The sequence below is a fragment of the Amblyomma americanum genome, chromosome 10 (assembly GCF_052857255.1).
Source record: "Amblyomma americanum isolate KBUSLIRL-KWMA chromosome 10, ASM5285725v1, whole genome shotgun sequence".
Lineage (NCBI taxonomy): Eukaryota > Metazoa > Arthropoda > Arachnida > Ixodida > Ixodidae > Amblyomma > Amblyomma americanum.
The window spans coordinates 69,885,036-69,957,124 of NC_135506.1; the positions used below are offsets into that span (position 1 = coordinate 69,885,036).

General features: G+C 43.5%; 2 protein-coding genes across 2 annotated transcripts in view; one reads left to right on the forward strand and one right to left on the reverse strand.

Moving 5' to 3' along the window:
• The first annotated feature begins 5,656 nt into the window (after positions 1–5,656).
• On the forward strand, positions 5,657–49,133 carry LOC144106874 (calcium/calmodulin-dependent protein kinase type 1-like). Its single transcript, XM_077639818.1, is given in 11 exon segments — positions 5,657–5,855; positions 15,573–15,707; positions 19,938–20,012; positions 21,064–21,202; positions 24,142–24,265; positions 29,343–29,418; positions 30,225–30,237; positions 30,239–30,338; positions 34,223–34,301; positions 36,794–36,881; positions 47,112–49,133. Coding segments are annotated over 11 exon segments (1,092 nt in total). The 5' UTR covers positions 5,657–5,754; the 3' UTR covers positions 47,274–49,133.
• A 19,412-nt stretch (positions 49,134–68,545) lies between these two features.
• LOC144108384 (uncharacterized) overlaps positions 68,546–72,089 on the reverse strand; it is a 10,005-nt gene continuing 6,461 nt past the window's right edge. The window contains exons 4-6 of the mRNA XM_077641631.1: positions 70,607–70,838; positions 70,343–70,464; positions 68,546–69,190 (exon numbers count right to left, since the gene is read on the reverse strand). Of these exons, the coding sequence (XP_077497757.1) occupies positions 68,635–69,190; positions 70,343–70,464; positions 70,607–70,838 (910 nt within the window). The 3' untranslated portion in view covers positions 68,546–68,634. The remainder of the gene's footprint in view (positions 69,191–70,342; positions 70,465–70,606; positions 70,839–72,089) is intronic.

Genomic DNA, 72,089 nt, shown 5'->3' on the forward strand with positions numbered 1-72,089 from the left:
ACACCTTAGCGTGTGCTGTGCGATGTCAGTGTACGTTAAACATCCCCAGGTGGTCGAAATTATTCCGGAGCCCTCTACGGCCCCTCTTTCTTCTTTCACTCCCTCCTTTATCCCTTCCCTTACGGCGCGGTTCAGGTGTACAACGATATATGAGACAGATACTGCGCCATTTCCTTTCCCCGAAAAAACCAATTATTATTATTCCGGAGCCCTCCACTACGGCCCCTCTTCCTACTACTTATTTCACTCCCTCCTTTATCCCTTCCCTTACTGCGCGGTTAAGGTGCCCGCCGATATATGAGACAGATACTGCGCCATTTGCCTTCCCCCAAAACCAATTATTATTATTATTATTATTATTATTATTATTATTATTATTATTATTATTAAAGAAGAAGAAGAATGTTTTGCAGGAGAAGAAATGCACATTCGCTAACACGTTTTCAGACACTGGTATCAAGGAACTCCAGAAAGGTTGCCGATACAACGGTTCAGGAAACAAATGCTCTGTAAGTGTCTGAGTCATCTGCCTTCTGGAGAGTCTATACAGGTAGTCTAAAGAAAACCGCACAGTGAGGAAATTGAAGGTGTCAGCAACTTCTTTAAGGAATCCCCATAAAGGCCTCTCACGAGTGTGTGCAGTCGGTGCGAACAGGAAAGGCAAATGAGCACTAACGCGCCTAATAAGCACAACTACTAAAAAAGGGTGATTTACTTATTTGAAGAAGAAAAAAACGCCATTGAGGCACGTTTGTTCGACTAGGTTAAAGGGAGAACTCGTGTGGCGGTCACATATAGATCAGGTTTCCGCGAAAGGGATTCGGGCGGTAGGCCTTCCGCGAAGGATGAGTAGCCCTTGCTGCGGTATGCGCAGACATGCTCTTCTGTTGATTTACAAAATGTATATCCGGCCAATCATGGAATTCGGTTGCGTTTTGTTTTCTATAGCAGCTGCATACAAACTGCGCCCACTTCTGCTCTTTGAGCGAGAAGCTCTGCGCCTGTGTTTGGGTCTCCCTAAATACGTGGCAAACAATGTTTTGTATCTGGAAGCGCGGGTGCCGTCTCTTACTGCAAGGTTTCGCCTTTTGACAGTACAGACGTTTTTTAAAGTTTTGCGACTCGGAGCAGCATGCATCCGAGTTGATCTTCCTAGGGCAGCGAGCGGAGTTCTTGGGTGTCGGATGGTCTCGGCTTCAAAGTCCCCAAATCTGTTTCGTTGAATCTTTGCTGGGTCCACTCAACGTGCGAATACCTGAAATTGTTCCGGTGCGGTCCATTCCTGGAAATGTGTCTATCATCTACGATGACATTTATCCATGTAATGCAAAATTACTGCCTTTCTCATGGTTAAATGGTATGTTGCAGGATTATTTGTCGACCTTCAGCTCACATGTTGCAATTGCGACCGATGGCTCGGTGTGTGCAGAAAAGGCAGGTGTAGGTATTTACTCCCAGTCCCTTGACTGGTCTTTTTCTCTCCGTCTCCAAGATTTCACTCCTATCTATCTGGCTGAGTTTCTAGCAGTGGTTCTCGCTCTGCGCAAGGTACCAATTTCTTTATCAGCAGTAATAATAATTACGGACTCGTTATCTTTATGCACTTCCCTCTCGGCGTCCACTGAATCGCAGCTCTTTCGGATACTAAAATTCCTGATCCCTCCACACATCACATATATTCGATTTCTTTGGGTTCCTGGGCACAGGGGTCTTCTATTAAATGAATCAGCTGATGCTTTAGCGAAGGCAGCCCTGAGTGGACCGATTGTTGACCCGCTTCCAACAACTGCTTACATCACGGCGGCACGCTTTCGACGGTACACTGTAATGAACGAATTGGGCGCATCAGCGCTTACTTCCTTGGACGACTTCCAGCACCTACTGTTCCCTTGAAGAAGCTCAGTCTGGCGATCGCGCAGTCTTGAAGTTTCCTTCACGAGGCTTCGTTGCCGGGTGCCGCAACTAAATTTTTACCTATACAGGCCTGGTGTGGCGATCTCCCCATTGTGTCCGTATTGTGCGGAGCCGGAAACAATAGAGCACTTTCTTCTTTTTTGCCGTCGCTACTCATCGATTAGGAGGCGACTATTAGAAGTTCCAATACAGAATCTCAGTTTGCGCCTGTCTTCTGCGGTTGTTCTGTCTCTTGGCGCTTCTATGCTTGGCCATACCGATGGGAATGTTTGCTCTGCCGTTCAAAATTATCTCCTAGAATCAAAACGTCTACCATTATGAACTTTCGTCCTGCCCATCCCATTATCAGCTTCTGTATTTCGGTTTTTACAACCACTTATAGTAATCCCTACCCCTTCTTTGCCTAAATTTTAGTTTGTATGACCCCCCTAACCTCCTGCAACCACCTCGGCTACGGAAACTGTGCGATCCAAATTTTGGTAGGTCATCCCATGCTTGCCACATGCAACTGGTCATTTAAATAGTCACCGCCTGGTTATGGCCAACCCCCTTGTGGGTATGTGCCATTGTGTGAGGTCAACAACAACAACAACAACTCGTGTGTCTTGTGGTGCATCACGCGGTATAGTATGCCTATTTATGTATGTTAATGAGTGCATGTAACTAAATGAAGTACTAATTAATAAAGAAAGTAGCAAATAACCGTGCCCCCTAAATATTAAAGAACCCCAGTTGCTTTAACCTCAACCACTCAAGAAGAACTCAATGTGACAAGAATTTCAGTCAACATCGATTTTTCACTTTTGGTCATTCTTCCTTCTGTTACCTTGATTATTAGAAGAGCTCATCGCTTATACACCTAACGAAGGCCAAGGAAATTTTGTGTGTCGTCAGTACCCGGATATACCCAATGACATATCCGTGTATTGATTTGGCGCACTAAATAGTTTTAATTATGCAAATTAAAGGCGTCGGGGCAGAATATATGTAGCAAAGAAATGCTAGGAGCCAACCCATGCGCATTAATGCAAAGGCCACGCTAACACATTGGTGCGAATTAGGAGTGACATTTTATTCCGCGCACAGGACCCAAGTTCCTGTCCGAAACGTATAGGTGATAATAATAATAATAATTGGTTTTGGGGGAGAGGAAATGGCGCAGTATCTGTCTCATATATCGTTGGACACCTGAACCGCGCCGTAAGGGAAGGGATAAAGGAGGGAGTGAAAGGAGAAAGGAAGAGAGAGGTGCCGTAGTGGAGGGCTCCGGAATAATTTCGACCACCAGGGGATCGTTAACGTGCACTGACATCGCACAGCACATGGGCGCCTTAGCGTTTTTCCTCCATAAAAACGCAGCCGCCGCGGTCGGGTTCGAACCCGGGAACTCCGGATCAGTAGTCGAGCGCCCTAACCACTGAGCCACCGCGGCGGGGCAAAACCACACAAGGTTCTCGCTGCATCATGAACGTGGAGGGGCGCGTATGCTCGTGCCGCATTTAATTTGTGCCTCTTATTAAGGTTTATTACGACAACCGCCACCCTCTCGTTAATGCTGTAGAATTCCTCTGTTTCCAGCTATATCCTCTTTGGTCAAGAATCCCGCACATAATTCTCCTTCGTCCGCTAAACCAGAGAGAGCTAGAGAGTTAATTTCCTCGCGATATAAAAAAACGAAGAAAGAAAAAACGAAAAAAAGGATAAGGAAAGGAAAGAAATGGCTTCTCAGTACAGGTCGCAATGCAGAGACCAGTACTTAAAAGTCTGCCTCCATTGAAAGGGAGCCTCTCACAAGTGTGTGCAGTCGGTGCGAATAGGAAAGGCAAATGAGCACTAAGACGCCTAATAAGCACAGCTACTAAAAAAGGGTGATTTGCTTATTTGAAGAAGAAAAACGCCATTGAGGCACGTTTGTTCGACTAGGTTAAAGGGAGAGAAGGAAAGCGGCTGGTGGCCTGTTTTGAACATCGTTTTATACGAAAGTGAGAAGTCAATTTTAAAGGTCATTGTTTGCTAATTTACGTCACAGGCCTGAAACAAACGATCCCCACGCTCTGCCAGTGTGCTCGTTGTTGTTGTGCAACCTTGGAACTGAGCGGCCAGCTTTGGAATGACTCGTAGTGGGATGGCACGGGTTTCCCTTTTCCTTCCACCCTTTGTGTAGTGCTGCCAACTTTGTATTTTTTGCCGTCTCTGGTTTTAGAAACATGCTAATGGATGGATGAAAACTTTATTGAGCGAGCGAATATATATTAGAATTTTTGTCATAATCGATAACAAAATGGATTTACAGCTACGGGATCCCGTGATCACTTTCTGACCAATCAGAATGGTAAGCCGTTGAGTTACGTGAATAGCTGACCAATGATATCTACGGGCAGTGACGTCATGCAGTACCCTGCGAGCCCAGCCGTTGGCGGTTGTGGATTCCAGCGTCGCAGGTTAACGATGAGCATCATGATGATGACGTGGTGGCATAACCCTTTGTATCAGGCGGTCACAACACTTGTGCACTAACGGAGCTGTGCATGCAGACACCCCATATCGGCGGCTGCATGAACCATTCAATAGAATATTGTTGATATTCAACCATCGGCAAGGAAATTCACTTTTATTAGTTAAGCTGATTTCCGTTAAGTCAGCAAGTTTTCTGTTCTGGCTTGCACGCAGAATTTAGTCATGCTCTGCATGCGCATCATAGGCGCTATATACTGAGCGCCGTATTTACGTCACTAACGCTTTTAATCTTGTGGATTCTGCTATTTAGCAGTCCGCATACTAAAGTCAGGATTCTAGAACATTTTGCGTGGCCCACTGGTTTTTACCTCTATAGGTGCAACTATGAACTCCGAAGTTTGCTGGAAATACGACAACATGCACTGTAATTTGGAATAAAAGACTTTCCGTCATATCATGGAATAAACACGTTACTCAAGAGTTAATGGAGCGCCATGTAAATTCTGGCTGCATATGCAAACATCTGACAAGCAAACGGGATTTTGCCCTGCACGATTGCTGCATTTTGTCAGTGAATCCTTAAACGAGCTTCGAGTACATCGCACTGAGTATATGTATACATCGCCTGCCGATCGAGTGCATTTGCATACAGACTTAGTTCAGCCGTGTCTGCCTACTATTGCATTCTATAGCTGGTGCGTGCGTGGTGCTTTCTAGCTAGTCCGCTGGATAAAAAAAAAACATACTTTTACACTCCGCAAGAAAAAAAAAAACACGCAAATGGCACGCGCCACAAAAACCGCGTCCGTTCAGCCGGAAATGCACACCACGCCCCTACCACACGACGAAACGCTTTGCTTTGGCGCGCCTTTCCTCCCGATAAGTCCTCCTTTTTGAATGCGCGTCGGCAAGAAATCCGTCAACTCGCGCGCGCTGCCCGCGCCACTTCATTTTCTTGTTTTATTTCTGTCTGTTAAAGTTTTCATGCGCCAAAAAATGTTCCCCTGTTTTCTTCCTGCGCCCACTGAGCAACACGAGGAAGCCGGCGAAGGCTCTAAGCGGCGATGCAGCGCGCGCGGGAACCAAAGCCTGCTGCTCGCATGCAGCAAGCAGCCCGCGGCGTGAGACGAAGGAAGAGGGGAAAAGAGCGAAAAACAAGAACAAAACAAAAACTATCGAGCCGGCGCTGCGCCTGGCAACGTCACCGACGCTTTACCGTGACGTCGCCGGGGGCGCTCCGGGCGACGTCACGGCTAATGGCGCTCGCTCTTTTAGGAAAGTGTACTCATGGCGTCCGGTGTAGCGTGTTTAGCGGCGGCTTTTATTTAGGTGGTACGGATTCATTTTTCGGTGTAATTCGACGCGGCGCCCCGTGCTTTCGACATGCCGCTGTTCGGCAAAAAGGATTCTCAACGAAGAAGGGAAGAAGAGAAAAATAGTGGCAATGTCGAGGCAAAATATGAGTTTAAGGATCTGCTTGGAACGTGAGTGGCTCGCCTTTTTCTCGATTTCTCTCCGTCGTCGCCTCGGTCGGTGGCGGTTTCTCCTCTGTGCTTTTCCGTCTTAGTATCTGCTCTATCCTCGTCCACACTGCTCGCTATGCATGTGTTTGCGTGGCTGGCGCATTCGCCGGAAGAGCGGAGACGAAGTATATTGCGGACCTAACTTTCGCTTTCGCCGCAAGAGCGACGTTTTCCCTGATGCGGTCTCCTCTGGGGCTGCCCGTGCGGCGCGCTCCGATGTGAAAACCCGTTCTATTGCACCGCAGACCAAAATGTGTAACCTTGCGATGCCAAATTATGGGTCATCGTCTCTTAAATCGCATTCACGGCCTTTGCCACCGCAGATTGGATCCTGACTGCTTTGCGCCGAAGTCGAGTTGGCCGTATGGATCCCCCCTTCTCCACTTGATCCTCCGAGCGCGCACGGGTGCCTTAATTCGCGCATCGCCTATGCGGGAACGGCTTACCGAGATGCCGTCGTATTCGCCGCACTCGTTATCCGCGACTTGCTTCCAAACCCCGGTTTGGCCTGCGTGTTCATTTATTGTTGCGCAGTGCCTTTTAAAACGGCGGAAAAATAACAAGGCGTGTCGATCGGGCTAGGTTTATTCGCATATCGACGTTGCATCGCGAGTGGAACAGCATTTAATGGGGGCTATATGCCGAGTTCAAAAGCCGGCCCGGGGACGATATGTTGCTAGTCTGAGAAGAAAACAAGCGGTTGCGACTGTGCTAATCGGGTTTGCCTTGTGAGAGAGAGGGGGAGGGGAGATAATTAAGAGTTAATAAAGGGTAAAGATTAAAAAAAGGCGCGTCTAATGTTTTAATACACCAATGGGAAAACGGGTAGTACGTATTATATAACACGCGCCGCTATGTAGCTGCGTGAACCGTTATCATCAAACGTCACTCGCATCCGCCAGCGGTGGGGCATATCCGACCCGTTCCTAAGAGCGCCAGCTACGTGAACTGCGCGCGAGTGGGTATGAGAGAACAGGAAGAAATATGAAAGAATAAATCTTCGTTCAGCATGTCGACTAATAGCGTAATGTGTGATTAGCGCCCGTCAGTTATAGCGCACATACGGAGATGTGACATTATCCTTGCGGCAAGTGTTGATCCGGAACTGTGGGTGGTTTTCCCGGTGTCGGAGCGGGATTTTCACAGAGCGAGTTGCGCCTCCTTTCCCAGAAGAAAATCTGTGCGACTCTACGGAATTTCCTTTCGACGTGTGCTCGACAGAAGGAGCTCTCACAGCGCTACATAGCTCGCGCCTTGATCTTATCTTGCCTTGTGGCTTTTGACATTAGCGCGGCGTTTGACTCGGCGGCGGCGCAACCTGTTTTGTTGCCTTTGGCAGGCGACGCACGCGACACACACACTGCGCCGACTGCCTCTGTGTCGAATATAGTCGTTGTGTGTTATCCTTCGCGGCGCCGCTTTTATTTGTAGATGTGTCGCGTTTCGTGTGTTGCCACCGCGACGCAATCAGAGCGTGGTTGCAGAAAATAGCGTGGCGAGAACACGGGGTCTTGACACCTACCAGCGAGGCGAAGAATCTTGGCAGCGTGTGCGTGTTGTGGTGCCGAGCGCCGACCCAAAACAACCCAGCTAGAGCTCGCATACCTAGCTTTGTGTGTCATGTGGCGTCGGCCGGCCTTGGACTGGAAAGGTGGCAGAAACGTCGCTCAAAAAACGCCGCGAGGTGTTAGGGTGCACCCTAGCCCTGTGTGTGTGAGCTGACAAAATTTTAACCTGCCAGTAGCAGATAGCTTGCTGCAGGGTTCAGCTCGTACGCTGTCGGCCATGTCAGCCAGTCCTGGAATGCACAGGCAGATGTGCGGACTCCATTTATGTATGGTGCACAGTGGTGGCTGTTGCTTGTGAACATCCCTTTTATAAACTGTGCATGGATGATGTCTTCGCTTAATTCAGAGCACTTTGTTTTTGAGTTGTGTTGCTTTCAATGTAGTTGAATGCTGCAGTGGTATTGCCTGCAGTGTGCATGTTGATAGCATAGTACTGACTGTTGCACCTACTAAACGCGCACTATGCGAAAGCTGCTTGTTATGGCCCAGCAATGCTGCAGACGATTATAACTAATTCTGATCAGATCAGGAAAGTACTTCATCCAAACTTGGTATTGAAAAAACAAGACGGTCGTATGCCAGCGCGAATAAGTAAGCGATTTAACATAGAGAAGCATCTTACGGTGCGCATTTAGCATTGTAACCGTGATATACCTGAGTAAATATGATGTCTCAGATTGCGATGCTAATTTCTTGCAGTTTGCAAGTCTTTTCGCTCATGCGGCTCTGTACAAATAAGAGTACATGTTATTTCTGATTAGTAAAGAACTGTTTGCACTGGGTGACATAGGTATGGACTGCTTTGAAGAAAAAATAAAGCTTTGCCTGCTAGCTAAGGCAAAGAATGTGAGCTGAGTCAGTAATGGCTTTTGATGGCTGTAGCAGAGGTGACATGTGTGAATTGTAATCAGCAGCCTTGCTCTTTGATAACTTCTGTTTATATGCTTGTCGCAGTTTAGTAGTTTGACTATTTACTTGCATAATGGCAACTTTTTTTTCCGCAAAAAAATTTATGGAAAATTTGAAGGATATGCATTCATATGCAGTGTAACATAGTAGCAAAAGCGTGTCTTCTGACAAACTACTCATTGCATTCATTATAGATGTGCATCCATTGCGCATATACACTTTGCAAAACACTTAAAAAGCTTCCAGCATTACTTTTGCTCAGTATAAAGCATTCTGATGTATTAGCAACTTCATTCAAGAAAATTTCATGTGTTAGCAACATCAGTTGCAGTTGTTTGTGTTGTTTGTTTCGGAAAACTTCTTATATTGTTGGGGTATGATGAGTGGCAACAAATAGGTATGCAGGAACAGGTGCTGCTGTCTTAGCTGGAAAAAAAGGCCACAAGTAGGCACCGATAGCAGCCTGTACCATGCATCAGATTGTTTTTGAAATACACATGTTATAAATGCAGCCTCATTTGACACAAAGCCGGCAGCATTTGAAACCACTGGCTATTTCTCATATGCTAGCTGCTTTCAACACGTGAGCAGCATTTGCTGTTTTTTGCCAGGCTTTTCCTCAGGCCTTGATTTTGGTTTTTCTTAAAACTGTGGGAATGCAAAATGAACAGAGAGAAGTGCTTATAAGATGGACACCTTTGCGTTTTAGGTAATTGCTGGTGTAGCTCTGGAGAGCATGTGTTTTCGTTTCTTTAAAAGGCCTAAAATTAGCCAAATGTTTCGCATGATGACTTGTGACAGAATAGAGTTAGAAGAAGTATGATTGAGACCCTAAAAACTGTCACTTAACGACGTGTTCATGTGCGTTGTTAACGGTCAGGAGGGGCAGAATTATCTTCATTGCAATCTGCACATGTCTCTCGTAAAATTCAGAGAAAATTTTCCTCTCATTGGATAATAATTCTTGAATGAAGGAGTTAATGTGATGCTGTTGACTTGACAAGGCTAAACAAAGTTATACCCCTTTTTTTTCACTGAATCGCGGCAGTGTTTACCATGTGCTTGCATATATCAGGTAATGTGTTGTATTGGGCAAGATGCTGTGCCTTCATAGTCAGTTACATTCTCAGCTGGTGATGCTTGTGAATGAAAGTTAAAGCAGTGTTTACTAAAATAATATTTGACTGCTCTGCTGTCTGTGGCAGAAAGAAAAGAGCACGTTTTCATGCTTCTGGGAGCACTTGTGCATTAACATGCAGCCCATAATTGCAGCGCGAGAACTGTGACGAGCGAGCGTTGAAGCCACACAAATTATGTTCAGTTTTCTTTTCAACTTCGTTTACTTTAGTTGTGCACAGTGTACAATGTCTATGCAATGTTTAAAGCATAACAAAAAAGCAAACATGAATAAATGAGATAAATAGCTTAAGGAACTGTTAACATATTTCTGTCAATGGGGCTTCATTTTAGAAGACTGACATTGAAAGCTGTGGTGGGTTTCCAAGAACTTTTTTGAGCACAGCCCAATGGCATGGAGTTCAGCAGTAGTTGAAGGACTGAGCTGCCATTGTCCTTATTGGCAGTTATGACTTCTTTAATGGGGTACACACGAAATTTCAAAATATAAAAAAAGGGTATAATATGTTCTCTTAGCCTATAGAGATTCCATCCAGCAAGTTCCATCTGTGCACATTGTATTGGAAATGTCATTTTATATGATTTTCAATATTAGTCGGCGAGCAGCTTCAAAATTTCCATCTGCACAGGTATAGACATTGATTGACACATAATCTGAAGAGAGCAAAAATTGCTGTGCTTCTCAGTCTGTCAGAAAATGACGACATGTAACCTGCCTTACCGCTTGTTAGAGCTCGGTAGAGACGCTGACCAACGTTATCACTGACGATGTAGCTGGCCATGTTCTGGCACGGACTGAAACTAAAATGGTGGTAAGAAGTGATTTTGTGAGTTTGGTTTCATGATTACTATTACCCGTGCCACACGTGCACAAGAAATGGTGGTAAATAGTTAAGGCCTTAAGTTTGTTAATGCCATTATTTTCAGAGTTGGTGCTACACGTCCCCATTTAATGTCATTATACGAAAGTCATGATGACGATAACGCTTGCTAGGCAGTGAAAAGTTTCACCTAAATATAAACAGTGCTAATGAGCACAGTATCCCGGGAATCTTATTCAAATGCAGTATAAAAATTATTTCGTAGAAAATACCCTTTCTCTTGCTTGACAGTTTGAAAAAGTAGCCATAAAATCGTGTGTCAGCACACAAGCCGCGAGTCTATCAGAAGTGCTGGCAAAAATTGCGCTCTCGCATCAAAAATGCAGTAGAGATGCCTCATCTGACTGAAACTTATGAATTTACCATTTACTACTGGTTAGGAAGTTGCTACTAATAAAGTTGCATACTTTTCTGCATGTGGAATGGGGACGAGAGTATGCATTGCCTGGGCGAAAGAGTTGTGGCAAACTCAGTAGGTCGGAATGGCAGTAAGGCTAATGCCATTAAATTTATACGTATGGCACCGCTCGAATGCCGTTAAAACTTAAGGCAGTAAGCACTTAAGGGCATTAAATTTGCCATTGTGGCACGGGTATAAGCCTGGCAATCTTTCAAGGCAAAAACATGAACATGCAAAAAAGTCTTGCCTCTGTCGCTTAAAGCTCATGAGAGCAAGATTTATGATAGGGTGCTTGCTTTAAAGTGTGTTGCAATGTTATGCGTGGATATATATAGTACTCTGGAGCAGTCAGTCATAAATATACATCTTCACCACTAAGTCATAAATATATGCAGTGGCTGCTGTCTTTATGAGACAGCTTTTTTACTTTCTTGCATATTCTTTAGCTCCATCTTTACTGCTATTTTTACTACTAACGAATGTGCCATCATCCTGTGTGTTTTGGCCTGTTTGTCTAAGGAAAGGATAGAGTTAATCATGAACACAGTGGGCTTGTCTTTCTCTCAGGGAACATAGTCTTGAATCACTGTGAACTACAGGCTGATGAAAGTCGAACATCCCATTTCTTACCTCGAGATTGTCGTCATACAATTCTTGCAATAATGAAAACTAACCAAACATTACCATTTCTAACACTAATTTGTATGTCAGTGTGCATTAATTTTCAACGCGAAGTAAGCAGCCTGCCATGCCAAACCAAGTATTTTCATGTTTAGTTAAAGGGCTCATAACATGATCTACCAATAAATCGTGGTTTTTTTACATTGCAGCTACTAGCCATGACGTTATCATGCATACTTAAAAAATAAGTTGGGCTTTACTTGCACATCTGATCTAAAAATTGCAGTTGGAAGTTATCGGCCCTAAGCCTGCCCCCCTGGCAGCGATGGCCATATTGAAGCAGCCTGAGTGACATCATGACCCGGCAGTGCCGTTGTCTGCTGCAAAACTGCGTGCACGCGCACACGGTCGCTGCGGAGCAGGGCACGCGTGCACCTACTCGAGTCAGGCCATGGCACATTGAGGTGAAGTTGGGGAGATCAGGCTAACAATATATTCAGGGACAGCTTCTTTTGCAATGCAGCAGAAGCTAGAAAAGAAAAAAAAGAGAAGGGCGTGTGCCTTTGTCCCCCTGTCATGGGTGTGACCCCGCATTGTCTCTCGAACTTGCCCCTCACACCTCTGCACCCCTAGCCTGAACAATGAACAGACCACTCCCCTGTCGTGCAGTTTAGTCGCGAGCAAGCATGTGACCAGCGGGTTATGTTGTCACGGATTGTGAGTATGCTAGTGTTACCTGACTGCCATACAGTTCAGGAGAACTTTTAAAAATTCAATTACAATTTACTTCACAAAATGAGCTCAAATCTTGCCCAGTTGTTCCGAGGTGCATAGCGAACAACATTCAATAAACAGCTTGAGCCTGAAAAACGGTGTCGCGGCCCCTTTGATCACCAGCACTTGTGCAGGTTGGGATCACCATCCTTGAGGACTAGTCGATATTGTTGCGGAGGTTGTGTTTTCGCCTCCAGTCAGCAGCTTCGTTTTAAAGGGACACTGAGGAGAAATTGAAGCTGGCCTGTATTGACAGACTACAGGATTCTAACGACCGAAAGACCACTCTTATAGAAAATTGAACTTTTATAAGCTAGAAAAGACCAAAAATGAAATGAACGTGTCGTCATCACTGGCTGATTTTGCAAGTAAATTGCATGCATTGACACCGTATTTCAGGCATGAATCGCAGAGGCTATGGTGTACTGCTTTTCACTTCTAAATGGCGGCATTTATTCCTTCTCACTGTGAATGTGGAGAGTTTGAATCGAATAGCGTGAATGTTTTTAAATTCAATTTTCTCAGCCATAAATGCATCTTGTGCTGTTGGGCAAATGTTTACATAACCAGAAAAAGCCACATAATCAATTTTTTTCTGAGAACATTAATTCGATGCTGTTGTCTTCAGTGTTCCTTCGAGATGAACACCATTTTTGATCTGTTATTACTGTTCATTTCTGTAACAAGATTTATAACAATTTACTCCTGTGCATATTGCCCTCAGGGCCTGAGAGTTCTCATATAAAGAAATAAGTTATTAGGTAAATAAAGAGAGCAGCAAACAAACAAGCGAACTCTTATGTTTGGCTGTCCTTGTATTGTTACCCACTGCTGTGGCTCAATGACTGCGGCTTTTGGCTGCTGGGGCCAAGGCGGCAAGACTGAGTCCTGGTTACGGTGATTGCATTTTGGCGGAAGTGAAAGGCAGACACGTCTGTGTCTGTGCAACATAAGTGTACATTAAATAACCCCAGGTGATGAGAACTGATCCGGAGCCATCCTCTATGGCGTCCCTCATAGGATATATGCAGCTTTGGACTGAAGCGATTAGCATTTGGCTGAAGTGATGCTGTGCTCCTGCTATTGCTTGGTTTAAGTCAGCGATGATCGATGGAAAATACAGAAATTGAAATTGGTTTCAAAATCACTAAGTTATCCTGGCTCCTGAGATGCCGAAAGCATTCTAAGGCTTCTTAATCCTTTGTGTGCCTTGTGCTGTTTACATTCATATATTACAGCTGGGCTGGTCTCATTTAGAGTAATATGAACATGTGATGTGTTGGAGGAAATCGAAGGAAACTGGAGGCCATTTTTGCTGCTCTTGACCAACCTTAAACTTGCTACTCTGCGTCGCCTTTTTTTTTTTCATTGCCATTTCAAACTTGCTGTCATTTTTTTTATTTTTGAATGATTGTATAAAATGTTAAAGACAATTTAACTAATAGTTACTTGTTTGTAGAACGGTAAAAAAAAAAAAACTTTCCTAGAGAACAAGTACGTAGTGATGTACTGTGGCAGCCACACAAAAAAAGCATTGGATGTTTCACCTCAAAGCATGAGAAACATTGTATTAAGTACTTTTTTGTTTGAAAACAGGTATTTCTTGTATTTAGTGCATTGAAATTTGTTCAAAATGGTTAACCTGTGATATGGTAGAGAGTGAATTCAAGAGTTCTTGCAGCAGAAAATCAGAAATTTGTTTTTAAAATGCTACCCTTGATGCATTTTCCCACCAATTGCTACACAAGCTGTGGTATTGTTAACATAGAGGTCAAGATGTCACTACAGATTTACGACAGGCCTATGGTTGTGTTCACAAAAACAGTAAAAGGTGCCGAAAGTCAACTTGCAGAGGTTTGAACAACTATATATTAAGGTTGAAGCATTTTGCCATTGGGTGAGAATTGTGGCATTGTCAATGAAAGGAATAGTTTCCGTAAATATAAAAAAAGGCAAATTGTTTAGTACTCTTCTGTTTACAGACACCTATATCGCTTCTCAGGTTGCTACCATTGTCAAGCTTGTCATTGTCAAATTTAGAAACAAAAAAGGCAGCACTTGCAATGGCAAAGTATCATTACTGAACACACCATGCATTTTGATTGCTTGAGCCTGTGCTTTGGAATTGGCGACAATGGGGCTCCTTAACTGCGTGAATTGACACTTGTTTGATAACTTGTGTAAAGGAAACGTAAGGAATAGTCTTGTTAGGAAAGAGTTCAACAGAAAAACATTATGCCAAAAATTAAAAGCTCTCCATCAAGGGTCTGTTAGAGTTGTTTGGTTTGGTTTTGTTTATAAGGTATAACATCCCAAAGCAACTCGGTCTATGAGAGACACCATAGTGAAGGGCGCTTGAATACTACCCCGACCAACTGGGGTTCTTTAATGTGCACTGACAATGCACAGTACACAGGTCTCTAGCATTTCGCCACCATCGAAATGCAACTGCCTACTAGAAAGAATTTCGAGATTTGGTGTCAAACTGGATGAGCTGCACACTGGCTGGCTGAGCCATGGATAAATGTGGTTGCAGGGAATGCAATGGAGATGTTAAATACGGCTCTGCTAAGTTGCTTCGTGTATTGCTAAATGGCACTAATCTGCTCACTGCTGCCGAACACTATCTGGTCCTGTACTATGCAGGCCTCACATCAGTGTCGACAGGTGGCACCACATTGCTGCAGGCCCTTAGCTTCTTGTTTAACCATACTGCTAGTGGCAGCAGTAAACTTGATTAATGTGACAAAGTCGGCATCTGTGTACAAAACAGGATGACAGATGTTCCTCCCCGGTAAAGAGCTGGCTGTCTTGTGCATGCAAAAATGATTCCTTTGCCTTGGACAGCATTTGTATACATGTGAACTGGTCGCAGTAAAATTGGTGGAAGGTCTGCGCTCGTCCTTGTCTCTTTGTTTGTTGTCCTGTTTTTTTGTGCTGCTGTCATTTTCTGTCGGGTAGCGGTAAAGTCACAGTAACCAAGAATCACCTAACTGAGTAGGGGACTGTGGTGTGTTAACACTAACATTCGCAGCAATGTCAACTTGTCATCGCATATGGGCATGAGTGTGTGAATGTTTGTGTGCGTATAGTCCTCTTTTCTTTTTTTGCATTACTGTCACAGGGCCAGGGCATTACTAGGACACCCATCCATTCAAAAGAATGAGGCCAAATAGTCCAATCTAGTCCAATCCAAAATTTGTTGCCCTAAATGGTGCTGGGCCACCTAATTAATTTGCTGTTTTCAGTGCTGAGATATGCAAGCATTTTTGTGTTTTCAAGGCCTCTGCTTGGTGCTTAGGTCTGTACTTCACAATGTTTGCAGTATGTGCTTTGCAGTATGTGATGGCTGTCTTATGTTTTTTGTCCTTTGTTTTTGTTGCTGCAGGGGGGCATTCTCCCAGGTTGTGCTTGCTGAGAGTAAGGACACCCCAGGAGTCATGCACGCTATCAAGTGTATCGACAAAAAGGCCCTCAAGGGAAAAGAAGACTCACTTGAAAACGAAATCAAGGTTCTCAGGAAGTTAGTGGCAGGGCTGTACGGCCCTTTACATTTACATTGCCGGACATGGGTGTCACTGATGATGGCGCTCTATCGGTGAATGCATTGGAAAAATACCTGGAGCTATAGAAAATTGTAAAGTAGCACAAGGGAAGGTAATAGGCCAACAAAAACATGAAACATTTGGGTATGCTACCTTCATGTACGCATCCCTTGCGATAAATTTCACTTGTGAGTTAGTGAGCATTTTGCATTTCTATTCATATGCCATCTTTCCTTGCACCACTTCTTGCTGTGAACGTTTCCTAACTTTCGTAGTGTTTTGTAGTTATTAATGCTATTGAAAAATGCTATTTCTACGCAGGTTGTTTCATGTGGTTCCACTTGTCGGCCTAGCTAGCTTTGTCTTCTTCACATTCCCGTGAATTCTGTAGAATACACTGAATAGTCTGCAGCTATTAGCAGCTTTTTATGTTTGATGGAAAAGGATAATTCTAAGATATACTCAGGATTATTGTATGATTACTCACAGTAGGTGATTGAATTGTAGGAGTGCAGTTTTGGTGTTTTCTTTAGGTTTTTTAGATATTTGCTCACCGGGTTTTAACTACTTTTTAAAAAGAGTCTTATTCTTAAAACTAATGTTTGTCCTCCTTCCAATGCATTTTTTATTTCATGCAAAGGGAGCTTATGTTCAAACACGTTGCTATCGTAATATGTAAATGGGAGAACAAAGTGGGGGAGCGAAATGGTGGAATGAAGTGAAATGGTGGAACAAGGTGGATCAAAATAATAGAACAAAATGATCGAACAAAGGTGGAAGTGCACACATATGCTGATGCCGCATTATGATTTTAAGTAGTGTCTAATTCGGATAGAAAGCAATGCGTGTGTACAGTATTGTGCGTTTTTATCGTGAAGACTAAAAAATTTCCCCGCCTCAACCGCTGGCCCATTTGCAGTGAAACTGCACACAGAGCTTGCGTATTAGGGTAACTTTTGTATCGTAGCAAGTTTGACAACAGTACTTACTTAGTTGAGCCGTGCATGGTGCGAAAACGTAATTGTCTACGTAGAGATTGGCGAACCAAAACCCGCAAATGCAGTTTTTTTGCTGAAGGGTGGCAGTGGCGCCATCTGTTTTCTGTACTGGAAAGTGTCACGACAAGGCGAGCGTTGCAAGGAATATGCCTTTGAATATGCCGTTCTGGCCATTTCGTCTGTTTCAACTGAAGCGCTTCCAACATTTTCGGTTAACTGAGTGGAAAAAAATATACAACGCTTTACCTTTCAAAGAATAGTGTTTGATCTCTTTTTCTGCGGAGTGACTTTAACCAATTCAGCTCATATCGTGTGCTTTCGTCACTTTCCAAAAGCATCGGAGGGTGACAGCAGAAAACAGATGGCGCCACTGCCGCCCTTCAGCGAAAAAACGGTGTCTGCGGGTTTTGGTTCACCGATCTCTACGTAGACGATTATGTCTTTGCATCATGCACGGCTCAACGAAGTAGGTACCGTTGTCAAACTTGCTACGATACAAAAGTTACCATAATACGCAAGCTCTGCTTGCAGTTTCACCGCAAATGAGCCAGTGGTTGAGGCAGAGAAACTTTTGAAAGTCTTCACAATAAAAACACACAATACTCTACATTACATATCAAAGACATTCACAACGGTAGTTGTCATATTATTTAACCAGCCGCCGTGGTGGCTCATTGGTTATGGCGCTCGGCTGCTGACGCGAAAGACACAGGTTCGATCTCAGCCGCGGCGGTCGCATTTCGATGGAGGAGAAATTATAGAGGCCCGTGTACTGTGTGATGTCAGTGCACATTAAAGAATCACAGGTGGTCGAAATTTCGGGAGACCTTCACTACGGCGACCCTCATAGCCTGAGTCACTTTGGGATGTTGAACACCCATAAAACATTATTTAACCACTTGGCACTTGCATTTACATGAAACATACTTTTGCCTATACAGTATATATACAGGTCTTAAGAAAAACAATTTGTTAGTTTTCCATGCAAAATGCTAGCTGTTGATCTTTTGCTGGGTTGTGTGAAATCTCATAAGTGCCGTCATTGATGAAAACAGCAACATCGAAATGCCACAACTTATCATGTAAATACCCAAACGGTCATGGAAATAATTTCTATTTCAAAAAGGTACATTGCATTTGAAATTTCGAAAAAAAAGAAGAAAATGTTACTACTGGTGCCGAATATGCTTGCACAAAAATGGCAAACGACGTGCTACCCTACTCACTGTTTCGTGGAATTTTATTTACTGTGTTTGCTGTATGGCATAAAAACCAGCTTATTTGCGAGATGATGGGTATGTGACATTCACTTGAAACGAAATCACTGCTAGGTGCATCCCACTCTTCGAAAAACCTGCGAGTTCGCTTTTGTGCAGTTTTTTACATAGCGTTTTTAAAGGTTAAGAAAGAAGTTTTTTAAACTACTGTACATTTGCTTTCAGTTACTTGCTCTTGTAGACATGTGGCCACTAACACTCTCAACCTTCGGAGCTACATCAGTTAGGGTGTCTGTGTTCACAGATGAAAAAGCTCGTAACTTTTTTTTTTCGTGATATTACCAGACTGTAATCACCAAAAGATATAACTACTTGGAACTGTAACCTTTTCATTGTGCTGCGGAACACGGACTCCTTAGTATTCGATTGTGTGTCTCTTTGAACCAGCTGCGCTTTTTTTTTTTTAACTTCTTGCTATAAGCGTAACGCTAGCTGTGTGCTTGTCACTTTCAACACAAAAGAATGCTGGCTATAGTCGGATACAGCATACGTATACAGTGCAGCTCTGCCTGCATTCACGACCGCTGCACAGATTTCCTCCACGGCAAAAAAGTAGTCCGTTATTAAAACTTCTTTTTATTTAAACAAAAAGCTATGGACAAGGAAAAAATTATAAGCTTTGGAATTTTGATACGTGGCTTGTTTAATTAGTCAGATTAAAAATTTGATTTCGTTTGTTATTGCGATTGGCCAGCAGAGTAATACAGTTCGCCGTGGACCGTGGCCCAGTGTTAGCAACTGCTGTTTTTTTAAGTTGTATCCTACTATAGCATGTGTACTAGGTTTTTGTTTGCTGCCGCTGTTGTTTTGCAGTTTAGCACAATGTCCTGAAGCTTTTTTTGTTCAATAGTATCATACTTTGCTATAAGGGTCCCCCTTTTTCAACTTGTGCAGATAGGAAAAAAAGGAACCAAAGAAATGACGTCAGTTTTGAACTAGTATGCTAACCTACAGGTTGCTTAGTTTTGGAATTCTTTCTGTGCTATATCTGAAGACGTGGGTTATTTTCACATTTCACTGCCACAGAGGCTGCCTGCATTTTGATGGACGTGAAACACAAAAATACCCTTGTGCCGTGCAGTGTCGGCACATGTTATAAAACCCCAGTTGGTTGAAATTATTCCAGAGCCCTCCATTACAGTATCGTTTTCTCTCCTTTCTTTCTCTCCCTCCTTCATTCCGAATTCCTCCACAGCATGGTTCAGGTGTCTGCCAAGAGGGAGACAGACACATTATTTTATACTGTAAGCTTTAACTGGCTCTGTGTAGTTGCTAATTTTTTATTAATTTGTTGTTCGTAAATTTCTCCTAGTGGCACTGCCATATTTTGCAGTTCGTTTTTCTATTTTTGGCACTAGCCAAGATGTGCATTTGGAAATTGATAACCGTCGCCTAATAAAGTTTCATTCATATCAGTGATTTCGCACTGTTAATAGCGCACTGGTAGCTACAAACATTGCAAACCGCTGAGTTAACGGCACCTATGTTGAAAAACATGTCTACTTCACTTCACTTCACTTCACTTTAATACCTTAAATACCCTCGTTAGAGGGTATTACATAAGGGGTGGGGCACACAGAAATGAAAAACAGAAAGACTAACAGATAAGTTGAAAGTTATACAAATATAAGATTATCACTACCAACTGCCAAGTATCCTTTACAATACTACACGTAATTGTGTTGTGCAGTGAGGCATTGGAAACGATATAGAAAGAAACGGTTTGAATCCTGTGTTAAGTATATACTTTCGGTGCACTCATTTCCTTGTATGGGCCACTTCTTGGTGCACATATTGTGGATTCAATAGTAGCCGCCGTTGAATGCTGACGTCTTCATCTCATACTGCACATTGCATTGGCGCAGAAAATCTGGCTGTGAATGCATCCGAATCTAAATGGGCTGCGTTGTAACACCTACTTTCGTTCTTACAGATTGAAGCATCCAAACATAGTCCAGCTTCTGGAAACGTTTGAGGACAAAACCAAGGTCTACCTCGTTATGGAACTGTGAGTTTGTGATTGCAGTGACTGTCATCGGTTGCTGTTGGTTTTTGTTTCCTGAGGATCGCGAAAATCGTACAAAAAAAATGAATGAAGAGCTAAGTTTCGTTTCTTTCTACTTTCTGCATTGACTGGCAAGTACGTTGAGAACGTTGAAAACTCTTTATTCTGTGTAGTGAAGCGAAAAACCGTTCTTTTTATTGTATCATATTCAGGTTGGTTTCATAACTTCTATGAGAGTTTGTTAAGCAGAGCTTAGCTGTTCAGTGCAATGTCAGATAAAGTCCTGGGGCAATTGAGTAAGTACAGGTCCCTCCAGTATGAAAGGGAATGAAGTTTCTTGTCACGGATAACTGCACATAACAAAGCTTGTCACGCACAACTCCAAAGTTATATGTGACAAGCACACTTTTGCTGTTTGCTAGCTGGTTTCCTCCATGGCGTATGATATCAAAAAGTGATTTTTGGCCTTAGTAAAGAAATAACCAATAAATTTGTCTTTCTGTGCAAACTGGTTGTTCCCTTTCATGTTGGAAGGACCTGTACACTTTCACGTGGTGTCACCAGTAGTGCTGTGACTCTCAAGCAAGGTTTTAGCATGAGTGGTACAGTACTGGCTGCAATGTTAGCTTTTTTTCCCTAGATTTCCGAGCATTATTCTGGCTTTTTCATTTCTTCAGATTCTTCTTCACAGTTAGGAGCAATGCTTAGAACTTGAGTCATCATATTAGTTGATGATATTGATGACATCTCTTACTGTCTTTGTTAGACCTGTTCTGGGGTGCTGTGCCTTCTGATGTATTACATCATAAGGCTCTGTAAGCAATTATGACAACCTTGTACCCAGATGCCCTTGCTGAAGTGTTACTTTGTTATTTTTCTTATGTATATAAGCGCAGTGCATCTTGCCACATGGTGCATCAGCCAACAGCCATCACTCTGCTGTGCATGCAACAGATGGCACCACCTGCATTTCTTGCCGCTGTGGCATATGCTTTGAGTTCCTAATTACTAAGGGCAGTTTTGTTGCATCTGCTACTTTTCTTTCTTTCCACAGTGTGACGGGGGGCGAACTTTTCGACCGGATAGTGGAGAAGGGGAGCTACACTGAGAAGGACGCCAGTGACTTGATACGGCAGATTCTTGAAGCTGTAGACTACATGCATTCACAAGGGGTTGTCCACAGAGACCTCAAGGTGAGCATGCTTGTGCACTCTTTTGCTTTTCTTGCATGTGTTGTTGTATGTTACCGGCTATAGTTGGGTACAACTCAAGAACGAAGCGGCTGTTCCCTGACAGAGGATCCCCTTCAGCCAGTGGCATCGGCCGGTTCTCATGAACCTGTTAGCGTGACAATGCGGAGAGGGGACTATCCCTGACCATTGAAGGAAGGGACTGTCCCCTTTCACCTGTCACATCCTGTATTGTCTATTCTCATGCCAGCACGTCAGCACTGGCTGGAAGGGGGGGGTCCTTTGATGGGGAAAAGCTTCTTCATTCTTGAGCTGTATCCAACTATAGCAGTCTTGCTAATTCAGTAAGTAGTCCAGATTGTTACTGGATTACAAGTGCACCTTTATTACAGTGCTGTAGCACAGTGTTAACTATGTTTGCTTGTTGCGGATGAATAAATTTTGGTAGGCAGCAAGGCTCCACTGCTTTTTGTTTTGCATAGGTGTAATACAACAGTACTGTTGGGCTGTTTCAAATGAGATGATCATCGAGTGGTTTGTCACTATTTGAAATTTGCTTAAAATTTTCGTTTCTTATTGGGTGTTGGATAGGCCTTGAATAGATCCATAATCTTATCTCTAAAAATAAAGACTGTGAAGCAAAAACGAAATCTGATTTGGGCTGAAGAAGCAAAAGCGAAAGGGGTGTATGAGAAAAATACCCTTGGATATTTGCTGCACACATTTTAGAGCCCCAAAATTTTTTAAACATGCTTTACACTTGTCATAATTTCAGCAAAGGGGTGCCCGTTGCCTCTGGGTCATCGTTCCCATTTAAGTTACTGCACATGTTACATTGGTGCTCAGTGAGAAAAATTAATATTTGAGGAGAACCAGAATAGGGAAGCTTAATTGATAAAATAAACCAGAAGCAGAATCAAGACAAAACAATCTATTTTGCAAGGAAGAGGAAGGGAAAAGCTATCAGTTTTAGGAAGTTGACTTTCACAGGAGAACCTGTGCTCTTGAGCTTGCCTCAAGCAAACAGCGATAATGTAAGAAGTCCTTACGCATACATGCACTTTGCATCTTGACTTGTTTGCGGTTGCTTCACTGAACTATCGATATAGGATCTGAAATGTTGCTTGTGAATAAAAACAATATATTCATGCTTTATAAAACTTAGTCTTTTTCGTTTCCCACATTTAAACATTCAATGTGTCTGTGTTATATGAGCGTGGTAAAGGGGAAATGTGAGAGTGCACATGGGTCTGTAATAAAACTGTTGTCAGATGACATGTGTAATATTTAGTCTAACAACTAGTGCCACTTGACATTAGTGTCATTCAGTAGTGGTCATCCAGGTAACTAGTGGTGCTTGCTGCAGGACATGCTGAACAGTGAGTGAAGTTAGTTAACAGGACTCACTTTGAGAAATTTAGGTTCACTAGTGTGGTGACATTTGTTTCTAGCGCAGAACAAAGTTAAACGAAAGCACAAAACATGGGAGAGGATGCATGCTTACGCAAGCAGCACCATTGATTGAAACTGTGTGCAGCACTGTTCTAACCTCTCTCTCTTTCACTGTGCCTCAAATAAATATTCCTATGGTATATTTAAGTAAGTGCTATTGGGGCACCTTTTGTGTGAAAATGTGCATTCAAGATTTTTAGTATCGGGCCGCCTGACCTTCGTGTGCGCAATGCACATCGCTATTTTGCCTGTCCGCTTACTGGGTGCACCGCATGTATTAATTAAATTAGCGCTGGTGGCATTTCAGTTCGTTCTGGCTTAGTAAGCTCTCTATTTTGCCCTCTAACAAGACATATCAGCCGTGCTAACAGAGGCACCAGTGCAGGCATGCAACAGTGATCATCTACCTCTTACGTTAAAAGAAAAAAAAGTGATGCGGCAATATTCAAACATCTAAGAAGGGATCTTTGAGAAGTGTTTATTGCTAAAAACAAAAAGCCTTTGGGAATATGGATGTCTTTCACTGAATAGTTTTGGGCATAAGCATGGTGACAACATCGTTATGGGCAGCAGTCTAAAGTGATGCATGAATGAGACATAATACTGTGTGTATTGCCACATAAGGGGCAGCCACAAGAGAAATTGGATCATGCATAATAGTGTTCATAACGAGAAGCCTTTATTGTAAGCAAAATTTTGTTTTGTAATCAAGTGGCAGTTTTTTTTTTTGTGAACTCATGAGCACTAATGCACATCTTAAAAGGAGACTGAGGAGAAATATAAGTTGGCCTGCATCGATAAGGCCTGCATCGATTTAACCACAAAGAGACCGCTCTCACTGAAAACGGAGCTTTTATAAGCTAGAAAAGACCAAAATACGAAGTACAGGTATCGCCATCATCGGCTGATTTCACAAGTACAATGCATGCATCGACTTTGATCTGTGAACGGGGATCCCCGAGGCTACGCTACGCTGCCATTTGATTCAAAATGTTGACAATCTGTCTTCTTCGGTAAGGGCGTCGAGAGTTTAAATCAGTTGGCGAGAAGATTTTTAAATCCAATTTTGTCACCGGCAAGCGAGTCTTCTTTCGCAGCCAGCCAGAAAAAGTCAGAGAATTAACCTTTACTGAAGACACTGATTAGATGGAACTGTTCTCAGTGTCCTTTTATTTATTTGACTTCACTGATTCATGTTGACGCCATTTGTGGGTTAGAGTAATTTTTGCCTTGTTAAAGTACACGGTTGAAGTGAGACTTCATCATGTGAAGTGCCTGCAGTTTAAAGGGCCACTGAACTCGCCTGTATGGCTAAGGAAATAAGAGTACTTTCCTTGCTTCACTGCCCTCTGCAAGGGAACCATCTTCGACTGTGTTTCATTGAACTTGTGGGTGGATTTCAGCATAGCCCAATAAAGATTTGAGTGATGCTAGTTTCCGAACCTTATTGAGCTGTCATCGACTGATGTGCGTCCTTTGTTACTTCACAGCCCGAAAACCTGCTGTACTATTGTCCTGATGAAGACTCCAAGATAATGATCAGCGATTTCGGGCTTTCCAAGATGGAAGACTCTGGAATCATGGCGACGGCATGCGGCACGCCCGGATACGTCGGTGTGCCAACCTCTTCTCTTTATCTTCTTCTTTAAAAGTCTTCGTAGATCCTTATCCTTGCAGAGTTCTGTCACTCGTAATAACTACTCATGACCTTCATAATTGCTTAAGTCATGGAGTTAACTGATTTTTAATTACTCATAAACTTCATAACCACTGTAGCCCTAAAAGAAACGTGTACCATTCCTCGAGCATGGGGAGTTAACACAATCAGCGTGCAGGGTATGCCACTGTAAACAATCCGATATTAGGAACAGGGATCTGTGAGTGTTATGGCAGACCCATGCCAACAAAAGCGAAATGCAGCCCCATTGAGAAGGATGCAGTTGATTGATAAATAATGTGTTAGTGACCTTGGCTTTTGGGAGAGTGTTTCTGTCAAAGCATGAGCTGTGGATGGTATTTGGAACGGGTGAAGGAGACCACTGCTCTCTTCGTTCTTCCCACCTCTTTAAGGGCACAGGGTAAGCCCTATACTTCCCATGCATTTTAGGCCATGTTGAGGTACATGTTTCTCACTAACTAATAACAGTAGCCTAATAATACATATATCATTGTTTGCCAAATTTTGTGCTCTTTTTACTGAACTAGAATATTTGAAATGTGTTGAAAATTCGATTTTTAATAAAATTTTTTCCGGTAGTACACAAATCTGGCCTTTCTTTGCGCATTTCAAAATTCATAACAGAATAACTGCTCAGTGAAATTGCTTAATTCTAGTTCAGTAGTTGGCAACACTTATGTAGATGATTGCAAAAAAAAATCAGCCGTCTGTCTTGAAAGGCATTGGAAATAATGGTACCTTTGTAAGAAAAAACACTGTTTTGAGATAATAGAGCGTAAAGAGAAAAAAGATGTGAAAAACCATTTTTTATTCGCAGAAACGCCTCCATAGTAATTGGTTTAATAGCCCCCTGCTTCGTAGTCACTGTCGCCGTCATTTTTTCGCTTTTCGGCTTGTCGTTTTGACTGTCGGGCCTCTTTTGTAAGCTGTCGTGTTGCTCGGTCCGCAAAGTACATGCGCTTATGGTCAGCTTCCCTCAGCCACTTGATGGTGTTGCTCCCTGGGTTCAATCCACACGCCTTCAAAACGTTGGCCCGTGCGATGCTACCATCATTAAATGAAAGAACAGCATCCTGTGTTGCCATCCGTAGGGTCCGAAGCCTAACAAACACATTCTTTGGCGCGCGTTCCCAAACAACATGGTTGAACGACTCATTTGCATTTTGAGTTCGCCCATGCAGGCACTTCTCTAGGAGCTCAGCCTTCGATAGCTCCCTATAAATGGGTTTGATAGCCTCCAAGACAGATGCAGGCAAACTCTCCTTGTGGAAAAATGGCTTGCCCTCTGACTGACTTCTGTTGAAGGCACACCACGTATCAGGTCCCTTTGGGCAAAGTCCATGGCATGGGTCATCGTCTGTGGCCGATAAGTGGAAGAAGGTTGCCCAAACGGCCTTTCGCATTTCATCCAGGTTTCCTACATTTCTTCTGATGGCCAAACCATAGTACGTCTGGAGCTTATCTATTACTGCATCAGTCAGTCGGCCTCGGCCCGAGAGGCTCTTTCCATCAGAGAGTTTTCCTGCTTTGTTTCCTTTTTTTTAGCCTTCGTAACCTTGTGCCCATCCTTTTTTGCATGTGCCCTATGCACTCAACCTTGGATATTTCAACGGAATCACCATATGGCATTTGTGCCTTCACAGCCATAAAAGCCTTGCTGTCACCATCCCCAAGGTATTTGACGTATCGAACGCCGTGAAGCTCCTCACTCCTGCCGAAAATTTTCAGTGCTCCTGCGACTTCCATTCCACCGCTGGTGCCTTGGTAGTTGCTTTGGCACACCTCTCTATGAAGGGGGTCACTGTTTGTACCCTTGATGCTGCACTTTGGACAACGTTTAGACAAAACCTCCCCATCCAGCACTTTCCCAGAGTCTACACTGGTCGCAGAGACTATGCCGTTATTGGAAGTATGGCCTCGCTTCTGCCAGCTTCCATCAAGAGCAACTGCGATGTCTTTATCCCCCTCATTCAGCTGCACAGCTTCGTCAGCTGCCCTTTTCATCGACTCCTGAGCAGCAGCTTCGATGTGACCTAGAAGCTCTTGATTGTATTTCGCAAACTTTGTCGGCGGCTTAGGAAGGTTTAGCATAGCACAGAGTATATTTCCTGCAGCCATTCCCTTACCAATGGACCTCAAGGCATACACTAACCTGAGGTTGGCTTCATAGAGGCCAGAAGTAGTTTTCTTCGACGTCTCAAATCGTTATGCGGCACTACACACTTCACAGTTCAAACTGTAAACGCTTGCAACACCTACCCGTTTTGTCACAATTTCGATGAGCTCAACACTTCCACCGCACTCTCTGCACACACAAATCTGTGTAATTGCGGCACAAATGCCGTCCATGTCCATTAAGGCATATTGGCTGCTGCTCTGTAGCACATCCTCTTCCTGGAAGCACAGAGAAAATCTTGAAAGCTTCGATGTCGAGGAGCTGGCGCGTTCGGCGTTCGGGATCTCATTCGGTCGTGGACATCCTTTTGCTTTTTCACGATGAGCGTAGCGGTTGCCGTGAAATTCACGCCTGACGAAGGCCTTCTTTGCCCTGGGCATCTCAACTTATCAGCAGCAACCAACACCGGCACAATTTACAATACTGATCGAAAGGGATAGCGCTCGGACGCAGCTGCATGAAGGTTGCAGAAACGTGGAAAAAACGTGCAAAGCATCTCAGGATTGTCTTGGCTAAAAAAGAAGAGCTGTACAATAGTTGCCAGACAATTTTTTATATGTAGCTGATTTTAGACAAGTTTTGAAATCAGGTGGTGGACGTTTTGGTTGAAAAAATTGACGTTAATCCTGAAAGGGGGCGTGGCCGCTCACTACTTGGTTTCGGAAAAAGCGTTTTTCAGCCGTAAATATGGCTTTCTGAGGAAAGTGCGATCATGGAACGTGTAGAAAGAATTGAACTTCTAAAATTCCAAAAGAAAAAAAAAAACGATTTTTTTCTAATTTTACCTTACCCTGGGCCCTTAAGCGGGAAGTCTTTCTCCTACATCCTGTCCCCCATTCCAAACCTGTGCCTGGTGGCGTGCTGAGCAAAAAAAAAAAAGAAAGAAAGAAAGAAAGGAAAGAAAGAAAGATAAAAAAAAAACGAGAAAACGGTAAATCGTTCATTTGAACAGTATAGTACCCCCATTTTTTTCTCGAGCTGTCAAGGCGGCTAAGTGGTTATGGTGCTCAGCTGCTGACCTAAAAGACGCGGTTCGATCTCAGCCACACTTGTTGCATTTCGATGCAGGTGAAATGATAAGGCACATGTTTTGTGCGACAGCAATGCAAGTTAAAGAACCCCAGGTGATCGAAATTATTCGGAGCCCTCCACTATGGCTTTGGGATGCTAAACTCCATAAAAACAACAAAGCTGACTTTTTCTTCTTCAGTGAAAAAGAAAAATGCTTCATGCATGTCAGACTGAATTTGCCACCCACCACCCTCCCTGCTTGGCTTTTATTATAAAAAGACGAGACTGTGCTCATGGCATGGTGAACATGTTTGAGCAAGGGCCTGAGGTTTAATGCAAAACAAGCTTGACAAAAAAAGTTCGAGTGGTTGAGAGAAGGAATATGGAAAAAAAAAAAAAAAACCTGCCATTTGGAACCAAGGAAAACAGAGAAGCTGCGTTTTTTAACGGTCTTTTTTGGTGATATTTCACTTGCCTCTTGAATGGGAAAATGGAATGCGATGTGGCGGGATAAATTTATAGATGGGCACTCTCTCTGCTTGTGTTGATTCATTTCTCATATAGTTGTTAAAGGGATACTAACGAGAAATTGAAGTTCACCTATGTCAGTTGATTGCCTTTTCCTGGTGACAAAGAGGCTATTGCTTTGTCTGGAAAGGAAACTTTGATAGCTCAAAAAGAGCAAAAATGAAATTTAGGTGTTTGTTTATTTAATTATTTGCAATATACTGCAGGCCTTTAGACGGTCCCTATCGGAAGGGGCAAAAATAATAGAATTTCAATCCCATAACAAAATTACCTTGTACTCAGAATACAATAATCAGAATTATCAGGGGTAAACATAACCAAATCACATTATAAAATAGTCAGATGGAATAGATCAGTCGTAAGAGCAATGGGTAACAAATAAAGAAAGAGAAAAAATTGCATAATTTCATACACAGAGATATCACTCAGAGCATCCACGTCATAGCAGGTTAGTCTATGGTCGTCGCTGATAGACAGCACCAGCCATTTTCACAAGCAAGCTGAAATTGTTTTTGTCTGTATGAATCTTAGAAAAAAAAGTTATGTTCTTAAGGGCTATTCTAACTACCATTCCCTTCCAACCCTTTTGCGCTCGACATCATTGTCAGTGTCGTAAATTTCAATTGTCCAGTCAGATAAAATTGTTACTCTAAATTTTAAACTCCAAATTTCTCAACTATGAACACCTATTTTGCTGCTGAATGAACATCAACAGATCCATAGAGTGCCAAGCAATCAAATTTTAGAAAGAATGAAAATTGAATTCAGTTGACCTCATTCAAACAGCAATCAGAGCAATCAAATGGCAGATTAGTGACTGGTAAGTTGTCAAAATGGGTAACGAAAAACGTTTGACGCACCAACAAATGCTGCTGCATTGGGTTTGCCAATTAGCGCAAAAATTTCATTGCTATTTAGGGTGGTTTGGCTTTTGCAAGAACATTTGTGGCACCGCAATGGCATCGGTTGTGAGGTGGTGCAACTGCTGACACGGGGCACATCAGATTTGATTGAAGTTTGCTGGCAGATATCTGCTTACGAGTGCTGTCAGTGTCATCTGCTGTTGTGACATACTGCTTCGCATTTTTCCGTCATGCAGCAGTAGAAGTGTCACTGAAAGCATTTGCTTGTGAATGCAGACTCTAGTTCCTTTGTCGTGAACTCCTGCTGGTCTCTGTGTCATCCCATTGTGGTGCAAAAGACCCTTCTGAGCCTCTTGATCACTTTCACTTCGTTCCATGTTTCTGTGTGCATGTATAAGAGACGCTGTTGCATCCCTGCTTTTTTTTTTGTTACAGCTCCAGAGGTTCTAGCTCAGAAACCTTACGGAAAAGCTGTCGATGTCTGGTCTATAGGAGTGATCGCCTATATTTTGTGAGTAACCCTTCTGGTCTACTGGCTAATCCAGTGCTGAACAGCACATGACATAAATGTGCGCTGCTGACTCCACATTTGTTTTTTTTTAGTTTCAAATGTGATGCCGTGGCACCCATTAGGGTGTACTGCGGGCTGAATTTAAATGTGAACACTGCCTCAGATTGTTCTTTGACAGTGCAGTGTGATTTCAGTGTGCAACCAGTCATGTAAGCTTTTAGGGATGTTTAAACAGGGACATGAATTGTGCTTGTGGCTTTCTGTAGCTCCAGATAAAAATGAAAAAGATAGAAAAAGATTGTGTTCTTTGCTTGGCCAATGTTGGTTTCTTATCCTGGTTTGACATTGCCGTATTTCCACAAATAGTATGTGAAGGAAGAGCATGAGTCTTTAGACATAAAAAAAGTATTATTAACTTTATTGAGCTTGAGCTTTTAGACATGAAAAAAAAGTATTTTAAATTTTATCGAGCATGAGGCTATAGACCGTAAAAAAAAGTATTAAGTTTATCCTTCGCGAGCACGACCCGTTCAGGGCAGCCATAGCCAAGGGATGTGTCTGAGCATGGCACTGTTCTCCGTGCTCTCAGTGTTGTTTAAGAAGCAAAATTTCAGTAACGCACAAGGCACAGTCAAGTGCAGCAAAGCCTCTTACACATTAATGCTGTGGCCTGCCGCCAGTGGCAGCCACCATTACTGCCGTGCCTTTTCGCGCGAAGAAATGGCAGCAGCAGTAGTATTAATATACTAGCCGAACTTTTGAACAGCTTCAGTTGCCTTCACTGACCGTTTTCTTTTGCTATGCAGGCTTTGTGGCTACCCCACCATTCTACGACGAAAGTGACGCTAACTTGTTTGCTCAGATATTGAAAGGAGAGTTTGAGTTTGATCCACCCTATTGGGACGAAATCTCGGACTCGGGTAAGCGCTCTCACCCTTGTTCCTAATGCCTTGATTTTCCTAGCCTTAAAAACAACAATTTAACCAATGTAGTGGGAGACCCATGTCCGTTTCTGAATTGCATTTGCACGTCAAGTGATTGGGTCACATGTTTCTTGCACTTGTGGTGAAACTCGGTCCCTCAATAAACACCTGAAGGTAAGGAAAACACCAGAAGTCTGTGACAAGAAATGAGGCAGAAAAGGGGGGGGGGGCGGGGGGGGGGGGGGGGGTGCGAACATCATGCTTCTGCTTAGAGGGTCTCTGTCTAGGTGACTTGTGACTCTATTAATTCATATTTAATGATGCAAGACGGCTTGTGTGGTCTTCATGCAAGATATTTTTTGATGGCCAGTCTATTACCCATTGAAATTGGTTTAAAACTTGTCATTTAAAATGCAAGTATTAGAAGGCCTGTAATTGACTCTGTGAACCAGTTTGCCAACTGCCGGACACAGCAAGCATGCTGCTTTGTATGGCATCAAAGGCCGACGGACGCCGTTCAGAGCAGGGGTCCTCGATCCTTTTTGCTCTGGTGAACCCCAACAGCTTTCAGAGGGTGCTGCGAAGTTCCATTTGTTTTGGCTCCCATGCCTGCCTGCATGCATGCAGATGTTTGGCCCTTCAAAAACTGCCCAAATTAAATTAATAATAACTAGCTGTACAGTAAAGCAGCTTGCTCTTAGCCCTAATAAAATGACTACTCTGTTTACTCATGTAATTCCGTGCACCCCTAATTTGTTGCACTGTTTTTTAAAAAATAAATTTCTGCTCGCACATTTTATGCTCCCCGCTTGGCTAGACCACCGGCATGCGTACACGGGTATGCGCAAGACAGGCTTGCAAAGACTGGCGCAACCACATCGCTGTGTGCGGTTGCGAAAGGTGCGAGTGGAGAGGGGATGATTGCACACCATTTACCCGGATCACTCGCGCTGGCGGTTGCTTTCCCGGACGAACATTTGCGCTGGTAACCCTCCGGCGGGAGCCAGAATTTGAAACTACCGAACCGTTTGCTGTTTGGTTTGCAGCTAGTCAGCCGGTCTGCACGTGTGGGTGCCATTTTAATCGCTTTTTATCTCCATTTGCCTTTGACTGCTAACTTTGTTGCGCAATTATTGCTGTGAACTGCGCATGCGCCGTCATGACGTCCCGGTAATGTGGGATTGGGCTGAAGGGGGTACGCGCCTTATATTTGGAGGCATATTTTTTTTTGGCTGGCAGGAAGCTAGGAGCGAGGGGGGGTGGGGTGGCGAGGGTCGTGCAAGTCCAGAGGCCAACACTTGGGCGGCAATACGGTATATATTGCGCATTATAGATATTGTAAATCTTTTAGGACGTGTTCGCAAATTCTTCGTGTAATTTGTGCACCCCCTTTTTGAAGCCTTAGCCTTAAAAAAAAAGCGTGAAATATGTGAGTAAATACAGTAAATGTGAGGTGCGGTTGAGGCACATGCAAATTTATGTGCTTGGCGAACACGAAAAGGCACCTCCAAGGAACCCTACGGATCTGCATAACTTTGTGTTAGGTGGAAACTTAGCTGCTCCACTGCCATACTTCTTTCAGAGTCCTTGCGAATGCACTGCTCAAGGTTCAGTCATTTAGAACGGGGTGTTTACCTTGTGGGCATTACCTGAACATTACCAAATCTCGCCTACGAAAGGAGCAATTTCACTGATCTGGATGCAGAAAATGTGCTAGTGACTGAACAGTCTTGTTAGAAGGTATCAAGTCAGGCATGCACAATGAAGACAGGAATCTGATTTATGTAATGGATGGCTCTGCATTTTATAGTAGTTTCTGGTATGGCTCTGGTTAATGTCAGTTTTCGTTTAATTTTTGTTTACAAGCATGAATGCTTCGAAATGCCTAAATGGTGTTCAATTGTTTACATAATGACTTATTGTGACAGGAATGGATCGCACCTTGGAAATAGTATGGTGTCAATATATGGATGCATGAGGACGACATAATTAGCCTAATTAATCTGTGGGAAAGGTTAGGTTTTTTTTTGTGTGCAACCCTGGCATGCTGCTTTAAAAAAACCTGGAATTTAAAAATTTTCGTCTGACTGTATCTTAATTCACGCCTGAAGAGGCTATGGGGTCGGAAAACATGAACTAGCTCGCAAATAGCTTGGCTAATGCGAGCACTGTACTGTTTTTATATTGCCTAAGCCTAATTTATTTCTTGATACGAATATGCAGTCACTGACCGATATTTCGGACTCGAAGGGACCCAGAAAATGGTCCGAATAATCGAACAGGTCCGAAAAATCCGTGAAGTACAAAAACAACCATTTTATTGAGATGAAATCGGCTTAAAACTGTCACTGATATTACCTAGCGACAAATTTCTCTTGCTGGCGATGATTTGCGCCTGTATTTGCGCCAAAGTTGTGCTTTCACAGCAAGGTCACTGCATTTAGTTGGAATACTTCCCGTGCTTCTTTGACGGACCCGGCAGGGCCATGTTGTCCACAACCCGAGTGTGCACCACACCGCTCGTCAAACACACGCAAAGATAAGGCACTTTTCGTTGAAAGCGGCGGAACCGCCGGACGCAATCACAAAACGGCGAATGGATGTAACTTCGTGAAGACTGAGCGCCACTCGATCGACGTGGTCAGAGGAACCCAAGTGACGAAACGACGAATGGCAAACGTATGAGATCCGCCGCGTTGGCTCAGTGGTTAGGGTGCTCGGCTACTGATCCGGGATACCCGGGTTGGATCCTGACTGCGGTGGCCGCGTTTCGATGGAGGCGAAACGCTAAGGCGCCCACGTGCTGTGCGATGTGAAAGATCCCCAGGTGGTCGAAATTATTCCGGAGCCCTTTATTACGGCACCTCTTTCTTCCTTCCTTCTCTCAGTCTCTCCTTTATTCCTTCCGGCCAAGTTGTGAGATAGCTCCTGCACAATTTCCTTCCCCCAAAAACCAATTTTTAACGTATGGGACAAGCAATAACTGCCTGCAACAACGTCGGCAACAAAAACAAGTTGACGGCGCTGACAATCCGGCCGCCACCTCGAAGTGTCAGAGATCACAGGGACCTCTACTGGCAACAATGAGGTACTGAAATTATGTCAAGCCAATCCAACTGCAGCGTAAATCCACTTCAATCCAAGATGGCACCTTTTGCGCCAGCGAAAAGCCAATAAGATGGTTGACTTTGGCCCGCAGGCGACTGAAATTAGTCCGAAAAATCAAACTTTCGGACTTCTGATGTCCGAAATATCCGTCGCGAATATGTATGTGCTTCTATGGGGTGACTGACGGCGCCTCATCGAGGTCCGAAATATCCTACAAGTCCGAATTATTGGAGTCCGAATTATCCGTCGGCTACTGCATTAGGGGGGCGCAAATAGGAACGACCCATGTGTTTTACTTGAAGGCTTGTTGCTGGCTTTTTTTTTTTTTTCAGTGCTATTTAGAATAAAAATTGCATTTTGTGCTCCATTTTGTATGGCAATACATTTGGCTTCCAAGCTTTCTTGGGTTGCGTGGTACAAGGAAAAAACCTAATTTGTCTGTGGCCCTGTTTCTCTTGGGCAGCCATATGGGCTGGTGTCGTCGCATGCTGGGAAGAGCATGAGCTCTTGTTTTATCTTCACCAAAACTTGCAACCAATGAGAGGTCAGCTATGCTACAACTGCATACAGAATGTCATTACTGTGTATTTCATAACTTAATATGAAGGAAATCGGGCTAGATGCTTGAACCAGCGAATTAAAAATACCTTTTGGCCCGTCAGAAGTTTATGGCTTTGGACGATCACCTTGATCCACACTTTTACCCATTGTTTTATTTTTATTGTGTTTCCACCAGTTTGTCATCAGCATTGATGTGTGTATATTTTTTACAGCGAAGGACTTCATCAGGCACCTAATCTGTGTGGATGTGGAGCGAAGATATACCTGCAAGCAGGCACTTGCTCATCCTTGGTGAGTGGGAATCGTGACAATGTGCATTCCAGCTCGAAATTAAAGTAACTTCAGTTCATAATTTCTAGTGCTTATTCGAAGACGCAGGGCAAAAAGGTAACATACACATGGGAAAGATGCTAGAGTCTGTACAATGCATATGCTTAGTACACACGAGACATGGGCTTCTGTCTTGAAACATGCACTAAAAAAATACGAATTCAAGGGACCAATACCGAACAGCTTAAATTTCTGCCTTAATAAGTCGCCTTAAAATACTCATATACAACATTTCTATATCGGCGGCTGTGCTAGTGGTAGCGGGAAATGTAATTCAGCACTGTCTAGGGGCGAGGGGTGGGGTTGAAGGGTCCGGTTGATGTTCTACTGCTCTGAATATGCACTAAATGAGAGAGGCTGTTTTTTGAGACTGGACGCAGGGTATCATATTTGCACGATTGTAAATCTACCTATTTTTCAAAATTTGGAAATCCGAAGTGGAGGGGTCCGCTTAAAATCGAAACTAAAGCATCACGCCATAAATAAAGGCGAGACGAACAAGATATCAGGCATGCTACTGCGTGGTTGCATTTTTGCTGTGCGGCTCCGTTGCATCCCTCTTGGTGGTGGTCTTGAACAGCTGCTGTGTCGACACGCAGAACCAGCATCCCCACCCCGCGCGAGGTGGCCGATGGTGGCTGTCGATAAACAGCTAACCGGCACCAGCCCACTCCCCACACGTGGCCGCAGATTGCGTCTGCTGATAAGCGGCGGCAGCCCGATAACGCATTCCCGTTCTACTCTTAATAGGCGTCCAAGTTGTTTTTTTTTTTGTTTTTTGTTTTACTTTCAACCGCTCACTCGGCGCTCCCTTGAGCGCTGATAGTTGATGGAAGGGCCGTTGTTCCACTCGTGGCGGCACCCCCACTCGGAACCACAGTGGCACCGGGGAGTGTCGGTAGCTGACGGAAGAGCCGACGGCGCTCACGCCTAGTTTCTTTTTGGCTCTGACGCATTTAACTACTGCCGGCTGCGTTTCACAAGTTTTTAATGTACTGCTTCGTCATTCATCATTTGTGCTCCGGGTCCGGTAAGCGACCGGCGCTCGTTCATGGCTACATTCAAGGTGGCTGTCATTCTTTATGCCGACGAAAAGAAATGCGCGCCGGGCCGCAAGCTCGACGTTCGCAGCGGGTGATACAGGTGTGGCAGCTGCAGTGAGGAAAAATTTTGAGCTGTTCCACGCGATGTCGTGATGTGGCTGTTTGCGAAGTGTGGGATTTCGCTGCGCGACGATGTTAGAACGATGAGCTGTGGGACTGCAGCAGCGATCACAACGGCAGTGCTAATGAGGACGACGGCGCGAGTGTGGACGGGTAGTCCAGTGACTAATACATCTTCGTTTTGGAATGTGCCCACGGCCGCTCCCGCACACGGTAACTGATAGCGGCTGGCGATAAGCAGAGGCGGCAGGATAGTGCTATTGCGTTTTGTTATTAAAGGCCAAGTGTAAACGACCTCCAAGTTTTTTTTTTTCAGAAATGTGATGTAGGGGTGTCGACTTACATTCGAGTCGACTTGCAATCACGTAAATACGGTATCTAAGTTTTCATAAATATTAGTGAACATGTCTAACTACTTGGTGGCATCAGTATCCACCTGAACTCTGAGACAGCATGTTATGTTCTAGTTGACAAACCGTAATAACAAATTTAGACTGTACCTGCATTTTGGATTGGCCTGGATATATAAACTGCAGGAAATAAAAGGATGAAAGAATAAAACAAAAATGAACACACATCCTCTTCATACATCTGTGTTGGTTTTACATGTTTTTATGAACTAACATTAATTTATAATTTGAAATGAAGACGTCATAATGTGGGGAAATTGAATGATTTGAGTGCCATAATTCAGGATTTTAAAATAGACAGCTTCTATTTTGTGCCTGGGAACATTGTGAAACTACTGTTAGTTAGTTCAACCAGTTAGGAAAAAAAATTTCAGTATTGTCATGGATGTGGGGGGTCTGTAGCATGAAATACTTCTACCCATACCCAAAGGAGCTTTGTGGTAACTAGTGTGATGGCTTACTACTACTGATGCATATGTAAACAACGGAAAAGAAAGGAATCAACCTAAGTAACAAGTTTATGCAAATACTGGACATAGAAAACAAAAGGCTATTGTTGGTTCACTTGTCTTTCATTCACCCTGTTCTAGTAGTGACCCTGTTACATCTTTGATGACCTAAAAACTTTACTTTACCCACAAGACACTCTAAGCCTGTGTTTGGTGCATCACAGCCTTAGCTACTTTTGCACCATTAAACTTAATATAACTAACTGACGTCTTTGCTCACCAAGTTATGTATACATCCCATTTGTTGCCTCTGCTCTTGTTATGCATATGCATGCAGTGCATACATTTTTCATGGCTTTAACAAGAAAGAAAGCTGTTTTTAATGTAGGGAATCAATAATTGCAACTTTGCACATGCTGTGGCTGTTCCAGGATATCTGGCAACACGGCCAGTGACAAGAACATCCATGGCTCTGTCAGTGAGCAACTGAAGAAGACCTTTGCAAAGAACAAATGGAGGGTGAGAGTGAAGCAAAGCTTCCCTTTGATTTTTCGCAAAATGCACAGTGTCCACAATGATACCAGGTGTGAAGCACAGCAGGCCATTAGCCCATTGGTGTTTTATGAGCATTGTCGTCAGATAAATAACTGGCCTTGGCCTTTTACCGATGTTGAAAAGGCTACCACAAGTTGAAATAAGTTCCACAGTGTCTATGTCTACAGTAAAGGCTGTTGGTACTTCGTTTAATATGTGCTACCTGGAAAAAAAAAAATTGTTTCTGAGAAAATGAAAGGTTTGGTAACTGTCTCACCTCTGGGTGAACACCTCAACCACACAGTGAGGAAAGGGAGGAAGGAGGGAGTGAAAGAACAGAGTTGGAGAGAGGTGCCTTAGTGGAGGGCTCCGGAATACTAATTTCGATTACCTGGGAATCTTTAACATGGAATCTTTAACCTGGCTGTCGCAGCCAGGTTGGAACCCAAGTACTCTAGTCTCAGAATCACTCTGTGTAGTATTTCATAAATTTAAGAAAAAGGCAGAGGAGGAGGTTGTTAGGAAAGGAGAGGCATGGTAAATGTCTCACGGTAGGTGGACACCTGAACTGCACCATGAGAGAATCATTGCAGAGACAACTGACTCGGCCCTGTGCTTTGAGGATGTTTATTAGAAGGAAAAAACAAACAAAAAATACCTTTGTCCGTAAACTTTCGAGAATGATTTATTTTCTTCTCTGGAAATGATTCCCCAAAACAAATGGTGCGTTTGTGTGACGCCATCTTTTCGCGCTAACCTGAGCTATTAATGTTAATTGCTGTGTCAGCCGCTGGATGACACTACATGTAGAAAAATACGTTGTCACTAGTCGTGTGCACATTCTACTGTGAGTGAATGTGGAGAGATGGGCGTCCACCTCGAACAGCGTGTAAACATAAAATTATGTGTGAAGCTTGGCAAGACAGCCACACAGACATATGAGCTCCTTCGTGATGCTTACGGCAATGAGACATTATCGCGGCGGCGAGTTTTCGAGTGGCACAAGAGGTTCGTTTCAGGGAGAACGTCGGTTGAAGACGGCACAAAGGAAGGGGTGCCCTTTAACCTCACAGAATGAAAACAACGTGGCTCGGATTAGGGAAATCGTACAGCAAGACCGCACCATTACAGTCTACATTCTATCAGATGCTCTCGACATTAGTAAGACAACATGCCACCAAATTTTGCGTGAGAACTTGGGGAAACGAATGCTGAATGCCAGACTTGTGCCGCACTCCCTCACACAGGAGCAGAAGGACACGCGGGCCTCAGTGAGTGCTGATTTGCTCTCCGAGGTAGAGAAGGATGCTGCATTCGTTGACAGCATCATTGCTGAAAATGAAACATGGTGTTTTCAATACGATCCTCAAACAAAGAGGTAGAGCGCCGATTGGCGGTCCACAAGCTCTCCGGCGTCGAGAAAGGTGCGGCGACAGAAGGCCAAAACAAAGATGATGCTGATAGTTTTTTTCGATGCCAGAGGTGTCATAGATCACTAGTTCGTCTCACAAGGGCAGACGGTGAATCAGGAGTTTTATATCCACATGCTCCAACACATGCATGATGCACTGCGACGCCGTTGCCCTGACTTATGGGCATCTGGACAATGGAGCCTTCTCCACGATAACACAAGGCCGCACACTGCTCTCAGCGTAACAGAATTTCTCGCCAAGCACAGCATTACTGTACTTCCCCATCCGCCATACTCGCCTGACCTCTCCCCATGTGATTTTTTCCTGCTTCCTCGTGTGGAGAGAGCCCTAAAAGGTCGCTGGATGGGGAGCGTGGAGGCCATTCAAGACGCCACAACAAAGGAGCTGACAGCCCTGCCAAAAGAAGCATTTTCCAACTGTTTCCAAGATCTCAAGAATCGTTGGAAGCTGTGTATAGACTGCAAGAGAGACTATTTCAAAGGGGTGCTGCACAAATGATTTCAATGTTAAGTACATTTTTTTTAATGGGCTCAGTCTCGGAAGTTTACGGACAAAGGTTGTATACTGAGATTGACAGCCCAGGAACACGCAGGCTATTTATGTAGCTGGAGATGGGGCTGGTGTATCAGAAAGCGAATGGAAGGACCATTTGGAGAAGATGAGAGAACATCTGAGAAAAAATTAAGTATTATAGACACTTAGACTGATGACCAGGAAAAAAAAAAAGTTTCTGTGCGGGTTGCTGATATCATGCATACAGATTTGCTTGGTTATGGGAACAGCATTCTCTGCATGTAATTGTCTTGTTAAAAATGAAGTATGTATGTATGTTATGGGTAGGGGTCGAAGCTTTCAGTTTAAATTCATGTTTTGAATTTTCATTTTGACAAAAAAAAAAAGACGTGTCAGTGTCCCAAGATGTATGCCTCGGCTTGCTGGCTATCGAACGTGAGTGAAAAATAGTCAAGAGAGAATCACAAACTGTGGACGGCCGGATTGCATCGAGGCAATGGGATCTTTGGATTAAGTTGTACAGTTATAAATTTTGAAGCGGTGCTGCACTATTGTAAACACCTGCTGGATGCAGGCCAAGAAACTCCACCACCTGATCAGCCTTTGTCTGATAGCGTAGCACCTTCTGCTCACAGAATGTCGTCCCTTGTGCGAGCCATTACTTGGTCACAGAGGTTTTCTCAGGGCATGTAAGGACAGTGACAACATTTGTAATTGTAACTACCGACGGTCATCGCAAAACCATGCACAGGTGTCTCCAAAAAGTGTCTTCTTCTGGCTTCCGCAATGGTTCAGCAGCACTTTCATCGCTGCCATTATCATGTGGACTGTGTGATTCCAGGCCCTCTAGTTCCTTCTGGATATCTGCTTGGATCACTTTCTCTCCCTTTCCAATCAGAAGCTTTGTTCTTGTGAAGCATTTGCTCCCGTCACAGTTCGTTGCGTGAGTGAAGGAGTGAGGAGTGCGTTGCAACCAAGAAATACACTTGCATTTACCACGACTGCATAGAACTATTCTGACATGAGCACGATTTGACAGAAAGGCCTGGCTCCACTTGCTTGCCTAAGCAAAGCAAGTGTACATGTGTATTGCCCATTGCTGTTGCGTGCTTTTTTAGAGCACAGCTCTTGGGTGCCCGTTGCCACATTCTGCGTCGTAGTCAGCGTCGAAGTCGTCGGCGTAACACACTGCCTGATAGGTGGCATGTTGGCAGGCAGTAGCAGAGTGAAACGCCACCCGCCACGGGAGAGCGGAGGAATGGATAACCGGAAGGTGGCTGCCACGGGAAGATACTGGAGGGTGGCTGGCAGCGTAACGTGGCACCTGTCAGCGGGGGCAGGTGGAGTGTGAAGAGCTCCTCTCAAATTCTACATTACCGACTTTCGTAATCGTCTGTCAATTTCTTGCATTTTATTTTTTAAATGTTGCTGAGCTTAATACTTACAAATAATTTTTATTTGTTTTTGTCCTATGGTCTGGTTCCTTAACTTCTACACTGTTACTTTCCTTTAGAGCAATAGCATTCCATACTAGAGCCATTCTTCTGTACGTAACCATTTGTGCTTGATTACTCTAGACATCAACTGCTCTTTCTAGCAAATAAGGCAAGGTTAGCTACACCTGGTTTCTGACAGCACAGGGGTGCCATGTGTATCCCTGAAACGATCTGGGGATTCTTATATGGGGAAATAGTATTCACACGCACGCGCACACACACAAAAAACGAAAATTGTGTTCTCTAAGTAACCACCAGAAAACTCAGTGCATTGACGAAGCAGCTGCACAAGGCCTGCGCCGCTGACGCTCCTGGATTTTTTCACCACGAACGACGCGACGGGGCTGCGGCAGCCCAAGGTCAGTCGCAATAGGCTTAGACTGCGGCGACTCTGGCGATAGTGACGCTGGTGATAGCGACGCAGGCGATAGCGATGCTGGCTTTTCTGCCTCACTGTGCAGTGCACTGTACTGATGGGTGACTTCAGTGCCAACGTGGCCAAGAAGCGGGCAGGAAACCAGCCAGTGGAAGACTATGTCATAGGTTATAGGAATAGCAGGGGTGAGTTAGAGCCTGAATGGAGAGACTAAAAATGAAATAGGCTTCATATTGTGTTCAGGATGGGGAGGCTCTTGGCAAGGTGACCACAGTATCGTAAATATTGAATTTGCTTAGACTTGCAGACGAAAGAAAGGAAACTAGTAAGAAAGAAGCCCATCATCGAAGTTATGGTAAGAAGGACAGTAGCGGAATTTTGGTTCTCGCTGCAGGACAGATATTCTGCTTTGACCAAGTATGATGACCTTAGTGCTCATGCAATGAATGGCAGTCTGGAAATTATCATTATGGAGTATGCAACAGATGTTGGGGTAGTATAGCTAGACACGATACTGGTTGAGCTCTCTCAGGAGATTACAGATCTGGTTAAGAAATGCAAAAGCATGAAAGCTTCTTACCACATAGACTTGAACTGGCAAAGCTGTCAAAGTTGATCAATAAGCATAAGTTATGTGACGAAAGAAACTATAATATGCAGAGAATCAAAAATGCATTGAAGAAGAGAGGTAGCCTAAAGGTGGTCATGCGGAAACTAGGCATACACAAAAATCAAATGTATATGCTAAGGGACAAAGAAGGCGATGCAGTTACCAGTATGGATAAGATAAGTTAGCCAAGGAGTTCTACGCAATCTGTACAATAGCCAAAATAATGAGGGCGATAATGACGGAGGCAGGAATGTAGAGGAATTGGACATCCTGCCGATAATGAAAGAGGAAGCAAAGAAAGCCTTGCAAGTAATGCTAAGAGGGAACGCAGCTGGCGAGAATCAGGTTGGACTGTGGGAAGATTGGTAGGTTTGGAAGAACACTAACGTTATCTCAATGCATAAGAAAGGTGACGTCAAGGACTTTAAAAATTAGACCGATCAGCTCACTGTTGTCTGCAAGCTGTTTACTAATGGAATCAGAGCAACCTTAGACTTCAGTCAACGAAAGGACCGAGCAGACTTTGGTAAAGGCTGTTGACAATAAACCATATTAACACTATTAGTCAGATGATAAAGGAATGTGCAGAATATAATCAACCCCCACATAGCATTCAGAGATTGTGAGAAAGCATTTGACTCATTCACAACCGTACCAGTCATGCAGGCATTACGGAAAAGGTGTAGAAGAGGCATATGTAAAAGTACCCTAAACCGGACATATCGGCTGAACAATCACATAGTCCTCTATAGAGTGAGTAATAAAGCACCATTCAAAAGGAGTGTCATGAAGAGAGATACAATATCTCCAATTCTGTTCACCACATGTTTACAGGAGGCATTCAGAGATCTGAATTGGGAAAAGTTGGGGGTAGAAGATAACTCTTTCCTTACTGCGCCATAGGCCATCGGTCGTATATCACCGATGTTTTGAACCTGCCGCCAAAAATTCAAGATGGCGCTTCTGGACAAGCTGCGCCATTAGTACGCTTCTATAACACCATTTCTTTGGTTTCAATTTTTTTTTTCATTTTCTAACATGACAAGGCGACAGGAAAAATGAAACTGATCGGATGTAGTCCACTGGTCGCCAATCATGGCATCCATTTCGCCGTGTGCTCCTCAAAGGCGAAAGGCTACACTGGGCACTTTTGTCAGTTCTTTATGCTGTCTTTCATTTTTTAGACCAGTAGTGGTGAGTTAGAACACCACGTGCAATGGCCGAATTTCAGTTTCGATTGCGAGACTTCATCTCGGAGGCCTGGAATATGAGCGCTGGCTTGCACATGTTTCGTTTTGCTGTTCACTTTGTATTCTGTGCATTGCGCTTGATTTGTAAATGATGAGAGTGGTTTTGTTTGGTGCTCTAGTGTCTTTGCAACATACTGCCAAGGTATTTTACCAAATCCGTCGCAGTAGGTTTTTGATTATGATCATGTCGGCGAAGGCCATGCCCCCTTTTCACCCATAAAACCCATTTACTACCAACCGAAAAAAAAAAATGGAAAAAAATTTGAACTGCAAGCCCCGCTATAAAAAAGAAACAAGAACAGAACTCGGAACAAGGGTAATGTGCAGCGCATCCCACATCCACCTCCTCTTCATGTCCTCATGCTACTGCTTTCTCTAGTGGCAGAGCAGTCCAATTGCCTAAGTTTAAAGGCCACGGAATGTGCAGTGTATTGTGTGCACAGCCGAAAATTGCAAGAATGGTAGCTAACAGCATATGCAACGTTTTGTGTGTGTGTGCGCGTGTGTGTGTGTGTGCGTGTGTGTGTGATATATATATATATATATATATATATATATATATATATATATATATATATATATATATATATATATATATATATATATATATATATGTGTGTGTGTGTGTGTGTGTGTGTTATATATATATATATATATATATATATATATATATATATATATATATATATATATATATATATATATATATATATATATATATGTGTGTGTGTGTGTGTGTGTGTGTGTGTGTGTGCGTGTGACATATATATATATATATATATATATATGTGTGTGTGTGTGTGTGTGTGTGTGTGTGTGTGTTATATATATATATATATATATATATATATATATATATATATATATATATATATATATATATATATATATATATATATATATATATATATATATATATATATATATATATATATATCACACGCACACACACACACACACACACACATATATTGCAGGCAGTCAATTTCTGACTAAGTGCAGCTGCCTATTTTTGTTTTGCTTGTAATCTCTTTTTGTTTTAACAGCATGCCGTATTTAGGCGCATAATTTGCGCACTTTTTATTCAGAAATTAGGGCTCCAGGAAGGGGATGCGCAAATTACGCGGGGATTTCGTGAGTGCGACTTAAAGAAACTCCACACAGGTCATAACGCGTAATATAGGTATAGTGTATTTTGCTGCTTATACGTCAGCACCCGGACCCGCACCCCTTCCCCCCTTTTACGGGATGGCATGAAGGTGCATGCACGAAGCTCAACAAGACACTAAAACAGCATCATCATTTGCAGCCCAGCCAATTGTTTGGTAGTTCCGGATTCTGTAAGTTTGCTTTCGTAACTTTGTCCTGGAAAGCAACCGCAAATCAATAAAGCAATTATCACACCATACACAACGTGTACACCCGGCCAATTCTTTAACAGTACCGCGCGGGCGTAGACCAAACTGTTTGTCAGTGCCTTATCACGGCGCGGAGCGGCGAAGCCAGCGAGAATAGCCATGTGCGCACAAGTTCTCTGACACAACAATTGTCGTCTATGGGCAAACTTGTGCGCACGCAGTTATTCTCACTGGCTTCGCCGTTCCGCACCGTGATAAGACGCTGACAAGCAGATTGAAGCTTGCCTTATAATTGTGATATCCCATCGCAAGACATGACCAAACAACCAAACACAAGCCGTCAGAACCACCAAGGAAAGCGTAGCCGGCAGTCAAGTCGCATTCATCAGCCAAACAAACAGTGCACGTGGTGTCGGCACTTCTATCAGCTGCCAATCCTCCCCGGAAGCGCTGCCGGCTGTTCCGAGTGGTGATGCCACTGGTGCCGCCGCCATTGTAACAGCAGCCCCCGACGCCACCATGAATGCCCAGTGCACAAAAGATTCAAAAAGCCTTCCGAACAAACACGCGGAATAGCTGAATGCTACTGGGTAGAGCCATAGGGTAGAGCCCGCATGCATGATGGTGGTCTAGCACATCACGGTGCGTAAAATATGCGAGTAAAAAATTTTTTTTATAAAGCCGGGTGACAAGTTAAGGATGCGCAAATTACGCGAGGGCGCAAATTATGCGTGTAAATACCGTATTTAACCAACAATTTTCTGAAAAGTTCTATGCACACAACTGTGGCCTTTTGTTCATTGTGAAGTATAATCAGTAAGATACAGTTTGATATGTTACAATGCGCAATGCATTTGGCACTTCTTGAAGAAAATTTTTATTTCAAAGCACTCAAAATCGGTCGTTTTTCGTGGTAAGGAAAGAGTCAATGGAGAATACTTTAGTGGTCTGCGATTAGTTGATGACATTGCCTTGCTAAGGAACTTGGGACGAATTGCAAAGCATGAACAAGGACCTAGACAGGGAAAGCAGAATTGTGGGTCTAAAAATTAATTTATGGAAAACTAAGGTGCTGTTCAACAGTCCCGGAAGAGAACAGCAGTTTACGATAGGCAGCGAAGAGTTCGAAGTGGTAAGGAAGTGTATCTATTTAGGACCGGTAGTTATAGTAGATCTAGACCACGAGGGTGAAGTAACAAGAAGAATGAAAATAGAATGATTTGGCTGGTACTTTGAGATTCTGAGTGGCAGCTTACCAATATTCATCAGGAGGAAAAAAATATTTGCAGTGGCTTAACTTGGCTAACCCTGGAATTCAGCGAAAAGCAAGGACGCTTACTAAGCGTCTGAGGCTGGTCCATTGCAGCTCCGCTACACGCTCACGATAGCCGTTCTATTATATACCCACTCGACTACTTGGCTATGACATAGTATCACGTGGTCTGACGACACCCCCGTCAGGTGTCATCACGTGGCTTCGCATCGCCCCATCGGATGTTCTTAAGGTCAAAGGTGAGCCCAAAGGTCACCAATGTCAAAGGTTCATCTAAAGGTCATGGGTCGAGGTCAGGGGTCAAGGGTTCGACACCATAACTACTATATATGGTCATGCATGGCTATTGTGGTTGGGCTGAAGCTTGTTCATGGTCGTTCTTCAGCCTACACAACAACTGCTTTACCTACCGTAGGGAAGCTTTTCGCTTCAATATACAGTTGTATCTTACCGTTACTAACCTATGGTGAAGAAACAAGGAGGCTGATATAAAGGGTTGAACTTAAATTGATGGCCATGCAGCGAGCTGTGGAAAGGAAAATGATGGGTGTAACATTAAGAGACAGGAAGAGAGCAGAGTAGGTCAGGGAGCAAATGTGAGTTGAGGATATTCTAGTGAAAGTCAAGAAAAAATGGGCAAGGGCGGGGCATGTTATGCGAAGGTAAGGTAACCGATGGTCATATAAGGCTAACGGAGTGGATTCCAAGAGAAGGCAGCCGTAGCAGGGGGCGGCAGGAACTCACGAGGGCAGATGAGATTTGGAAGTTCTTGGGGATAAGGTGGCCACACCTGGCACAGGACAGGGGTACTTGGGGTGGTATGGGAGAGGCCTTTGTGTCGCAGTGGTGGGCTATTATGATGCTGTCAGTGCAAATGAACTTCTAGAAATTGAATGAAATGCTGTCATCCCAAAATGCAAGTGTCATTTCTTGCTGACTCAAGTGCATAACCACACTAGTGAAATTTCAAGTGAGCCTGTGTGTGCTGAAAATTAGCCAATGGTGGCTGCATGTGGTTAGAAAACAAGAATTGAGTCTTGTTTCTTCTTGTTTAACTACAAGCCTGTTTTATGTCATCGTGGGACCACTGATGAAAGGGATTAAAGATGGAAGTGTGGCTGGTTGGTGTTGTGTAACTGGTTGTGATACAGTAACTAGCATGAAAAAAACACGATGGACAAGGAAAACGAACCGACAGGATACGTATTAGTTACCTAGCCTACTCTACTCTCTTCCTGTCTTCCTAGCATGTGTCCCATCAGCTCCTTTTTGCTGTCTGTGGTCTTTTTTTTTTTCATGGTACTTGCTATCTCACAACTAGTTATTGATGGAAGGCTTCTAAGAATAACTTTCTAGGTGCGCGGGCAATCTTATAGTCGCAATTGGCCTGAAGCAGAGTTAGTAAATGTGATGGTAAGCCAAGTGTTTCCTGTTGGCAAGCTTTAAAAAGCTCTGTCTCGAGGCGTAGCTAAGCATTGACAGTGGTGACTGGACCTGCTGAAACTTATGAAGAGGGCCACATGGGCTGCACTGCTGTCAGTGGAGCAGTATGTATGCAAGCGTTTTCAGAAGCTCGTACCCACAAAAATGTTATTATATAATTTATATTCATATAATTTATTCTACTTGTCAGTGTCCAGTATCCACACTCTTCATTTTGGTACCTCCAATGGAGTGATTTGAACTATGCAGATGTTTTTAAGGCTTTGTCAAAGCCAATGGTTGACTGTGGATTAGAAACTGTATCTTTCTTCAGAAGCCAGCAACCCTGGCTAATTCACCCCAAGCAGGTGTCACTTGCAAAGTTTGTGGAAGGTTTCTGTCCTCATGCAGAGAGTGCCAAAGGCTTTGTGGCCATCTGGTTGAGCACTCCGTGTGGCAACTTGCGTTGTGTTACCACTTGCAGCAAGCGTACAATGCCACGGCGGTGATCCGGCAGATGCGGAAGCTGGCGATGAGCAGTACGGGATCTTCCCAGGATGGTGGCGCTACCGCTGACGCCTCCACAAGTGGACGGCCGCTGGCGTCAACATCTGCGGCCGCCGCCTTGCCTGCCACCTCAGAATGAGCCTCTCTCTTCTCTGGCCACACGCTTTTCTTCTCATTCCAGATTTGCTGTCACCGTCTCCCCTTGTTCACTCTCGGCTCTTCCCATTTGTGGCGCCTCATTGCTTTTGTTTGCGGCATTTGACTGTGTTTCCTTCGCATCTCACTTGTGCGTGCGATTGAGCGACTGCTGCTCGGAGTGATTGTTGACAGAACATAGTACTGCATCAGCTTATGTGAAGCTGACCTGCTGCATTTGATTTCCAAGTGTGTGGGCTGTCCGCAGGATTTTTTTTTCCAAGTTTGACTTCTTCATTATGCTCATTGGCATCTGAAGTGACCATCAGCAACAAGTCGTAGCATTCTGTCTTGTTGCTGCAGTTCAGTGAGTGCTTCACCACTAGTTAACATCACAGTGTCAGTTCAACTGGTAGGAGCGCTTTGTGTTTTGGAGTCACAGTACTGACCTTATTGTGGGAACACACCGAGAGTTCTAGTGGAGGTGTAAACTCTCTACTGTGCAAGCTAAAGCTAGCACTGGGGCACCATTGATGAGAGCATTTACAGGCAATGATTAAAGCTGTGTCTAGGGATTGATGTGGTCGCGCTGCATGACATGTGATGCGATTCTAGCTTCTTTTGGTGCTTGCATCGCATTTGATCATCAGTGCATGGCAAAAGCAGTAAAGTGTTTCACATTCCAACATGTTTTGGGACTTAGTGTGCAAGTGTTGAGTGGTCATACGTGGAAACTGGAAAGAGCATTTTTGGACACCCTGTATGTGTTACTGGGCCTTTGCTACTGTGCTTGCACTGCACTGCTTACCTGCATGAGGCAGGCTATCATATGTTTCTTTGCAAGCATTTCTGGCAATGCCTGAAAATTTCAGCCTTCACTGACCACTCCTGTGCATGAAGGAGACTGGTGTGTTGTGCTGTGGATGTGAGCATGCTGTCAAACGTTAGGCATCGCTCGTGACATGTGCCACTTCGATGAAAGGTGTGTTCCCTCTTTTGCGCAAAATAGTGGTGCGTAGCACTGTCCAACACATGCCTGTATTCCTGCTTGCATTGAATTTTCGCATTGCTGTAGCAGTGTACAGTGGTTGGCAACTGTGTACAGTGGTTCATGACAACCTGTAATGACAGTGTGAGCGCCGTGCAAGAAAAAATTGTCTTCTGGGCGTGCTTGTTTCTCTTGCTTGTTTTAAAGTATTCTTGTTTTCATTCTCAGCTGTTGCTGTGTCATTAATGTCTTCATGTTTGTTTTGGTATGGTTAAAGCTGACCAGGAGTTTTTTTTTCTCCCACAGTGCTGATCATAAAGTCACAATCTTCATGCATCATAGCATCTGTAATCACATATGGCATTGCTCTGCATGTGCTAAATTATTCTGATGCTTTTAATTTGTTGATTACAACAGCACTTGCATTCAGTACTGTGTAAGACTTGTTTGGCATTGTATAAAGCTGCTGCATTCTCTTATTATTTTGGTTCCTCTTTCAACCTAAAAAAAAAAAGGCAAAATTAGTTTGGCAGCATACACAACAGGTGAGTCTGATTGCATATAAATTCTGGTGGGCCATTGCTGCCTTTCATGGAAACATTTGGAACCAATCCTTTGGGGCCCACTGTCATTGGTGAGGCTGGAAACTGTTTCATTTAGTTGGGTTCATTTTTGTCACTGTCATTTTTTTTAATGTTCAATGAAGTGGTTGCCTTCTTGGGGGTGTGGGCTTGGGGACTGCATCTGAACCATATGGTAACAATGTATTTTGAGAGAACAACCTCGTGTCACATGAGTAGTTTAATGCATTGCTTTCAGTGTGAGTACCAGCTACTGGACTATTTAAATTTAATCATTAAATGTACATATTTTGCACTGACTTTTCCTTTTTTTTCGGTAAGTTTTAGCTTGATGCAGTGAAACTACATTTCAACAAGAAAAACAAGAGCATAGCATTGAATATGAAATTGTGATTGCTCTGGTCCGTTCAATAATGTTATATGGGTTAACATCACATAGGCGGGGTATTTGGCATAAGTTTAATTGAAAGGCATTCAAGTGACATTTTCACTGTAGTGTTTTGAGCCAGGTGATATTCAAGAGGTGCTGGATCCCCAGCAAGCCTACAGACATTTCACCTAGTTAACTGCTTTTACTGGTGCGGTAAGGAAGTAGTGACATTAAACATTCGGGGCAACTATAAGGAGTTGTTTGCTACGTTTTACTTCCAACAATATAATTTCCAGTTCTGAAAAAAAAAGAGAGCTGGAGGTTCCAGTGCCCTTCTTGTATATGGCTGTAGATGCCATTCAGAAAGAATGGTGAGTATTAGGTGCATAGATGGTACACTTAAAACCAAAGGAAACTTCAGTGCTTTTCCTAACGTGGCTCTTTTTTCAAGTTATTTCTTTTCTCATGTTGTTATTGGCAATTGGAGCATCGTTAGATACTTGTTGCTTAGAGCTCATTTGCCTCTTTTGCCAATTAACTTGTATCTCTTACACAGCAATGCTGTAGCAGTGAAGAGACTTAGGATTGTGGGGCTACATGAGAGGGAACAATTAGGTTCTTACTGAAAGGCCCAAATGGCCTTTAAACTTTTCTGCCTGAGGCACCTTGCACTTAGAAAGAAAGAAAATTTGTTGACTACACTTCCAACTGGGGCAGGTAGGAGAACTGAGTTTTAATCAGTTGTGCAGCTTGCACGTTCACTTAGCTTGAGAAAAAGAACCATTTGAGGCAAACCGGATTTTCCTCAAGTTGTAATACTTTGGCTTTACGTGAGGCCTTGTTTGTGCAAATTATGCACTGCGGGAGAGTATCTGTGGACGTAGTGTTTACATGCACAAGCAAATGCCTGGCAAGGCACTTGGAATTGAGTTTCCTTGTCATATCGGGCTGCACTGCATGCTCTTGAATGGCTGCAGCACTGTCCGGTCATGGAACAGGTTAAGCATTCTTTTACTGACAGTGGGATTAGTTTATGCTGTGCCAGCTCGCACTTATAGAGGTGTGATCAGTCATTTTAAATGTGCCTCTAGGGGCTTTATCCTCATGGCTCATTTTAGGCATGCAGCATATGTGTGCATGCACATTCCATCCCTTCTATATCTTTGCTGCATATTGGTCTTTGTCTCGGTTTCCATGAGAACCAAAAGGCCTCCCTTAATGAAAGACATGCTATTCATGTTCCGCTTCTCTCTGCACAAATTGTCAGATGTGAAGTAGGACGGACTACACTAGTAAAGTGGCACAGACTTGCGGAGTATTGCATCATACATGGCATCCAGGAATTTGGGAAAGAGAATGCCACACGTGAACAACGAAGGGTATCGCTGCGTCATGTGAGATCCCCGTGCACGTCGCAAAGCAGCATTGTGTAGCAGAGACCTCAAACCGCTTGATCTGTGGCAGTTGTACAAACGACAGAACTGCTGAATCGATATCACTTGTAGGCAAGATGGCATCGGCACGCCATCATACCATTTGCCACCTGCTCGCATTATTTACAGGGAAAACAGGCCACCTGTTCACATTTTTCATGGGGAAGAGCATGTGTATCTTATTCCTCTTATGTTATGTATTTGCCGTTCCCTTTCGTGTGCTTGCAGAGCCACTTGCATGTAAGAATGCTCCCCTTTGAGAGTGCGTGCTTATCATCAATTTCATTGCCTCATTGCTGTGACAGTTCTTCCGTTTTTTTTCTTGTGTGGTGGAGAGGAGGCCGCCATTGTTTTTTTTCTTGCGACAGATGGGGAGGTTAATCCGGCAACCATGTGATAGTGCCAAAAGAAGACGAAAGAGAGACCTGGAGTGGGGGAGAAAAAAAAAAGCGTATGCTGTCACGCACATGCTCTGCTGCATCTTTGTGATGAATGAGCAGAGTCAGTAGAGACGTGGATGCCAGCTTTTGCAGGTTTCTAAGAGACGCTGAGGAGGAAGTACTCGTCCCAAGCTCGCGGTTTTCATAATGCCAGTGGTTAGCACGACTTCTTTTTTCAAGGCCTTTCCTCCTGCATATCTGCACACTCTGCAAAGCATGTTCCTATGGTTTGAGCTTGCGTGCTGTGTCAGTGACGACCTGTCTCTTTATTTTTGGTGCATTGTTCAATGAATTCTCTCCAGAGTAGTGTTGCTTTCAAAGAACTTGTTTGCTTGTCTAAGTTAGTTGGGACTGCTTTGTAGAGCCCAACTTGCTAAATATGCGCATGTTTAGTGAAAGTTGTGGCGCTATCTGTGCATCTCAGAAAAAGCAAAAAAGGAAATAAATTCAGCCGCAAAGCTTTACGTGCTCAAAGAGCGCTTTCATTTTTTTCTTTCTAGCCACTTTTTAAAGGCTTTAATCAAGCTTTATAGGTGCTGCCTGTTCCCGAAAGCATTTTAACCTTTTGTACTTGCACTAGAGCCCCCAGCAAGAGCTTTTGTTCCAGTGGCAAGTAGTTTAATTTTGGTGTAGCCACGCGATTATGAGTATTGAGTAGCCCACAGGCTTTTGTTTGGCCCCACGCTAGCACGTGGGGCAATGGAATGGTGTCGGTGGTCGTGTCAATATCCTCGGGGAGCGCTCGCGTAAAGCCTCAGCAGAAACGCAAGCGGCATGCCGAGACCCTTTGATTATGCAGCCCACTCTCGTCAATACCCAACACTACGCGCGATTGCGTGAAAGAAGATCCTACTCCGATAAAAGCACCAGGGATGCCATCACTGTCATGTGTATGAACAAAAAAAAAAGGAAGCCAGTCTCGCCATTTGGTGAGGGTGTGAGCGTGGAGTACTTATGATTAAGTGGCTAGCGCCATCTGGCGTTATGCGAACAAATTTAGCTACATTACGCGTTTCACTCTTGATGTGCTCCCATTATAGTCTTTGCAAACTCGTTCCTTTTGACTCTGCTAGTTACTGCATCAACCCTCGATTTGATAAGCCACCAGTTAAAAGCCACTGCTTGAAACCCATGATCTTGATGCTTCCACGGTCAAATGGCTTTTATATATCGTTGCTGCAGAGTGTGCTTCAGTTTTGTATATTGCACACCTTATAGCCTTGTAATTTCGTGTTGTGTGCACATCGTAATGCTAGGAAAGCTTATTGTTACCCTTTTTTGCTACCTACTCTAGACCTGAACTCGGTGCGAAAAAAAAAAGTTGCACAATAATGCCAGCCGGGCACCTTTGTGCAGTGAAGTCGTGTCTGTCCACATCGACCATCGTACAAACTGGACAGTCCATGCCTTTTCATGACAGAGGCACTTAAGGAGTATGCCGTTAACGGTATCGTAGTATTGTGTCTTTTGAAGATTTTGTACATCTTGTCAGCTTGTGGAGCCAAGGTGTGTCCTGTATTGACCAGCGCGAACACGGACAAGCACAAGAGATGAGGAAACTGACGAACACAGCTCTCTGTTATCTGTTTCCTCGTCTCTTGTTATTCTTTGTGTTTGTTCTGTTCGATATAGGATGCTTAACCAATCAGCCAGCCAAAACGTTCTAGCACAAGGTGTGTGTTGTTAATCATCTTGGAACACTTGCCGAGATAGGACAGCTTTCACTGGTGGTAGCAGGATGGGGATGCCCATTTGTCAGTTGTGCTTTTCATGAATGAAATTCCCATATTGCATTGCTTTAGCTTGATGCACTATTGGTCTATAGTCTCCATTGCAGCTATCTCTATTGCCTTTAACTTATCCTGCTTTTACTGTATCCCAGCTTCACCTAGTCATGCCTTTGTTTGGTCGTGTTTAACACCTGTCATAGAAAGAACACTGTTCTGTAGTACCAGGTATCCCTGTTGACTTTTTACGGGAGGATTACAGTGGTGGTAACCCTCCATGCTCTTTGGAGGCGCCATGCTCAGATATGTAGTTTTAAAGAGAGTTGTTTTAACTCTTCAAAGCATCTTGCACTAAATGCTTTAAAATGTATTAGATTTTGTGTTTTATAATCAAGAAGATTTTTTTTTCCCTGCAGTCATTAGGAACTCCTCCAGGAGGGTGACTGGCTTGCTGGTACAGAGATCACAAGGGTGAACCAGCAGCAGCTTAACATAGTGACCAGTTGCTTAGTTACTTTACGTAACTAATTTCTTAGTTATTTTTTGTAACTAAACACCCTGTTGTGTGCGCTCTCTCGGCTGTAGTGCTGTTCACAGTCTTTCCACTGGTTGCAAGGATTGCCCAGTCTTCGTTGACATCAATTTTAAGAGTCATGAGAGTTGTTTTGTCAACAAGAAGCGCATTTTTCGCCCACAGAAACCTTTCTGGCAGTGATGGCATCCTGTGGTTGCGTCACTTGACTTCCCTTTGAAGTAGAGCGTATACTACTGAGCGTACAAACTACTGCCACTATGCACAGTGTCTCCGTTCCTTAATTGTGTTCTCAGCTAAATTTATTAGACGTGGCGACAAGAACAAAGAAATCTACCTACCTTCTCTTTTCTTTTGCATCTTTGTGTAGGTCTGTGTTACCAGGTAGCTTCTGTTGTCTTTTCTGTGTTGCCTATGAACTATGCTTTTTGAAATCGGAGAGAAACTGTTGGCAACTGTTTTCTTCATTCTTGTGCGGACTTGTGTGCATGTGTGCGTTTGTGTTTAGAGTAAAAAAAGAAAAGAAATTGAAGTGGCATGTACTGCTTTGCAGAGAACTGTACAGCAAGTGAAAAAAAAAAAAAAACCCCCGCAGGTGACATGTATCACACTACCCGCATTGTACCATATATATATGCTGCGCGGTGATGTAAATACGGCTTTTTTCTGCTTTCCTTTTTTTATTTTGTACATGTCAAATGCTGTCGCATATAGTGCTCTGAAGTAAGTGTTGATAAGCTCCCAGCTTTTCTGTTTATCATTCCTTGTTGCAGCAATGCATGACACCTGAGTAGGTGGAAATTTCATGCATTTCACTTTAATTTTGTGCATGGCTGTTGGCGCCTGTCCCATAGTAGATGGCCCTTGTTTAGCTTTGCCCGTCGCTGAAACTCATAGCAAAGCAATAAGTGTGCGCAGTGTAATTGACATAGGCTTTGCATGTTAAATATGCCTCGATGTTGTAGCTGCTCTCTTCAAAAGGAAAAGAAAAAAAAACATAAGATACGCATCCGTGCCGTGCACAATGAAACATATTGTACATAGAGAGGCATTACTGCTTGTTCTGCTCAAATGGATGAAGTGCACGACCAGCTTGGGTTTTTTTACCCAAAGTTTCTTTTTATTATTACGGTGTCAAAATGCAATATGTGCTAGGGGCTTTTTCTTAATGCATTCTTTATGGCTATAGGCCTTGGAGTGATCCAAGATGACCCTTATGCCACTCCATGAGAATGTGTGCTGGTTTTTGTCTTCTTGTTTTGATTGTTCTTGCGTAACTTATACTCGTGTCACATGGGCACTGAAAGGCCTTTGAAACAACTGTCTGTAGAGTCAATGACCATTTGAGTGCTCTTCACATGCAGTTGCACTGGCAACTGAGTTGGTAGTTCAGTATTAGAGGGTGGCACACTGTTGAGCATTTGAAGGCCTTCAAGCGCCAGCGATGTCCACTCTCAACTATTTAAAGATGGAATTTGATGGAGTAGAGTCGCAACAGACTAGTTCAGTATAACTGATTCAAAAGTGGCGTGGATATAAAAGCACTGTTCCCAAGAATCTTGTTGTTTCCCAGGTTTATAAATAAAAAAATCCAACTACAACCAGTGTGGTGTATGCAAATGCAATTGCTGCTTGTTTAAACAAAGCTGTCAATTTCAATGACCGGTAAAATCAATTTGCTAAAATATGTATCCTACAGTTTTTTGAGGAAGATGGTACAGGATGACTGCTTTGGAACATACAAAATCATGTGGTGAGAGTAATGTCGCAATTACTTAGTTTGAGGTTATCAAACCTCTCCAGTAATCATCAACTTGGCTGTGTAACTTCGATGGTAACCTCTTTGAGTTCAGTGAAGTTGGAAGGCCTATTAGAAGTTTTATGAATTTCTGGGAGCCTCAAGGACTGATGGCTCAAGGGGCATCAGAAAGTGCCCTGTGACACGGGTGCCAGGAAAAACTGTCTTGATGTTTAACACACATCCAGTCACAAGGTGCAGTGTGTATTAAAGGTGTGTTACCAGGTGTTCTTAACATATTTTATAATGCTTTGTTTTTTGGGAGGGATGAGTTGCGAAGTGTTACGTTGGCCTCACTAGTCACGGTCTCATGGTGCATAGGAAAGTGGGGGGGCTGTATAAAGCTGGGAGTAATGCTGTTAGAAATCCCATCTTCTCTGCCAGAGAAAACTGTGTATGAAAATTGTGCTACTGTGCGTTACAAACTCTCGTCAACCTTATTCCTATCCTGCCTTTTTGAAGCCCTGCTAGTATTATCCCACCAGCACAGTTATTTGGAGAAAGTGGGGCTCACATGGGATCACAACTTTATTGCTTGTTACTGTGTGTTTGAACATGGGTGTGGCATGCCATGAACGAACGAACGTTCTATTTATGATGTTGCATGCACTTTCTCAGAAGTGTTGTTGTGCTAAACATCATGCCCACTGGTGTGTGCCTAAGGAGTGCAGCCTTAGCCGATGTTCTTACAGGGACGTCGCTCTCTTGATGGAAAGCAACAGCAAAGGCTTTGCTCTCTCTCTTGGTCCCTGCATCTTGAGCTAGAACTGCATGTTGTGACAAATGCCATGCCCAAAGTGTGCGTAAACGAAGTGATGCTGTGACCGTATGATTTAAAATTGCTGTTCACCAGTTTAAAGGTCCACTGCTTGGCCTTGAACCTTGCTTTTCCCAAGAACTCAGTTACTGGTGTTCACTCGCTGGGAGAACTTCTCGAACTGCTATTCCGAACCTTGCTTTATTTCCCGAAATGTTTATTGACATGTCATTGTTAGATATAGCAATGACCCTGGTCTCAAAAATAAGACATGAACTTTAACTGGCATTATGAGCAGGCTAACTTCCTCTCTTGGTTTCACTGTACTAATGTATGGAGACCTAGGAATTTGCGCACTTGCGTGATGGATTGTACATCAACTTGTCGCATGGGGGAAGTGCATTTCGGGCTGACATGTGGCGCTGGGATGATGACAGGCATAGCAAATCTTGCCCAGGTTTGAGTTTCAACATGAAAGTGGCTTTAAAAAGCATGCTTGTATTGTATGAAATGTTCCAGCTGGTCTGAGCTTTCTGCAAGGCAGGGTATTCTTCTCCATGAGTTTTTCCACTACACAATGGTACTTTCCAGCATATCAAACAACACAAAGTCACTATACCTGTTAGTATTTCACACCTAAACTTCTCCTGCTGATCCAGAGGTAAGCTAAAACAAAGTAAAAAAAAGCACAGCATATGAACAACTGCATATAAAGATTGCTAGGCAGGGCAGAGCAGAGGAACGTTCCCATAGTTTTAAGGTTAACTTGACATTTGTTACTATTGTTATTGTGTTTAACTGTGTGATTTCTTAGGATCTGAAAAGATGTGCTTGAAGAGTATTTAGGATTCATGATAGCCCGTGCAAACATTTCACATCAAAACTTAAAACTGTGCATAAACGTTAGCATAAAAAGAAAAAACCCGCAGAAGAGCAAAACATTTAAGCCCTGGATGTCCCAGCAAAATGTAACTAAGCTTTCAAAAAAGGCGAAGTGCCCTAGTCAGTGAGGCCAACTGAGGGTTGTTCAGAGTCGCCTGACCTAGTCTGCAGTATCTTTGTTCTTCAAAGTTAATTAGTTAAGCCTAAGTTACTAACTTTTTCATTATTGACCTCAGGAACAAAGTGACAATGGAAAAGGTGTAGATCAGATTGAAAACCGCTAGCAGCGCTGTTTCCATCAAAGTACGTTTTAGGTAGGTTTATTTATTGGCCTTAAATGAAAGCTGTCATATGACAAGCTGCTGGCGCACATCTTTGCCCCAATGTGCACGCAAAGGCTAATCGGTGAGATCACATTTAAAAACTGGATTTTGTTCTTTAAGATATGTCGCGGGACGTTGAAGTGGCACCGTTGTCTCGTGGAAGCTTTTTTATATTGTACGACCTGTGGTTTAAAACCGGTAAAAAAAAAACTTTACATAAGCGGTTCCTTCGTGCGAATGTATCAGTCAGCTGTTTTTCAAAGCAATCTACAACTTTTTCGTTGACACTTTGTTCCTCAACCCAATAATTAAAAAGCTTGCTAATTAGGCTTAACTAACTAATCAACTTTGAAGAACACAAAAATACTGCAGACTAGGTCACGCGACTGTAAACAACCCTCAATTGGTTTCACATGGCTAGGACATTCCTTGTTTTTCAAAGGCTTGGTTACATTTAGCTGGGATGCCTGGTATATGTATCTGTCTGGATTGTAAAATATTCTCCTGTGCACACTACTTGCCTGTTAAGGGATCAAGCACAGACCATAAGGTAGCTTATGATAGTCTGCGTTTTTCAATAAGTAATTTAAACATCGAACTTTCCTGAATTGTCTGAAATCTATGAAGAACTGCAGTCGTCTGCATGGAGAATTTTTGTCCAGGTGAGCGGAGCAGCAGATTTGACAGGCTGCACCATCTGGGATACTGTGAGACCTACCCACAGCTCTGAGCAGGGATATTGGTTGCCTCGCAATTCACCAGATGGCGCAGCCTCTCGAATTGGCTACCCTGCTCGCCTTGATGAAAATTCAGCGCGACTCCAGTTTTCACCGATTCCGGGCAGTCCAGGCAAGTTGCGATGTTAAATTATCAAAAAACACAGGCTATTATAAGCTACCCGGTGGTCTGGGCTTGAGCAATAATAGACTAGTGGTTTGCATAGGAGAATTGTTTACAACCTGGACAGATAAATATGGAGCATCCTGTATATATGTAATACTTTGTGTATTTGACTGCAACAGTATTTGTCGCTCCACTCTTATGACAGATGCTTTTGAAAGGGCTGTTACTGCTTTCCAAAACTTATTGCCATCATTTTTCATTATTGGAGAAGGGTCCCTCTAATAATTTTTTCAAGTTGATCTTCACCTTACAGGCCTACACAACTAGGCAGGGCATCTTGCAGGCTGCACAGTGTACTTTACATTCATACTTGACGTGCAAAGCTCAGGTGCACCAATGACCATTATAGTTAAGCCTCAACATAACAGAGTTCAAGGGAACTGTGGGAACCCAAGCCAGAAATTATATTAAATTAGGAAGACACCTGACTGTGCTGCCATCGTCTAGCGAGGCCGATTTTTTTGCCTAATAAGAAAAATGGCATTAACGTTTGGCTTTAATAAGTCAAGGTTTAATTGTATCTTAACATGTGCATGCGCCTTGGATAAATCCTGTATTTCTGTATGGTGCTAAACTTCTGTTTTATGGATGCTGTGTTTGACTGAATTATATGCTGAAGTGGGCAAGGTTCAGTTCCTTGAATGAGATGTCTTGATTTCCAAAGAGGGTGCTAAGTACTGGCGATTGCAGATACTTTTGGCTGGGAACCTATAGTGTTGGGGGTATTGCTGCCAAGTTCCTTTCTTCGCAGACATGACCTTGGATGATAACGAAAATATGCGGCTGTGCAGGATGAAATATAGGGACAAGTCCTCTACTCTTCCCCGCCATGTTCTTACCTGGATGTATGTATCCCGAATCAAAACCCTGGGATTGGTGACGGGTGTGCAGGCTTGTCATGTATTACCTATAGTACCTATATATATACATATATAAATAAGCATGTATCTATATATGTATATATATGTATTGTGTATACCCCTTTAGCATACCTGCAGCCGGATGTAGCTTTTACAAGACCTGTCTGTCCTGCTCGCAACATTTCTGGTTGCCCCTCTATTAGTGAACAATGACTAGTCATTGCCTGTTCCAAACTGTAGCTATAATGTCACTGTTTCTTAATATAGATATATGCTTCCCCTTTCCATTTTCCTATTTCCCCATCTTTCTTTATTCTGCTGTAGTCTGTTTAAATGAATAAATTTAAATTTGACATTTTTGACATGCGGTCTTGTGTGGATAGTTCATTGCTGAACAACTTACCATCGTCAGTTATTTATTCTTGGCCTTCATTTTTTCAACTATACTTGGGGCGTCTCATTTGCAAGGCTTATTTTATCATGAATTTGGGGGCTATAATTGTGATGGTATTTGAGGTCGAACTCGACTTTTTTTTGGGGGGGGGCGGGGAGCGGGGTTTGAGTAAAATACAATTTATGATATATGTTTGCTTTTGTGCAAGACATAAAATGCCCTATTTCTTGCTATTATTTCTTAAACAATATGAAAGTGTCAGGTAGCAGTAAACGAAGAGCTTACTATTTAATTTTTTCTCGTCGTTTCTTACAATTAATTTGCCACATGCATCCTATATGTAGCACTTTCACGTTAGTGCAAGATCTGCATGCTTTTGTACACTGTAGAAACAGTCATTCAGCATATTCAGTTTTAATAGCACAAGGGTCTGGGAATTTCGTGGATAGTGCTGGATACAATCTTAGTAAGTTATGTGGTCAGTACTTGTGTATAGGCCTCTATCTTCTATAACGTGCTTTTCAAACTTTAGATTAAGTCATGCCATGGATAACAACCTTTAAAAGAGGTTTCAGATCACAGTTGACTGAAAAGACCCCTCTGGAAGAGGCACTAGGCATCTGCTAATTTTAGTGCGGTTTCTTCAGATGTGCGCTGTCTAGAATGCACATTTTCCTGCAGAAATCATGGTTAGCCCTTTTCCAGAAATGTGTTCGGGGTGCAAGAACCAAGTTAAATTGGGTTTTATCTGTATAAATGAAGGTCCTTAAGAATGCTGTGTAAGTGAAGGTAGACAGGTGGGTTACTGTAATCCACATAATTTGTGTCAGCAAAGCGGCAGAGTGACAAAATGTCTGGAGGATCTGGTTTTATGGAGCACGTTTTTACTTGCTCTGACTTTGTATTTCTTTTTAAAGTTTCACATTGCCGATTCAGATATTTGTCCATGGCACAAAACGTTCACAGGGTCTCTCTTCATCATGTATCATGCCGAAGTCGAGGGTAAGGCAATCTTATCTGGAAGGGGGAACATAAGAAAAATACGGACACCGAGCCGCTGTGCTGGAATCCGAAACTCCATTGTGCTAACTCAGAGGGTCGGCTGCCATGTTCTTTTTTTTAATTATCGTTCTGAAAAAAATAAAGGCAACACCTCTTAAAACCTTCAGATGTTAAGAAGATAGGCGCTATTTCACCTGTCGATCCCCGCGCCATTTAGTGTAACAAACAGAACAAGCAAGTGTAACAAACAGCTAGGGTCTCACTGTCAATGTTGTGCAGGATTTACCGTAAATCGCTGCATGACTGATATCGAGAGACCCTGTCCATTATACCTGATGGCAGCTATCGTTTTAGACTCGCGGCATTCAGCCTTTGTAAGCCTCCTTGCCACTTTCAAGCGGATGATGTACTCTCTCAATTGGGGCATTTAGTGGACTATTTATTGTGTGAGCTAGATAACGGTACTCGGAACCCGATGCGCACCGCAAGGACATCCCTTTTCCCCAGTCAGCGATGGATTTCCAGAGCCTCTGGCCGCATTTCCCCCGACTCATTTAATATTTTTGCCGACACACCATTTCCACCAAGAGAGGTCTAAGAAAGGTGTTCCTTTTACCATGGGGCCCTCGCCAAGCTGAAGCATTTCATGGCTCGTCACACTGCTGACCAAATGCCACTAACTGTAGCCCATTTTGACGCATCAACACATGAACAATGTTTGCGCCCTAGGCCAGAGGACATATGGGATCAGTGCCACACATAGGCACGCACATGGGCCATGAACGCATCATTGCTTATGCCAGCTGCATATTAATGACATTCAATGATGTAATTTCCCTCCGCTGCCAAGCGAACTTACATCACTGATTGCGAGTGCTTGACGATTGTGTAGGCTGTTTCTAGATGCGCTGTTCCCTGTTCGATTGACATTTCACAATCCTGACAAACCACCATGCATTGCTGTTTGCTGGATTTCTCTTCCAAAAAGACGCCAAAGGCCAATTTTGTCTTCGCGCCTGCAAGAATATTCGTTCGCTGCCACATACAATTAATTTCAGGCATCCTCAGTACAATGTGGACTACCTAGCTTTGCTATCACATGAGCCGCCTGATACGACTGAGAGTGACGTTGGGCCTCCAGCACTCTATTTACTAACTCAACATCGCCGACGAACAGCACTGCGACCCTTCATCGAGCACTGATCGAAAGCCTCAACTCTGCAAACCCAAATGGTTCCCTCGACTGTTTACCTTCCATGATAGCACATTTCTACTACGGAACACCCACTCAGGTGGGCCAAAGTTGCCTGTGGGGTCGCAGTGGCTGCATTCGAGTGTATTGGAAGAAGTCTGTGGCCTGCTCACCATCAGCCCTTTAATTAGTATTTTCTGGGGCAGGAAATGGCGCAGTAACTGCTTCACTTCTCAATGGACACGTGAATACCTCAACCACTCCGTGAGGGAAGGGAAGAATTAAGGTGGGAGAGAAAAAAAAGGTGCCGCAGTGGAGGGCTCCGGAGTAATTTCGACCACCTTTGGATCTGTAATATGACGTCGCACTGCACACGGGCACCTTTTGCATCCATCGCAGCTGCTCAAAACCAAACGCGATGCCTATAGGCGGCACTTCCCTGGTAGCACCGAAACATTACGATAATGTCATTTTTTTATCGTCAAATGTTATTTCCATGTGCTTAAGATCCGGTTTTTCTGACGTTATGATCCCAACAACATAAATGTAACATCCTCGAAAATGGTGAAGCAGCCCTGCACAAGCGTGCAGGCCCGCCAGTTGTGCTGGCACACAACTTACAACGCTTTGCAAGAACCATCAATGAGGGCGATGCTTTAGTTCCACTATACAGCACAACATGCAACTCGTATTCACTCACCTCCAAACAGATATCATAAAGTCAAGCTTATGTACCCATTACAGAGGAATGTCCCATGAGCGATAGTGGTGAATGGGTAATAACCAAAGTTTTCTGAGAAAATAATTGGGCTGTGCTCTCAATCTATGGTGAGTACTATCCAAGAGATATGGTTGCAATTTACTGCTAGTTGAAAAACATCTTTACTGCAAAAACAGTGGGAAAGGTTCTGGGAATCAGTGTTCCAAATATAATAATAATGTTGCTCTATAGTTATAACTCTAACATTATTAACATTTCGCAGACTATATTAAAACTTTTTCTTTAGAGCATTAAAATAGCGTTTTCTAGAAACACAGTGTTATATGTTGATTAATGTAATATTACAGTGGAACGTATAACATTACGGCAACTTAAGTAACATTATTACAACACTATTCTAACGTTCGGTGCTACCTGGGTTTGTCAGTGGAGCAGTGATCGCGAGGAGTGGGGCAGTGATTGTCACATCGTGACTAGAAACTGATATGGCTATTACTAAAAGCCAGCTACAGATCTCTAATTGCAATTAGACACCTATCATAATAGTTACAAAGTTAGCTATAATTTAGTCAATCACTTTAATAGTTCACATGATTCGCCAGTTCCTTCGCATCTGCCAACACTGAATGGTATTACTATAACGTAAAAAGCTTCTCTATCTCAATTCTATTAAAAGAAAGTGGAGGGCTTCCCTGAAACACCTGCTATATTTAGCAGGATAGAGAGTGGTCGATCTCCACAGTGAGGCAGCCATCAGGATATGATAAGGGCCAGGATGATAAGGACTGCAGGTGGTCAATATTCACATAGAGGTCGACGCTGCATTCAAAAAGTCTTTGCGATGGGCGAGAATGCATTGCAAAGAGGATTCAGTAAACGTTTTCACTTCGAAATTGAGGCGTCAAGGACCGAGGCTGACGACAATGAACAGCAGCATGTCCTGAACTGCGTGCATAGCGACCGGAGCCGCCATGTTGTGCGGCCATATTAGCGTCAGTAATTTGAAGAATGGTATGGAAGAGAAACTTTATTCATCAGCTCATCAGAAGCTTATTAATACGAAAGCATTGTATGGCTGTGTTTGCGGTTTCATATCATTATGAGCTTGTCCGCATGATTACGTCCGATCGATTGGGTTTATGCGAAAAAGAATGGTACCATCGGATAAAGCATCAAAATCGGGGGGGGGGGAAATGTTTATGTGGGTTAATAGGATAATTAAAGCCAAAAATGTTCAAAATTGGGCGGGCCGGAGCAAATGGGGCCAAATTTAAAAACGCTGAAAGTGGGTAGAGCGAAGCGTAGTGCCAAATTTGAAAAACTGGAAGTGTGGCCAGAGCCAAGCGTGGTGCGAAATTTGAAAATGAAGCGTGGCGCCAAGTTTGAAAACTAATAATAATAATAATAATAATCATTGGTTTTTGGGGAAAGAAAATTGTGCAGTATCTGTCTATAAATCATTCGACACCTGAACCAAGTTTTAAGACTCAAAATTCTAAATATATATATAAAGAATAAACAGAGACCAACATTTGAAACAATGTAATTTGACGTTTCGGCCGTGGAACGGCCTTCACCAGAATAACAGAATAGGAACGGAGGACAGAATATGACGGAGAGCGCAAAAAAATGTACAAACATATAATGCAGAGAAGATAAAAACGTATCACACACGTGACTAGAACGTGAATGTGGGTCACAATGGCTGAACAGGAGGGCTACGTTGTGAAATTTAGTGCATTAACAATCTTAGCTACAGAATGCGATGACAGATGATTAAACGTGTCATGCTTGCAGTGCAATGATGAGAAACCAGAATTACTGGACAGCAAAAACGTGTTAGAATTTGTTGTTATAGAATTTGCGTGTTAGAATTTGTTATAATGATACATGTAGCGGGGAATACATTGGCTACTTCAAGCAACTTCGAGACGCTTGCGAATGTACCCCAGTGTCCAATATGTCACTTCAAAAATGACAATTCCCCGCTACATGTATCATTATAACATTCTAACACGCAGTATAGGTGCCAAAAAGCTTTCTCAAGTATCCAGTCCCGCACAAGAGCTTAGATAATATATGCCAGGCCGTCTGGAGAAAGCTCCAGACAAAGACGTATCCCTTATGCATCCTAGTCTCTACGAGCAGTCTTTCCAAATGTGTAAGGAAAGGTAGACCACGCTCACGAGCTGTACAAGTGCTCTGAGCTCAAGCCATAATCAGAATGGCAGCTAAACACCCGAGAGCAGTGGGAGAGTGCGGTAACCAGCTCGGACCGAGAGGTCCAGCTACGTGCGGTCGAGCGGGCAGCCGAAGTCGCCAGGAGGTTCAAAAACATCAAGACCACTGAATATTGTCCTCCACTAGGAGGATAATCATGGACACTGCGCTAATAAGCAACCAAAAATGTTCAAGATCACTGCGGTAACCCGCTTTGGAGGGATGCGAAAGTAGGGACGCCTCCTCGCCTCTCTTCCACCAATTGCCCATTTTGAGTGAAATGCAATTAAATCCATGCGCTTTTCCCGTCAAGGCGTCTTGCCACCAGCCTCCTACAGCATCAACAATGCTTCGTTAGCCCCGCTTACCTCGTATACACTCGTATACATACCTCGGTGTACATCTGACAACTTATCCTGGAACCAGCATATCACCTACATTACTAGAAACGCTAACCGTATGCTTGGTTACATAAAAAGAAACTTTTCTAATGCACCCATTTCAGTCAAACTCCTTTTTTATAAAACACTGGTCCGTTCAAAGCTTGAATACGCCGCCTCGATATGAGACCCTCAAGCTAAGTCAATTATATCTGCTTTGGAAGCTGTTTAGAACCGTGCCGCTCGTTTTATCCTGCACATTAATGGCCGCACATCAATTGTCACACTAATGAAAAACATTTTGTCACTACCAATACTTTCATTCCGCAGAAAAAGTTCATGACTCTGTCTCTTTTTAAGATCTACAATCTGAATCCTGTTTTGAAAAACGCTTTGCTCATTCCACACACCTATGTGTCATCGTGCATTGACCATCCACAGAAAGTGGACGTTCCACCTTGTCACACTACCGCTCGCTTAAATTCTTTCATTCCATTTACATCATCCGAGCGAAATCACTTGCCAGGAGATGTGGCACTCAATGGCAATCTCAAGCATTTTTTTTTTTTAGAAAGTTAAGTGCCTCCTTTTCTCGTTCATGACATGTGTGCACTTCGGTTCGTAGTGCAGCATGAACTCTGTGTTGCTGATTTGCAGTTTGCTTTCTTGCTTTTTGTTTTTGTTCTCTTTTCTCATTTTTTCTTTCTTCTAGCTTTGCTTGGATTGGATGTGCACAATTGCTGAAATATATAATACATACTCAATGCATTAAGCCATATGTAGTGATCTAACCCATGAAGGTATTTCCATTTCTATTCATCTGTGTTATTGTATGTGCCTGCAGGGCCATTAGTTTGTTTGAAATAAATAAATAAATAAATAAATTTTATCCAGCGGGTGTTCGCTCTCGGAACCGAAGCGTCGAGGCTAACTAAATGCTTTGAAATCTGATTAAGGCAGCGCAGTGCCTACGGAAAAGAAAGTACAAAGTAACATACGAAAGAAAAGCGAGCAGCATGTATTAGAACGCAAACTCGAGTCAGTGACTTCCAGCGGAAGACAACATGATGAACCTGAGCGGGTCATACGTAATGAAGATAGCACACTATGGATGACGTGCATAACGGAGTGTATTCCAAGAGAAAGAAAACTTAGTAGGGTAGGCACAGAATCAGGTGAGCGGATTAGATAAGGAAATCTGCGTCGGAACGCTTTACCACGGTTAGCTGGAGATCAACGCGAGGGGCCTTTGTCCTGCAGTCCGTGGGTGCAACCAGACTATAGACAAACGAAAAATGTGTATACACAAATGATACTCTTGGTGTGACTGCACAGTTAAAAAAAGAGAGGTGATCAGTACTGTGATTCACGTGGCAGAGTATGCGTTCGCTACTCTTAGCTACACCTTTACTACGTTGGCTACTACGTTTAGCCAAAATTGCTGCGCTGTTTGATTTCTCAAAACCATGGAGAGTCCTGTGTGATTGTGACTGTATGTGTGGGAGGGGAGAGTTGGTGTGAATTGATTCGTTTCATGACCGTCATCTGGAGTAGATCGAGAGGTAATTATCAATACCACGATACCACGTGGAAGTTCGGCATCCTCCATGACCTAGCAGAGCTAGGGATCCGCGGCAGGATGCTGAACTGCTTGAACGACTTCGACCAACCGCACATTCAGAGTCCGTCTAGGAGCAACTCTGTCAATGACATTCACCTAAGAGAATGGCGCACCCCAGGGATGCATTTTAAGTACGACACTCTTCATAGTAAAAATGAATTCTTTGGCCAAAGTAATACCCAAGTCCGTAATGTATTCAGTTTATGTAGATGACCTACAGATAGCATACACTTCTTCCAGCATACTGTCCTGCGAGAGACAAATACAAATCACACTAAATAAACTGGCTGCTTGGGCAGAGAAACATGGATTCAGGTTCTCCCCTCATAAAACAGTAGCTGTTCTGTTCTCATTACGACGAGGCCTACAGGTCGATCCCAATCTGTGCTTGAATCAAACCACACTGCCAGTCAAACAGGAACATAAATTTTTAGGCGTCACTTTTGCCAAAAAAATTACATTTCTAACACACATTAACAACCTTAAAAAGAAAGCATCCCAAGCCCTCAATGTATTAAAGGTACTCTCGCGAAAACGGTGGGGGTCCGATAGAGCATGCCTATTGCAAATATATCGCTCTTTGGTGCGCTCCAAGCTGGACTACGGGTGTGTGGTATATGGTTCGGCAAGAGCATCCTACTTGAAACGACTGGACCCTGTTCATAATCTTGGTTTGCGCCTATCAACTGGAGCATATAGAACATCCCCGGTAAATAGTATTTATGTTGAAGCTAATGAGCCCACACTAGAGGATAGAAGAGTCACACTTACATGCAAATACATCCTTAAAACCCGTTCTCTTCCTAAACATCTCTGCTATCCCATTGTTACCAAATGCCCATCGAGAAGATTATTCAATAATAAACCACATTTCATCAGGCCACTAATAATGCGCTTTGAAGATAAATGTGAAGAGTTAGCTGTGCTGGACGCCCTACCGAATATTGCACAAAGACATGAATATCTGCCACCATGGTACAGCCTTCCTACGGTGTGTGACTTCACACTAACACGCGTAAACAAAGAGCAAATGCCACACGAGCACATACTGCAAGAGTTCTTTGCCTTGCAAGAAAAATATGACAGCTACACTGAATTTTACACTGATGGCTCAAAAACAGAAAGTCATGTCGGAAGTGCAGTAATTCAAGGAAAAAATGAAAAAATGATACGATTACCACAGTATGCATCGGTATTTACTGCGGAGTGTTATGCCATCCTCGTAGCCTTAGAACAAATAGTAAAAAAATATATAAAAAATAGCATCATTTACACTGATTCACTGAGTATGCTCAAAGCGCTGCACTCTGCAAATGCTGCTGAACCCATAATAGGAAAAATCATACATAACATAGTTAAAATCACAAAACAAAAACCTAACATTATATTCTGCTTGGTCCCTAGCCATGTTGGAATTTTAGGTAATGAGAGAGCAGATGCTTCCGCAGCACAAGCTCGAATTGGTCATATAAAACAAGTTAGCATACCACAGAGGGATTTTTCTAAATTACTGCACAGTAAACTCAGAAATAAGTGGCAGGTTGCATGGGACGAACAGACAAACAACAAACTACATTCTATAAAACCTGTTTTGGGAGAATGGAGATCATGTAAACATCAGGAGCGTTTTATAGAAGTTATTTTGTGTCGACTACGCATTGGACACACACACCTTACTCACAACTTCTTACTGACAAAAAAAGACAAACCTCTCTGCGAAATGTGTGGTGATCAACTGACGGTAAACCACACTTTAATTGTATGCAGAAAACTGGAACAACTGAGGAAAAAATATTTCACAACATTGTACAATGAATACATCCCACCACACCCCATGTTACTTTTAGGAGATCAAGCAATAATTGATTTTTCAAGCATTTTTAAGTTTCTCAGAGAAGCCAATGTTTTAAACAAACTTTAGATATAAAAAGCGTAACCTTTAAGAAAAGCTCTAACCGTGTGTTTGGTGCATCATAGCCTCAGTTGCTTTTGCGCCATTAAAATCAATATAACTAACTATAACTAATTACCAAGCGAATACCTCCAGTGATTATTAAAGAGTGCCTCCTCCTACCGAGGCTATCTTCTCCTTTGTCTTCAATTGCTTGTCCCTCTTAATTCTTGCTCAAGGTCACTTGGATAACCTAATATATTTAGGCATCAATGTGTCTGTTGTACGTTGCCATGGGTACAGAGGACGATTTTGAAAACATCTGCGGATTGTAATGTCTTTTATTCTTACTATCCTTTTCGAGTGTAGTTAGCATATGAGCAACGCTCCGAAGGATTCATGTACGACCCTTCGGCGCAGTCGAATGCCTGGGCGAATAGGCGCGAGTTCCTGGCGGCCAGATTGCAGCGGTAGGAGGCCTCCGGGTCGTTCTTGGCGCACATGCCCGCGCAGGCGCTGACGAAGAACAGCATCTCCTCGCTGACCTCCTCCAGGCCGGGCAGCACGATCGGGCGGCCCACCTTGAGGTGGCGGTCGACGAACGCCACCACCACCTCGGCGGCGAGCGCCAGACGCGCGGGCCCGTCGTTGTGGCCGCGCAGGGCCAGGCGGGGTTCGAGCCGCTCGAGGCACTCGAGCCACGATGCGGTCAGTGGCACGCCCCGGGGCAGGGCTGCGGCGAGTTCGAGGCCGAAGCCACCGTAGTTGAGCGCCGGGGGCACGTGGGCGCCGAACCGCGGAGGCAAGAGCCACGTCAGGGGAACGCGGCTCTCGCCGTCTTGGGTGACCTGCGCACACCGCAGGTTGAGCTGCGTGAATAGAACGTCGTGCAGAGATGACACTAAACTGAGGAGGAGGACAAAGACAAGGAGAATAAAAGTATTGCATGTCAGGCTAAAAATGTGTAGTGCCTCTAGCTGCACCATATATAATACATTGTCCTCGCAATGGTTAGTACTTCGGGGGACTCACTACGGTTGTTGTTCATTTAAAGTTAGTCTCTTAGGGAGTATTCGTTGCTGTTGCAACACACCCAGACAGTCCAGGGGGAAGCGGGAATGCACGGAAAATGGGGAGAAGGGATTGCAATGTATCATGCGTGTAGAATGTGTTCTGTAATTCTGTATCTTCTCTACAATGTCGGTCCTTGAAAAGTTGAGACAATAAGGCGTTTCTGGCGATTCTTTCAGAACTTTTTCTGGTCAGAAATAACTGCGTTAGCGCCGTAATACCTCGTTACCGAAAAATTACGTCGTTCACCCGTCGACCAGTATCAGTTCTTGTCTGGTTGGTGGCCCGGAAAAGTTCCACGTGGAGAGAGTAGATGTTAATTCGTATAGTTGGGATTTAAAGGTGCATACTGCGTACACAGACATGTAAGTAGCAGGATACCTTATAATTCTGTCCGGGGGAACATGGAAAAATTGAAAGAAAAAAGAAGAAAATGCGGCAAACAAAAATAGTCTCAGTAGAATACAGGGACTTTTGTAGGCTGTCAGTGGGGATGCATTTTGGCTGCAGTTGCGACCACCGCTTTGCTTGTGTATCTAAATATGTTCAATGCAATAGCATTGGAAGCCTCAATGGGGAAAAATACGTCGTTGGTCATTAACTTCGCTGAATGGCTGCAGGAACGTGACGTCACGAGACCGGAAGTAACTATACACGTCCTTGTCGTCACCTCGAGATACCTTCGAGGAGTCAAGGCCTCTTTGCCTGCTTCTAACCGCGGAGGTCCCGGCACTCGTCACCCAGGCCTGCGTGCCGGGGACGGCGAGTAGGGGGCCTCCTTATCTGGTGGAACATAAAGTTGGTATCATCATCATCCACGGGAAAACCTGCTACCGCCCGCTATATGACCCGAAAGGATGTCTGGGTGTGTGCAGACCGACGGGTCATCATCTTAATGACCATCATCAGCCTGACTACGCCCACTGCAGGGAAAAGGCCTTTCCCACGTCTCTTCAATTGATCCTGTACTTTGCCAGCTGCGCCAACCGTATGCCCGCAAAGTTCTTATTCTCCTCCGCCCACCTAACTTTCTGCTGCTCCCAGCTACGCTTGGCGTCTCTTGGAGTCCACTCCGTTACCCTTAAGGTTGGGTAAGGGTCCGCAAACACCTCCACGCACGAATGAAACAAAAGTCAAAGTAAAGGCATCAACAGCGTGTAATGCTATCGCACTGTCTACGCACAATGGTAGTAGGGGGTCCCTGTGAATTTTTCCTCTAGGCGATGTGTCGTAAATGTCAGGTACACTCGCCTGCACTTGTCTGCTTGTTGGAGGCGGCACCGGGTAGAAAGCATCGGCCTGGACGATGCTGAAGAGCTCCTTGCTGCGTATCTGGGACAGCGAGGCCAGGTACGCGTGGAGGAAAGGCCGCTCCTCCACATCCGCTTGCTCGGAAGTCTCGTCGTCGTCCTCCACTTGTAGCTCCTCGTAGAAGGTGTCCAGCTGGGTGGCCGTGGGAAGGCGCAGCCGAAAGCTGGCTTCCCTGCACCCGTAACATCGACGTATAAATCGAAGTTGGACTATATCGAATGACTACCCCTCGCTATTACGGATGACCAAGCCACATTAACCCATATGTGACCGGTTTCCGACGTGTAAGAAACCGCTTCTTTTGTGCAGCAATTCCTAAAAAATTAGCATATAAAAACTTGCGACCACCAGTGTATGTGAAGGAGTCTCCAAACTTTTCATGTGCAGGCGTTGCATTGTGCACACTCATTTTTGTGCGTTTTGTACATTCAGAATGAGCTGCCAGTCTTATTTGGAAGCAGGGAGCAGATTCGAAAGCATCGACCGCATCGTGATTCCGCAAGAAACGCTAACAATATTTGGGCACTGCTAAGGAAAGACCACAACGCGTGATGTTAATGTGGCATTAGAGTCGATGTCAAATGCTCTAAGCTTTGCAACACGTAATAGGCAGGGCATTTTGCCTTTTGTCCTACATTATAGGATAGCTCGAATAGTCGGTGGCGAGGAAAAATGCTTCCACGAATAAAAGAATGATTCTGAATTGTGAAGTGAAATAAACATTTTAGGCAATATTATATATATATATATATATATATATATATATATATATATATATATATATATATATATATATATATATATATATATATATATATATATATATATATATATATAATGTGTGTGTGTGTGTTCGCGACCTTTAGGAATATATTTTAGCTGAAAAAGCATCATTTCAAAGACAAAGTAAAAAAAATGCAATAGGTTTCGCCACTACAACCTGTCTTCACAAGGAAACTGAGACGACGTCTATGATTTTTTTTTCTGCGGGCCTCTGACTCTGCGCTACGCCATCCTTCTCCTCTTGTTTGCGATCACGGAGTTTTCGATTCATTCGGCTTCATGGCCAAGGTCAGGAAGTTATCTGACAAATGAAAAACTTTATTTAAGATTCACGTCAAACTTTTTTATCAATCAGTTTGTTGCTGCTTAAAAAAATCGAGCGAGCAACAAAAAGCGCCACTATATCGAATTTTACTACACGAAAGTTTAAAAAACGTTTTCCTTTGTGTCCCTTTAGGAGGACACATAAGATGTAAGCCTTAATCGCAGTATATAAATCATTATTCGTAAGGGTTAAGCTATATCAGATAGCTTTCCCGCAGCCTGGGGCAGAGTCATTGTCGTAAGAGGTTTTAACAGTAGCACTATTAATATCAGGGCTGTGAATCGAGTGCGGTTGAATGACCGAATTATCTCTTAT